This window comes from Equus caballus, chromosome 20 (genome assembly GCF_041296265.1).
Source record: "Equus caballus isolate H_3958 breed thoroughbred chromosome 20, TB-T2T, whole genome shotgun sequence".
In the NCBI taxonomy this organism is placed as follows: domain Eukaryota; kingdom Metazoa; phylum Chordata; class Mammalia; order Perissodactyla; family Equidae; genus Equus; species Equus caballus.
This window is the reverse complement of record NC_091703.1, coordinates 26,236,506-26,307,008: the sequence shown is the minus strand read 5'-3', so window position 1 is coordinate 26,307,008 and position 70,503 is coordinate 26,236,506. Positions and strand designations below refer to the sequence as shown.

The window sequence follows — 70,503 nt, the reverse complement described above, 5'->3', positions numbered from 1 at the left end:
CAAGACATCAGGGGAAAGAACCACCTTTTAGATGAGGTTGATGAAGTCTTAGATTAAAAACAAGAATTCTGGGGCCAGCCTGGTGGTGCAGCTGTTAAGTGTGCATGTTCTGCTTCGATGGTCCAGGGTTCACTGGTTCAGATCCTAGGTGCGGACATGGCACAGCTTGGCAAGCCTTGCTGTGGTAGGCGCCCCACATATAAAGTAGAGGAAGATGGGCACGGATATTAGCTCAGAGTCAGTCTTCCTCAGCAAAAAGAGGAGAGTTGGCAGCAGATGTTAGCTCAGGGCTAACGTTCCTCAAAAAAAAAAAAAAAAAAAAAAAAAACACAAGAATTCTAATTTACTCACCACCCACTTTCTGGCCTTTTCTCCGGCCTGAAGTAGACCAAAGAAACCTCATGAGAAAACCGGCACGTGAGAGGGTCTCAAATCGTGCACAGAGGAGGAGGAAGCACAGAGCTTACTGAGCTCTCTGGAGTTTCTCTGCATAATGACAAGAAGTTAATCAGTACTGTCCACAGCAGAGGAGTCAGGTCTACTGGGCAAAGGGGCCTCTGGGAGACCCCTTCCTGGGCTGTGTGCAGTGAGTCCTGGGAGCTGTCCCAGAACTAGCAACACTAGGGCTCCGTGTATAACCAAGGAAGCTGCCACAGCTGGCATGGCATCTCTCCACTGTATTTGGGGCAGAGCATACCAGCCAGTGGACACACACTCCAGCTGTATCCATCCGTCCTCATAACCCTTCATTTCAATGTGAAGATCAGAACCCAGGGCTGTGGAAGGATAAATGAGCCTAAATTCTTTGGAGCCTCCTGTATCAATGAGAATCTCAACAGAGATCAGTGGCATATTAAGGAGCTGTTTACAAAAGCATGGTCATGGTAAGGCGAAAACTGCATGGGATAGATCAGTAGCTCATAGCCAGGAACAGTGGAGCTATTACCACCCACCCCTAAATCCAAAGGGAGGTGGAGAGGAAGCCATTTCAAAGACCTAAAAGAGTCCTGTAGAGAGAGCTTTCTTGAGAGGAGCTGTGATCTTTGGGAAAGGAATGCAGCCATCTAGGGGTTGTCTTGCAGGGAGAAAGCAAGAGGCATAAGTACCTTGACCCATGTCTCCTATCTCCCTTGCCCATCTTCTGCTATGGCTCTCCATTGACCAAATACAGCCAGACACTACAGGGCAAGAGAGTGCCCTGAGATAAAGAAATCAACCTGATCTCAGTGTTCTGCTGTTGAACATATGGAATTTCATGGAACATCAACATCAGACAAGGGCACTGTGTCACTATGATGGGTCAAAATAAAAACCAGACCACTCAACAATCCTCTTTGAATACAGAAAAGAACATGAACACTGCCCAAACCATAGTCATGACCAAACATTTCCCTATCCTGCCTATGAGCGACTGCTGTTCTTTGACCAATTACAGCTTTAGCCTCACTCTAGTCTTCCTCCTAGATAAGACTTATTGACACCCAGCCACGGCATCACAGCCCCTCTACCTTCCTGATAGCATCAAATTCAGAGTAAAGGAACACTTCCATAAACCTTCCCCCAACTCCCCTAACATAATAAGCCTGAATTCTGTACCAAGTCTTCTCTAACAACCTCTTACTGAGACATCCCATGGTTCCCACATGGTATGTACTACTCCTCCCTGCAACAAGTAATAAACACAACTTGCTCAATGCCTGGTGTGTTCCTTGGAGGCTTTGGTTGGAAAACACTGGCAGTACAGAAGGTGTCCCATAGCAGACCCATAGCAGCACGCACCTGGAGGGGCCACATAAGCGATCTGGGACACAATTGAACCCAAACATCTGTGTGCCATCATTGAGGAAATTTTTCTTACCCTACCTATCCCCTACCACCTACTTCCCTGCATAGACCCTGGTGCCAGCATGAAGGAGTCCTTTACTTTATATCAGGGTATAGGAGGGATTCTTCCTGGAGGAAAACCTTGGTCTTTCTCAAGGGTCTCAGAGAAATAAACTGGGAAGGCAGAGGAGGCAGTTCTCGTGACCAGCCAGGATACTCTGAGGTGGATTTGGAGCATGAACTGCTTCTGCCCACAGGCCATGTGGAGGAAGGAGTTCAGAACTAAACCTGGAGGCTCACCTGCAACCTCCAGCTCTACCATGTTTCTTTCAGAAAAGTTGTCATCTTGAAAATAATACGTGCAGTTTCCACTGTCCCATTCTCTGCCATTGTAAATTCAGAGAGTAACCTTCACTTCAGTGATGTCATCACTTAAATCCAAGGTCTCTCTCAATACTCTGTCATCTGTTGATCTTCTACTTCCTGTCCATTTGCATACTAATATACTATCTCCCTAAGGCTGGATCTCACCCACATCATCTCCATGGTCTCCATGCTCATCTTTGGGGACAGATAACAGGTAGATCAGCATCTTCACCCACCATGGCCAGGATGGGCCCAGGAGGGCAATCCCAGAAAACTGAGCTGGTCAGTAAAAGGAGAAGTTCCATCAGTGGGAGTTGGGGCCATGGGTGTAAGGGGGGTGATGTCTGGCAGGGAGGGTTATGGTATGAAAAACCTAGAGAGGAACATGATCCTAATAGAAGTACAATTTGTCTTATTGACATTCCCACTTTCAGTTTGAGATGAGACTTCCAGGTATGAGGAGTTGTCAGATGTTCTGACTAGACACTAATAGGTAATTGTCTGCTTCAGACACACATAAGGAGAATGTTCCTAACCCAAGAAAAGGGTAAGCAGCTGGACCAAGAAGAGGCAGACAAGAAGGTTGAGCAGAGGGAAATCTAGGGAACTTGTTATTATCATCTGTGGTACAGAGAGAAGCCAGAAAGAGTCAGGCAGAAACTACGACATGGAGGAGGATAAAACTACGACATGGAGGAGGATAGTGAATTCTGCATCAAACCTCCATCTCCCCAGGGCCAACTCAGGGTGAGACACACAGTCACTAGTGTGGTGACTCAAGATCCTCTTCTGCCAAAATGTCTGCTTGGGATTCTCTTAACCTTTGAGTCCCAACATGGAAAATTATCCATAAAAATGTGTAATGTCTATTGCACATACATTTAGCATATAAATGTTATGCATGTAGTGTTAAATGTACATATACTAACCATAACCCATCAGGAAATCCTTGTCTCTACTGTCCAAATATGGCCAGAATCTTTCCCTTTCCCATACTGCCCTTGCTACATCAGGTCCAAGCCTCCACCATGACACACTGACTGATACAGAACCCTCCTCTCTGAGTCCCCTGATTCCACTTGTATCCACTATATTCTATGCTCAACACAGCATCAGAACATTCCTTGAGTCGCATCATGTCATTCCTCTGCTCAGGACCTTTCAGTGGCTCCAAATTCACTCAGAGTAGATTCTGAAGTCCTTACAACAGCTGACATAGCCCTCTGAGACCTGCACCTCTCACTTCGTCTCCTCATCTGCCCCATCCACACTGCCCTTCTTGCTGATTCTTGAACAGACCAGCACAGAGGACCTCAGCCCTGACTCTTCCCTAGACCTCAAACCCTCTGCCCTCCAGATATCTACAAACCTCACTCCATCTCATCCTTCAAGTCTTTCCTCTAAAGGCAGTTCCTCCATGAGACCTTCTCTGGCCACAGGATTCTTGCAAACTGCTCCCATCCCCCTGAGCCTTCTCTCTTTTCCCCACTGAATTTTCACCATCTAACATATCATGTGTTTACTGTCTGTCTCCACCTGCTGGAATGGAAGCTCCATAAAGCAAGAATATTAGTATATTTTGTTTCCTAATGTATAACAAACACATAGAATATTGTGTGGTTCACATGAAACCCTCAGTAAATATTTGCTGAATGAATGAATGGATGAGGGGTAACATATTATCCCATAAATACTCCCTAGCATTTTTAAATGGTTTAAATGATCAGATTAACTAGTTATCATACCACAGGAGGGGAAGTGTAGAGTTGTGAAGATAAGCATCTGGCTCCTTAATGATGTGCTCTTTTGGTCTTTCTTAGAGAAAGAGCCCAGTCACCTGTGCTCCCACTGGTATTTGCCTATATGAATGTATTTATTCCTATTTTTCAGTGAAGTGATTTCAAGGAGCAAGAATATCCTGGATATGCATGTAAGAGTGTCACAACTGAGTGTGCCTCAATATACTCTTTTCACAATTGTTCTTTGGACGGGAAACATCCTTGGGAAGGAAATTATTCATTTCATATCTTCCCTTTCCCCAGATGTTCACCAATGCTCCTTGGCAGATGGCCTCTGGGCTCACCAGCAATGGATAAGTTCCCTGATCCTAGTCTTTCCACTGCTAGAGAAGTGTCTTTTCCAGGTGGAGATGTAAGAGATGGCACTTGCAAAGAAGGGGCAAATATGTCAAGCTAGGAGCACATAGCAGTTCAACAAAGCTCATGCCTCTACAACGTGCTGAGATTCTCTCAGCTCAGAGGCAGGACCCCTACAACCCCCCATTCCCTGCCCACTGCTCTTAACTGTGTCTTGGCTTAGGAAAGCACATCCATCATCTTTAGGCATGATCTGTGGCATCACTCTGAACATTTGTGATAAGGGAAGTGTGGAGTCTTCACCAGCTGGCAAGGCTTGATTGTAGCTGGAGTTCTAGATTGGCTTCCATCCTAATCACCCAAGAGTAGTCTGCCTCCCAAGATAGTGGAGAGCCTGGGAGCAGGCCTAGGTGGATTACTCAGAGATAGGACTGACATCTCTGGACCTAGCCCCTTCCCTTCTCCCTTGGTCTTCTTCCAACATGTATCCTCTCTTTCCCTGAAGATGTCAGGTGGAATGGGATGCTGACAAGTGACTTGGGAGTTTCCTCATCTGGGGAGCTACACTGTGGATTCCTCTAAGCCCTAATCCATGGCCATCACCAAGTTCAAATCATGCCCCCATCAGACTTGGTTAAGATCCAGGCAGACTCCTTAGCAGAGGCTCTGGAGTCAGGCTGAGTCTGAACCCCTCTCTTCTTAGTCACAAGTCAATGAATGGGAGAGCTAGGAATAAGACAGAGTCTCACCCATTTGTCATTCACTCATTCAACAAATATTTAGAGAGTACATTCTGTGGGCCACACCCACTATGTGTTAGGTGTACATACAAAAAAGAGGTGGGAACTAAGTAATGGTACTATGATTCACAAGCCATATGATCTCAGCCATGTGCCACAAACTATTTGAACTCCAGTCAGTCATGAAAGAATGTGAAATACGAACCTTAGAATGTGCATAATTGACACAGCAATTCCACTTCCAGACATCTGGTGCAGCAAAGATCTTGCATGGATCCAAAGAGAAGCAGGTGTAAGGATGACACTGCGGTATTATTTTTAAAACTAAGAAAGTAATAAACAATGTAACAGTCCATGGAGAGAAGACCAGTTAGTTAAATAATGACTCATCTCTTTGAAAGATTCAATGTGGCAGTTAAGACTAATTTATAGACAGTAACTCAGATAATCAAGATATGTTAAGTGAACAAAAAGCACATTGCAGAACAATGCTCATGATTCTATTAAAAAGCAAAAACGCAGCTATAAATTTGTATACATGCATTCATGTCATTGCCTTAAAAAACATCTGAAAGGATACACGCTACAATGAGAATTGGGGATTGAGTGAAAGATACTTTTGTCTTTTATGCTCTATACTTTGAAAATCATTCGAATGCTTTAAATTTGAAAATTTTTCATATACAAAGTAATAATTGAAAATTGTTACAAGTACTTATAATGCCTACAACATATTAGTTGTTCGGAAACTAGCAACTCCTCCAATACAAACCGGCATGAGGCCGCAGTCACGATACCTGCAAGTCCAGGAACTGCCAGGGGGACAAGGGAGCAGAAGTCTGGGCAGCTGGCACTCCTTTGGACGCTTGACTGAAACCTGGACACAACCTCAGACAAAACAGTGCCTTTCAGGACATCCTCTCCTCTTCAAATTGTTCTCTACGCTGCTACAGAAAGGACGGTAGTAGTAGTAGTAGTAGTAGTAGTATAGGTAACAATTTCTCTGCTCTCCTCAGGTGGGGAATATGATTAAACTTGTTTTTTAGGAAATTTATTGTATTTTGCTCCTGATTATAGACAATTTTAAAATGGAGAAAAATGTAATAGAATAAAAGTTAAATAAGCCATGATGGTAATCCTATACTTTGCTTCATGGGAATGTAAATACTTCTGGAAGTATTTTGACCAAATATATACGTACCAAATGCCTTCAAAATGTTTCATCCTTTGACCTAAAAATCTCTCTTGTAGAAATTACTCATAAAGAAAAGAAATTAGTGGTTAAGACAATGATTTATGTTTAAGGCTGTTCATCAGGGTAAAATCTTCGATAGCAAAGTGTAGATACAATTTAAATATCCAAAGTGGATCCAATTTTGTTATTATTATAATAAAAATTCTTTACTAAACACATGATTCCTTATGACTGTATAGAAATCCCTTCATGATTGGACAATGTGTTGTTTATCCATCCTCCAACTTTAGTATATGTATACGTATGCTGTATAAGTAGGTTGGTTCAGATTTTTCTATATTACAAAGAATTCTGTAATGAACATCTTTACATATAAATCTTTAAGGCATGTATCTTTTAGAATCTCTTAGAATACATTCCCAGAGATGACCAGGGGAGATTATAAGAGTCCTTTCTCCTTTCCGACCACAGTAAGTTTTTAGAACATGCAGTTGGTAAGTTTCTTCATTCAGGTTGTCTCCTTCCCAACAAATTTCACAATTCAGGTCCTTAGCTTTCCCACTGTCTCCTCGCTCCCACTCCACATCCCCTCAACACACACACAAGCACGAAACCCCTTTCTCTGGATGAGGACTTCCCTGTACCCACTCTCAGCTTTTTAGCCTCTCTCCATCCAAAGCCTGTGGCCCTGAGTTTTACCAATTTCCCCCACTTACCCCTTTGCATTCCCATCTGAAAATCACGGCACACACAATGAAAGGAATCAGTAGTTCTCTATTATAGATACCAATTGGCTCTGGAAGAAAGAGAAAAGAAATAAAGCCAGCTCACTGTGAGAAACAGTAACAGAGTCCCTCTTTGGAAGAATTATGTTTTTGATTGGCTCAGTGGGGACAGTAGCTGGGCAGACCCAGTGGGGAAGGATAGAATGAAAGCTGAAACTGTATTGGATTGTACAAATTGAAGAAAACTTCTGGCCCTCATTCCCACACTGTTTGTGTCTCTGTTTAATTATTTGAATCATTCACGTGTATGCTGGTGTATAATTAATATTTCATTATATACACCTGTTTTATATCTTTTATATCATAAAAAATTCTCAGTAGAACTAAGGAGAAAAATTAGAAGATTTTAACATGTGAGGAGAGGAAGACGTGCATTAATTAAAATGCTTCTGTGGCTGTTTGCTAACATCTGTGTGCATGTAGGTGGGCACATGGAGGAGGAGGAGATCTTTTACAACAGAGCCAAATGGAAGTACAAACAGAAGGAAAACCAGATCCACTCTGTCTTTTTAGCACCTCTGAAACTCAAGTCTCAGATCCATGACCAAGTCAAGTAACTTTCAGGTTTCCAGAGGCAGTGCTATTAGTGACTGATGGGTATGTTTTACGTTTTTCAGAACATTCTTATTTGTAGTGTTGCTGATCATCTTCCTTCACCCTCTGAACCTTATTTGTGCTACATTTGTATTTTCACATGTATTTGCTTCTACTCTGACAGCAAGATTCTGTATTCTCTGCGGTTAGACTCTGGATAGGTTGTGAATACTGTTTCTGTAAGATGTCTTTGGGACAAACCGTTCCTACCTGTGGCCTATAGTCTCCCAAGACACTTCATTTGCATCTCAAGAACACTATTAAAACTCTGAGGGTTTGATGTGACATTGGCTGAGGTAATTTGATTACATTCCAATAGATTGAATTAAGGTGCTTTGGTAGACATGGCTGTTTGCTTGTGCTATATATATATCCCCTGCTTATTCTTAGTAATCAAACTCAATTTTAGGGACTACTGCAATGTGTGCATCCTCCTTACAGAAAAAAGAGATGAAAGGACTAAGTTTTAGCCAATGATTTGTAAGTGGAAGTTGTTGGATTGTGCTTCTCAAGAGAGGTGCATATTCTTCCTACTTCCTCCTTCTTTTTGCCTAGAACATGGTCCTTGGAGCTGGAGTGCAAGGACTATCTCATGACCATGAGGCAACCTTGAGAATAGAAGCCACATGTTGAGATGGCAGAGAATAAAGACAGAAGGAGGCTGGGGCATGGATGCATCTCTGGACTGCTGCGCTCTGAATTCATTTTATGTGAACGGGAAACAACTTTTCTTTTCTTTAAGACAGTGGTACATCTGGTCTCTGTTATCAGCAGCAAAGCATGCATCTTCCCTCCGCATCCTTCTCCATCAACACTTTACCATGAAACTTTGCAAAGTAGATCAAAATTAAGAGTCTTTATCAAAGAACACCAAATGTATCTACTATCTAGAGTTTACAGTGAACATTTTACTGTACTAGTTTTGTTATAATCCACCCTTTTATTTGTCTGCATATCTATCTGTATTTACTTATTTATTTCAATCCTTATTTATTATTTATTTGTTTTTTTTAAAGTAAGTTGCAAACATCAATCCACTTTCCCCTGGATACTTCAGCACACTTATCTAGTAGAAGAGCACAGTTCTGAAATTCTTGAGACACCGATTCTGTGTTTGAAACACAAATGTAGGAGTACTTTTCAGTTATATGATCTAAAACAATCTGGAGCAATTTTATCTCGGTATCTTTAGTTCCTAAGTGCCTAGCCATCCCCAAAGATACTGACAGTTTGGCCCCAAGTAGCTGACCCCTCCTAGTGAGAGTCAGGCTCCCTCTGGGAGGCTGTGTGAGCAGGAGGCTCCAGGACTGCCTCTCAGGAACAGCTTGAGACAAGGACAAGCACTGCCTCAGGGCCCTTCTGTCCATTCCCTGGCATCTGCTGAGAGAAGTGCTCTCTTCTCCGCTGATGCCACAAGAAGGGAATCAATGTTACGGAGGACCTGTAGGATGTAGGGCCCACAAACCACTTGAAGAAGAGCAGCCATAAAATCACTCATGAAGAAAGTTTAGGAAAGACTGGGGGTTGAGTTTAGAGACAAAATAAAATGGGAGAATGGGCATTACATTACGGTGGAGTGAGAATGTGAAAATTAACTCCGAATGTAACAATTTGCCCTGCCGGTCATCAGGCTGGGATAACAGACATATTTGATAAAACCAACTACACAGTTAACAGAAAAGTTCTCCCAAGGGCATGCTGCAGCTGCAAAGGGGCAAAACAACCCCCTTCTCTGAGTGCTGCCTGCTTTCTTCCTCACTGAGAACCTTCCTTTTAAAACTTCAGTCTACTTTCATTCTTTTGCAAGTCTCTCCAGTTTTCCCAACATCTGTTTTTAAAGAGACTTTCCTTTCTCCATTGTTTGTTCTTGACTCTTGTCAAAGATTAGCTGTCTGTTATCTTCCGCCGTACACAAACATAACTCAAAATGGATTAAAGACTTGAAGGTAAGACCTGGAACCATAAAACTCCTAGAAGAAAATACAGGCAGTATGCCCTTTGACTTTGGTCTCAGCAGTATCTTTTCAAATATTATGTCCTTTCAGGCAAGGGAAACAAACAAACGAAAATAAACAAGTGGATCTAAATCAGACTAAAAAGCTTTTGCAGGGCAAAGGAAACCATCAACAAAATGAAAAGAGAACCCGCCCACTGGGAGAAAATATTTGCAAATCATATGTCTAACAAGGAGTTAATTTCCAAAATATGTGTTGAAATCATACAATTCAGCAGCAAAAAAATGAACAGCCCGGTAAAAAAACAGGCAGAGGGGGGCCGGCCCCATGGCCGAGTGGTTAAGTTTGTGCTTTGGCAGCGTCGGGTTTTGCCATTTTGGATCCTGGGCAAGTATACAGAACCTCTCATCAAGCCATGCTGAGGCAGCATCCCACAGAGCACAAACAAAAGGACCTAAAACTAGAACATACAACTATGTACTGAGGGGTTTCGGGGAGAAGAAGAAGAAGAAAAAAGAGAAGATTGGCAACAGATATTAGCTCGGGTGCCAATCTTAAAAAAAATTTAAAAATTGGGCAGAGGACATGAAAAGACATTTTTCTAAAGAAGATATACATATGGCACACACATGAAAAGATGTTCAACATAACCAATTATTAGGGAAATGTGAATCAAAACCACAATTAGCTATCACCTCATACCCATCAGAATGGCTATAATTAATAAGATAAGAAAAAACAAGTGTTGGAGCGGATGTGGAGAAAAGGGATCCCTCATACACTGTTGGTGACAATGCAAACCGGTGCAATCATTGTCGAAAACAGTATGGCAATTTCACAAAAAATTAAAGGTACAAATACCATATGGCCCTTCTATTCTGCTACTAGATATTTATCCAAGGAACATGAAATCAACAATTTAAAAAGATTTATGCACCCCTATGTTCATCACACCATTGTTCACTATAGTCAAGATGTGGAAGCAACCCAAATGCCCATTCAGGAGTTGAATGGATAAAGAAGACATGAGATATATATATATACAATGGAATACTACTCAGTTATAAAAAAGACAAAATTGTGCCATTTGTGGCAATATGGATGGACTTTGAGGGTATTATATTGAGAAAAACAAATATGGTAAAATTTCACTCATACGTGGAAGATAAACAAACAAACATGTAAGTAAGGAGAATAGATTAGTGGTTACTAGAGGAAAAGTGGATTGGCGGAGGGAAAAAATGTAAAAGGACAAATATGTATGGTGGTGGATAAAAACTAGACTATTGGTGCTGAAAAAAATAATTAATTTTAAAAATACAAAGAAGTGCCTGGAAATGGAGAGGGGGAAATACTGTTGGGAATCAATAGGAAGAAAATTTTTGTATTAAAATATTCTATTTAAAAAAGATGAGCTCCTTAAAAGCTATGCCTTTTTATCTAAGAACTATTTTGTGGCTATATCCGTAGTGTTGACGTTATGGTTGTCTTGTCTTCAAATAGTCTGTAACTACAGTTTTTATGTGCTTTTCTATATTTGTTATTAAGGATAATTTATTTTTATTTAGTTATTTTGTGTCTTTTTCTGTGTTCCAGACAATGTGGCTTGTACAAGTTCTGGTTTCGGGAATTTATTGAGGTTATCACTTAGTGTGAAATAATGATAGCTAATATTTATAAATATTTACTATTTAAAAATATTTTAAGAAGTTTTTTATATGTAAATTTTATTTAATTCTCACCATAATCCTATGAAGTAGGTATTATTATTATCCTAATTACACGAATGAAGACACTGATGTTTAGAGAGGTTGAATGACTTACTCAAGACTACACAGTTGTAAGAGTCACTCGTTAAGCCCAAGATAAAACCCAAATTAGGGATCAGGCAAATTGACAATGACCCAGTGTACCACGTTATAAAGGGGGATGTGCTAGTTTGCCATAGCAAAGTGCTACCCGCTGGGAAACAAACAACAGAAAGGTATTGTCTCACAGTTCTAGAGACTGGAAGACTAAGATCAAGGTATTTTCAGGGTCAATTTCTTCTGCGAGATATGAGAGAAGGCTGTGCTCCATATTTTTCTCCAAGCATCTGGTGGTTTGTCATCAATTTTTGGCGTTCTTTGGCTTGGAGAAGCATCACTCTGATCTCTGCCTTCATCTTCACATGGCATTCTCCCGGTCTGCGTGTCTCTGTGTGGAAATTTGCCTTTTTTATACGAACACCAGTCATACCTGATTAGGGCCCACCTTAATGACTTTATCTTGACAAATTACATTTGCAAAGATTGTATTTACAAATAAGTCACATCCTGAGGTACTGGGGGTTAGGACTTCAATATATAAATTTAGGGGATATAATTAAACACATAAGTGATAAATCCTCATAGAAATGAATCAAAAATCAGTTTCCAGATCATTCAGTTTTCCAAGCAGAGCTTTTTAAGTCACTGCTGACCTGTAAACTGGTACCGCTCTGACAGAGTAGACAGAGCTTTGAGAGAGCATTAAAAAACAGATAAAACTCCTCTCCAGGGTTAAGTTGTCTCTTCTATTTTCTTTTTCCTTGTGACAAGCATAGGTAAGTCACTGGAGGTGACTACAGGCAGTGTCACCATCTCTGAGATTAGCTAGGGGCTTGTGCCTGATGTTGCTAGCAGCAGCAGCTACAATTTTGAAACTAAAAGAGGCAGAGTGCTATTTTATTGTTGACAAATCATTTATTCTATAAAAACAAATTTACACATTTCAGAAGTCCTCCCAAGAAAGTATCCAGTCATAGTATCATGTTTAAAGATGAAGGCAATATATACCCAAAGATATGCATGTCTATGTTCCCAAAAACCATGCACTGAAAAGTTCATAATATCACCATTTCAGACGAGAAACAACTTGAATCTTGTCAACAGAATAGTGGGTCAACAGTATGATGACTATCACAAACATAATGATGAGCAAAAGAATCCAGACACAAAAGAGTATATGCTGTATGATTCCACTCATCTCAGTATCAAAACGGGGACAAGTAGTTGTTGATGTCAAAGGAAGTTATCCTCAGGGGAGGTTGAGACTGGAAGGGACCGGATGGGACAGTTCTGGGGCACTAGTGAGGTTCTGGTTTTTGATCTGGTTGCTGATTACATGGTATGTTCAGTTTGTGAAAAAGTACTGCCCTACAACCTTATGACAAGGACATTTTCTTTAAGTGTATTATACTTCAATGAAAACTTAAAAATAAAAGAGAATATTAAATCTCTAAAAAGAAAGTTAAAAAAATCAAAAATTTAAAATGGGTAAGTAGGGAGTTCATTTGTCACTGATGGAATTATAGACATAGCAGTTAGCTTGGAAACTGGAACCACTCAGCAATAATTGATTACAAAGATGTTAACCAGGTGATATAGAATCTGCTTAGGTTGTATTTCTTTATATTAAAAATGATATTCAGGCAATTTTTCTAAAACATGTGAAAATTCTTTTAGAATTTACAAATCTCCATAGTATCCCCAAGCTAGTAAGACTGCAGAGGGCAACGTGAATTCACAGGAGGTCTGGGAACCCAGAGAAATGTAATCAGATATTTGTTTTAGGAATTTTATTCTGAAACTCTAGACTATGATCAATACTGTAAAAACCTTTCAAAGGTAATGTGTTGTTTATGTTGATTGTTTTCCAGATTTCTTGTCTGTTTCCTGATATTTATTTAGTCTTAAGTCTTAAAAGTCTTAAGAAGAAAAGGACAGCAATAGCTTTTGGAGTAAGGGAAGCAGAAACCAGAAAGGTAGAGTGGTTTGTTGGTGACAGCTGTGAAGACAAGGGCTATGGTAAACTGAGTCCCAGTATCTGAGATAAAAGAAGAGAAAAAAAATTGGGGGAGGTGGTTCATGCTGAGAAGGGGCCCTGGGCTAAGCAGTAGAAAGGACTTGCCCTGAGGGGTAGGAAGGAAAGGAGCCCACCTGGATGGGTGGTGGCAGCCTTGAGGAATCAAGGGAGCACAGGAGGAAGAGCAGGTGACAGGAAAGGGTACAGAGTTCAGTTTTGGGGACAGGTTTTAAAACCCTTTGGGGCATCCATGAAGTGTGAGCCAGAGATTTTGGGATTATACTGGATAAGACCAGATTGTGTAGGAGTGAGCAAGACCTCAGGGGAAAGAATCAGAGTAAAGGCACTGATTAAATGAGGCCGATGAAGTCTTAGATTAAAAACAAAAATTCCAGTTTACTCACCATCAACTTTTTGGGCTTTTCTCCAGCCTGAAGGACTCTCCTTCTTTTCCCTCCTGCTACTTCTGAGACTTCTCCTGAGGGATGCCCTGGGTTTCATTTGGAAACTGCTGGGAGAAAGAGTGAGAATGTCAGACTAAAGGTAAAGCAATCAGAAGACTGAGGCAGTGAGGTCCAAAGAAGACTTTGGGACAGGGGGTTGGACAGAGAGAAAGGGAGAGGACAAAGCTGAAGAAGATCAGAGGATGCTGTAATTGAAGTTTTTAATTCAGTCCTTCCTCACTCTCTACCACCAACCCTGCTCCATTTCCTTCTCCGCCTGTGACCCTGATTGTGCCCTCTCTTCGTCTTCCCAAATTAAACCCATAGCATCCATCAGGAGAAGTCTCAGGGGAAGCAGCAAGAGTGAATTCTGAAGTGCCACCCAAGGAAAGTCCTTCAGGAAGAGGGTGTCTGAGCCAGAATTGCTGAACACTTTTCCTGCAGAGAGAAATAGAAAAGGATCAAAGACACAGGGGAGCTGGGGCACACAGAGATACCTCAAGGACTCTCCAAAATTCCTGGTCCAACCCAATGAAAGGGAGGGTCCTGGCTGGGATAGTGACTCCAGCCTTGCCCCATTCTCTCCTACTATATGATTGGGAAATCAGGAATCATTGAGAGTCATTCTGAAAAAACAAAACTAAAAGCCCCAGGGCCTTAAATCAGGGAGGTACAAATCGCCCCTGAAATAAGGAATTGGATCTCAGATCTGGAGGAATGAGTGAACATTGCTCCTTTTTCCTCACATCATGGGAAGAGGAGACTTCCACTGAGAATTACCTTGAATCACCTAAAGACTTTTTACTCTTTAAGCTAAGGTGCTTTAACAGACTTGTCCAACCTCAGAGCTAGTTGGTTTTCTGATTTCTAGCCTACTGATCTTTCCCTGACCCCAAGCTGCTCCTGCTCAACTCTGACAGTCAGATCTGGAGGCTCCCTAGGTGAAAAGAGTCCCTGACTTCAGGAGTGTGGACAACTTAATTGGCAGTTTAGCTTTTGCATTCAGGCAAACAGGCTTCCTCTCCAAAGGATCATTTCACACATAGAAGATGAAGGCATCTCTGGAAGGGGCAAGGGTAGGGTTCTACAATGGGACAGGGGACTCCTGGGCACAGGAAAGTAATGCACCAAAATGGACTGGGGAGACAGGGTCTGAAAAGTAGGAGTAGGTGGTGGAGAAGGTGGAGGGCAGGGTTGCAGTCTCACTTTTGCATGCAACTTCTTGCTGTGAGAAACTCTCCTTAAGCTCCATCATTAGTCTCCTTCCAAACTGCATCCAGTCTCAACTCTTTCTCTTCTGCTCTAACCCCTCCTCCCACATCTTCTTGATACTAAAGATTTGAAGTGAGAACCACCATTCCCCAAAATTTCTTCTATAGCTACAATAGCTGTCACCCCAACAATGGGATGACCATTCCCACAATTGGCTGAAGACTGTTCTTCCTAGAACAGCGCATGTCTCTAGGATATTCTCATTCAGCCCTGCTGCTACTATGGGTCTGTGAATGTTAAGACTCTGGGATCCTTATTTGTCTTCCAGTCCCATCCCTGTCCCCAAAATTTACGTAAACTAAGCAAACATTCATATCCATGGTGGCTTAATGACTCTTTTTCTTAACATCCCTTAACACAGTGATAGCTCTGAACTCTCTGACTAACCTTAGTGACTGTTATTCCAATTCACTGCCAGTGTTATTCACACTCAACATTGCTTTCCCAATCATTGTAATGTGAAAACATATTTAACAATGTTGAGGATTATGGAGGACATCCACGCCTCCCAAATCTTCATCATCTCCCATTCTTTATCATGTTGACACTTTGTTCAATTGCACAAGAAATGCTGTGTGTATATAGCTTTGGGTCCCTAAGGCACAGACACACGCCTGCCCCTCTTTAGAGAATTCTTGAGCCTCCCATCAACTTCTCACATGAAAACTCGAGAGTTCTCAGAAGTGAGGAGGATGACAGAAGAGGAGGGGAAGAATTTATTCTTCATTCTTCGAAACTTTGCTCCTTCCTGGGGAAAAAAATCACACTTCAGAATCCTTGTTTTGTCCTTTCTCTAAGATCCCAATAATAACACCCAGTAGTTATTCAGTGCTCCCCTCCCTGCTCTAGGGGCTGTGTGCATCCTCATGACAGAAGGAAGCCCCGCAGTGTGAGTATTTGTTTATTCTTCATTGCAAGAAACCCGACAGTGAGTTATTATGTTCCCAGTTTTGGGAGGAAACTGAGACTGGTTCAAAGTAGTAGGGAAGTGAGCACCAATGCTGGGGTTGAACCTGCCTCTGTCTGACTGCAAAGCCTGAACTCGGAGCCCTTTCTGCTGTGCAGCAGGCCCTGTCTTCATCGCCTTGGCTTGCCGTAGCCACCTGCACTAACCATGCTGAACAGGACCTCAGGTCAGACTGGCACAGGCATCTGATGACCTCAGCTGGGCAATGAGAGCAGGAGAGAAAGTGCCGGCCAGCTGAGAACATGCAACAGTGCAAAGGTCCTTGGCAAACGCACAGGAGGTCTTTGTCCTGCCCCCTGAGCTTATTTGCCCAAAGACAGCAACATAAAAGGGATAATACGGTTTTTTTGTTCCCTCTCAGGTTTTCCCTCATACTTATCTCACACAGAATGTTCCTTGCCCATCTCCCCTTTGTCCTTCTACTTCCCTAGTCTTCTAGTACCTGGGGTTGAGTGATGTCTGTTCTCTGGCGTTTGTCAGATTGGGATCACAGGAGCGGAAGAGCCTGGCTCAGAAGCTGGGCCAGGAGAGGCCGGGGGTACACAGTAGCTCCCTCTCTCTGCCTGCAGAGATGGTTCAGCTGCAGATCCAGCAAACACGGCTGCTGAGATGGGAGAAGGGAAAAGACAGGAAGGCAATAAGATCTAGAAAAAGGCAGGTGTATTAAAGGAGCAGACGCCAGGGTGGAGAGTTGCCCCAGGAAGGACACCCAGGGGGCCTGGGAAAGATGGAGCCCTGTCAACAGGAGCCTTCTTGACCATGGATAAGCCTATTGGCCAGGTAAGGTTTTCTAATCTTCCTTCTCAAGGTTCTAGGTTGGAGTTTAAAGCAGACAAGTTCATTCAATAAGCACACCTCATTGTGTGCCAGGGATTGTATGAGGAGCCAGTGGAGCAAAAAATAGAACACAGTTCCTGCTGGCCAGGAATTCACAGCCAAGTCATTCAAACAGCAAATAATTACCATTTACTATGTGCTGGAAATCATTCTAAGTGGTTTATATACCTGTGAACTCCTGAGTCCTTACAACAACCCTCGGAGGCAGGCACTGTTACCCTCATCACCACCCTCCTCATCACGCTCATTTTACAGATGCAGGAAGTGAGGCAGAAAGAGATTTAGGAACTTGTCACAATTAGAGAAGAGTGACTCTTTCTAGACTTTGAAATCAGGCTGTTGGGTCTCAGAGTCTGCTGGGGGCCAAACAGCACCCATGATAATAAAAAGGAGCCATGTGTTGGTGCTGTGATAAGGGGAGTGATGGGAGAAGCCAGGGAGTCTTCCAGGAGGGGGCAGCCTCTGAGGATTGACTTGAAGAAAAGAGAGAGACAGTGGCTAACACAGATAATGCCCAGTTAAAATTTGAATTTCAGATAAAGAAGAATTTTTTTTTTTATTTACGTATGCCCTAAATATTGCATGGGACAAATTTAAATGGGCATCCTGTGTTTTTATTTGCTAAATCTGGCAATACTCCCCATCAGTCAGGCATTTCCTTGTGTAAAGACTGTGTGTCAGGGGTTGAGGGTGTGGAGAAGATGAGAGTGTAGAGTGAGACAGGGGCAGGTCATAGAGGGCCATGGATGCCATGCTTAGCATTTTATACTTTATTCTCAAAGAGTTTAAAAGGAGAGGGGATTAGAAGCCTAGATTAAATGTGTGTTCTATGAAAGTCTCTGTCAGGACAACATGGAGGAAGGATAGTAAAGGAAACAGGAAGTACTGAAACTATTTTAACTGTCCAGGGGAGAAATTACAGTGACTTGGACTAAGATCACGGGGCTGAAGGAGAGGAGGAAGTTCCAAGAGGTAGTAAAGAGAAAGAAACAGGGCTGGCTTCACAGGGGCATCGCCTGTTCAGTTGCACAGGACCCTGCACTCAGAAGGGCTCCACACACGGTTTAATGCTCTGTGCTGCCATCTCGAAATTCTTAACGATTTAGTCTTTAAGCTTGTGGATTTTTTAGATGAAGATATAACTGACATATAATGTAAGTTACCACAATAAATCTAGTTAACATCCATCACCACACATAGTTATTATGCTTTTCTTGTGATGAGAACTTTGAAGATCTACTCTCTTAGAAACTTTCCAATATACAATACAGTATTAACTATAGTCACCACATTGTACATTATATCCCTATAACTTATTATGTTATAACTGGAAGTTTGTACCTTTTAACTCGCTTCACCCATTTGGCCCACCCTTACCCCTCGCCTCTGGTAACCACCAATCTCTTCTCTGTATCTTGGAGCTTGGGGTTTTCTTTTTTATAGATTTCACATTTAAGTGAAATCATCCAGTATTTGCCTTTCTCTGTCTGACTTATTTCACTTAGCATAATGAAGTCCATCCACATTGTTGCAAATGGCAAGATTTTCTTATTTCTCATGGCTGAATGATATTCCATTATATATGTATACATACCATTGATGGACACTTAGGTTGTTTCCACATCCTGTCTACTGCAAATAATGCGGCAATGAACATGGGGGTGTATATACATTTTCAAGGTAATGTTATTGTTTTCTTCAGATAAATACCTTAAAGTGGAATTGCTGAATCATATGGTAGTTCTATTTTTAATATTTTCAAGTACTCCATATGCTTTTCCATAGTGGCTACACCAATTTACATTCCCACCAACAGTAGGTAAGGGCTCCCTTTTCCCCCCATCCTCACCAACACTTGTTATTTCTTGTCTTCTTGTCCTAACAGGTGTGAGGTGATATCTCATTGTGGTTTTAATTTGCATTTCCCTATGATTAATGATGTAGAGCACCTTTCCATCTACCTGTTGGTCATCTGTAGTTCTTCTTTGGAAAAATGTCTTTTCAGTTCCTCTGTCCATTTTTAAATGGTATTGTTTGGGTATTTGCTATTGAGTTGTATGAGTTCTTTATAAATTTTGGATAGTAACCCCTTATCAGATATGTGATTTACAACTATCTTCTCCCACTCAATAGGTTGCCTTTTCATTTTGTGGATGGTTGGATGTTTTCCTTTGCTTTGCAGAAGCTTTTTAAATTGATGTAGTCCCACTGGATTATTTTTGCTTTTATTGCCTTTTATTTTGAAGTCAAATTCAAAAAATCATCTCCAAGACCAATTCCAAGGATCTTATTGCTTATGTTTAGTTCTAGGAATTTTATGGTTTCAGGTCTTACATTCAAGTCTTGAATCCACTTTGAGTTAATTTTTGTGTATGGTGTACGATAGTGGTCCAGTTTCATTCTTTTGCATGTGGCTGTCTGGTGAACTTGCATTTTTTAAGTGAAATCCAATGGACCAGAAGAGCATGTTCATAAGGAAAGGTAATGTGCTGAATATGAGTGTCCACTATTCCTTGGCACTGCATTCAAATAGTATTTGTGATGTTCCATGAGCACAGGCTTCCAGCGGACCCATATGTATGGGAATTCAGCAAAACTCAGAGTAAGTACAAGATGAGCAAGTTACACCTACAACTGAGTAAATGGGGGTGCTGACAGCCCCTAGAGGTCATGCTTCCCTTTTGAACCAAACTTTGCTTCAAATACAAAAAGAAGTCAATGGAGTTCTAAGAAACACAAGACTATCACATCCTTTTATGTGTTACTTCCCTGTATTTGCAACCTTTTATGCTAAAAATGATGACATAGATAGAAAGGAAAAGATCAGGCAACCCATAGTCCATTTTCCTCCCAGTCTTTCCTTACTTATTAATAAACCAAATATAGTGTTGGTAGAATGTACACATACAAAGAAGAGAAACAGCAACAGTTGAATTAGTTTTGTGCAGGGTTTCCACTGTTCTGGTAAAAATGGAATACATGTACAAGCTGTGAAATACAAATGATGCAAGTTTAATGATTACACACAGGAGTTAAATGTTCTTATACTAGCATTTAAAACTAACATTGCACATTATAAAGATGAATGGTTAAATTCATGGTAATAATTATAAATGCCAACATTCCTTTACTTAGAACATTAATAACTAGGTAATAAAAGCCACTATGACAAGTCCAGAGGAACAGAGAGATAGACTACAGAAAAAAGAGAAAAGTTTTATATTTCAGTACTTTAAAACTACTTGTTCCTGCTTTTTGATCAGGGGCCCTCACGTTGTCATTGTGCACAGAACTCTGCAAACTATGCAGCCAGCCACAGATAGAAATGGCAGCTACTAGAAGTAGGGTAGAGAGAATGAGTTATCTGGCATGATCCCAAGGTCTTGATTGGTGACTAAGGACATCAGTGCCACATAATTCCACCACCAAAGGAAGTAGAATTTAAATAGTTTTCTCCTAGTCTCCCACCATCCACCCAGAAACTCAAGCAAAAACCTAAAAGTCATTCTTGCTTAGATCCTCCTCTCACCCCCAGCATCTAATCCAATAGCAAGTCCTGTCTCCAAATAAATCTTGAATCTATTACATTCTGCAACTCCATGGTAACCACCACGGTCCAAAACTGCACCATCATCTCTTGCATAGACAATTGCAATTGTTTCCTACTTAGTCTCACTCCTCCACACTTGCTCCTGCCCCAGGGACCCACCACATGACAGACACAACATGTACCCACCGTGCAACAGACACACAGTTTCAGTTTCAATTTCTAATGCCATAAATATTGAGAGATATAAGCCAAATAAGAAAAAGCATGTTGAGGTCCTCAATAATTTTTAACTTTCTAAGACCAGAAGCTGGAAGCTGCTGCTTTCCCCACTGAACTTAAACCTTATGACTTATTTGGTCCAGTATTCACCTGCTCAGCTGGGACCTGAAACTTTAGGCCATACTCAATAACTGAGTCCTGACTCTTTGTTTATTTCAGGGACACCTAAGCCAGGCAAGATCCAGAAGTGTCCTCCTCCTTCATCCTTCCTCATCCCAGTTCTAGGCCTGGGGAGCATCACTTTGTGGTCTGGAAATCTTAGAGGTAAGTTGGAAATGGACCATCAGCTCCTGGGAGCCCTTAGCTGTAATGGTGGGGCTTAACCACGCCCACAACTTTGGCCCCCTCCAACCTCTCTGGTCTGCTTTCTCTGTTTCTGACCTCCATCTGTGGTATCACCCTCCCCTCTTACATCCTAGTCCATGCTGTTGCCCTGACCAGGAGTTTACACTGTCAGATGTCAACTCGAGGATCAGGCTGAATACACCCCACTGATGTTAAAATAACAGGTTTTTTGCCTGGCACTTTCTCACAGTTTCTTCTTGGTTAGGAACCATGCCGCAGTACAAATTTCCTGAGATTAGGCCTTGACCCATGGTTACAAGCAAATGTGTTACTAAAGCAACAGCCTAACAAGAGAGTAAGGTGGCTGGGGCCTGAAAAGGGTGTTTAGGGGGCCTCTGAGGAGGATCTCTTATGTGATCAGAGGGAAGAAGGGCCCATTTTCCTCCAAAAGTTGCTGTGCTGGGATAATGGAGGTGGCCAGGTCTTCTCTACTTGGCTCTGAGATGGGGGAATTGGTAGTGGTGGCTGCAGTAGTCCCTGCCCTGTGTAGGATCAAGATGCCCATGATCTCCTGGGCCTCTGCAAAACCTGGGCAAAGGAAGAGAGGGTTGTCATCAGACCACAGCCTGAAGAAGGGTCTCAGGGACCCAGGGAAGTGCGAACGGGGACATGAGTAGCTGTGCAATCTCTCCCTCATGTTACAAAAGGAGACATCTTGTGTTTCATAGTCAAGGAATACACCAACTTGGTGAAGGCTCTCTGCCAGAAGGGAGAAACTTCTGAGGAGAGGACAGGGCCTAGTACTTGTTTCCAATCATCTCCAGGGTCCAGAGTCATTCTGAGGAACCAGTAGGGCCTCCCCTCTCCTCTCAACACTGTCTCTACAAACACCCACAACCCAAGCTCTCTTGTTTCAACCTCCACCTCCCAGTAATGTCTCCCTGAGGAGAAGTTCTCCAGGCCCAGGACACAAGGCCTACACTCGAATCTCTCTGGTTTTTCAGGCACACTCTGCCTGGAGGGGCCCCATCTCACACTTTTCTGGTCCTCTAACAGGAAGAGCTCAGGATGAGCGGTATCTGGGTCCAGGACCACATCAGCTGTAGAGGAAGACTCAAGTGTAGGGCTGGGGTCTCAGGAGATTGTGTGATTCATGGTCCCCATACAGGTCCCAGAAAGCTGGTGGGAGATGGCCCATGTGGCAGCCTTTTCCATGAAGGCCCCTTGATCCCAGGTCCCAGGCAGCTCACAGACAGAATTACTGAGGCTGGACTTCTATCTCTTGAGTGGCAGGAGCTTTGCCTCAGGAAGAGGATAATTGAGTCTCTTGGAAATGTAGAAAGTTTAGCAAATGTGGGGGAATAATGGCTCCCACTTTCTCTCAACATTCTCAGATCTACTCCCTTTTCTATTCAAGACATATGATCTCCAGGACTCTCTTGAGTTAGAAACTATCCCACTTGGCTTAAACTAGCAAAGAGGCCCTATCCCTCTCCCTATGAAGCAATTAAGGCCAATGTCTCCCTACACAGCTTTCTGGGTGGTAAAGGGCCCTTCATTTGTCCTCTAGGTTCCACTAGTTTAACCAGATGACAACTGATTTAAATGACTAACGAGGGCACCCTTCAAAGGATAAAAAAAGGAGGATAATGTCCCCAAAAGTCAAACTGCAGACTGAGAGGCGTGTATGGAAAAAGGTAGGGGGGACTATTTCCATCCAGTTTTGCTGTAACAACATGGGTCTGAGTCTGCAGCTGTGACCTCTCTGGATACAGGAAATGCTTCAGCGTGCTTGGTGCCAGGAGTGGAGCAAGCACCTGTGGCTGCGGGAGCCCTGGGGAGGAGACTCTCCCATCTGCAGTTATTATGAGTTACTCAGCCTACGTTTCCATTGTGTTAAAATGACTTTCTCCTTTCCCCAACTTGATCTGTCCACTGTGACAATTTAGAAATTCCAAAGAGGAAGGAGTAAAGTTCCCAGTGCCATGGTATCTAGTATGGTCTGGATTCTTTGGTGCTTTAGAGCAGAAGGTGACAAACCACAAACTGCAAAGTGCTCATCAAGACCAGGTAAGTGGATTTCCTGCTCTCCCACTTGCCCACCTCCCCTCCCCTCATAGGCTGCACACAGAGCATCAGTGTTCTCTTGGAGCAGGAGGCATCTCTGGCACCTGACTGTGCACCCATGAGACAGGCTTGAGGAAGCTTATTGCCTTTCCCACATGTGGCTCCTCAATTGTGCAGTCTATACCCTCTCCCAAGTCACAAATGGCTAATACAGCATCGTCTTATTTCAAATTAATCCAGGATCCACAGAGCAAACTACAGCAATGTAACCTTTCGGCTAGTCTCCTACATATGGTGGACCTCTGTAGTGAAGGATTAAATTATTCTAAAACAGAATATTTGGTGGGAACTTAGCCCTAGAGGTGGTTGAGATTTGTGAGAATTCCCTGTCAGAAGAGCTGGGATCCAGCATTGGTTGGGATACTGACAGTGACCAGACCCCAGCCCCATGTTGTCCCACAGCCAGCTTCAGGCCCCCTCGTTCATTCCCTCTAATGCGCCCTGTTGGCTGGCTAGTGTGGAGGAAGCTCAGGAACTGAGGGAATGTCAGAGGTGTTCACCAGCATGCAAGAGGGTTCTTCTCCATCCTGCAATGGGACAGACAGAGAGGTGAGATTCATGAGATGATGGCTATCCAAGCAGAAGACAAATTGTGCCTTTGACAAAAAAATGCCAAAGTTATGCAATTCCTCTTGAAGTCGCTCTGACAAAATAAACAGAAACAAATGAAGGGCCTTCATACAAGAACTAAGAGAATTTGACGTTGTATCAAAACATGAAGGACAGGCCCTTCCTGTGAAAACACCATCCCCTCCCTCTGCCTATGGAATTGTCAAGATGCCAGAAATGAAATATGATGAGGTGGCTAAAGATTATCAGAACTGATTGAAGTTTGCTCTAGTTCAACAACATAGTGCTTCATGTACCAGGTGAATGGATGCAACACTTGCAAAATGGAAACAAGAGAGCTCAGAGGGATTAATTACTAGGACATGAGAATTCCAAGCCCTTGCTGCTGCCTCTATTCATTTCCTCTCTCTGTTTCCCAGGCCTCTAGCTGTCAGAGCTGTGTCCCTTTTGTGACTGTGAACTGTCCTCCTACTTTTTTCCCTTTTATGTAACGTTCTTTCTCTTTCTCACATGTTTTTTCCCCAGTTCCTCATGCACAATTTCTTTCTCTTCATTTTCACCCTCTTTTCCTGAGAGGGTCTCTTTTTTCCAGGGAGCTTCTTGATAGGGAAGATGCTCCCAATGATGAGGAGGAGCAGAGTAAGCACGACGACAGCCAGGGCCACCACCCAGGGAGATGTGCTGGGAATAAAGGATTCTGAAAAGGTAGACAGAAAAGTCCCATTTAGTGAGAAAAAGGAGACATGGGATGAGAGCTCCCCTCAGGATTCATATCTAAAGAGCTCCCCCAGGTCCTTGCTCTGTTGGCTTCTCTCTCAGAAACCCCAGATACAGAAAGGGTCACCCTACACCAATTCCAAGGGCTGGAGGCCCAGGAGACAAAAAGCAGAAATACCTGGAGTTTCTGTGAGATGGACCAGGGTGAATAAAAGATAACCAGCCATGCTGTATCACTACAGCCATCACCCTGGGACAAGCCACCATCCCTTCTTGCCTGCAATACTGCAATGTTCTCCTCCTGCTTCTACCCACACCCTCTGCAGTCTATCCTCAGCACAGCAGCCTAAGTAAGACCATGCTACCTCTTTGCTGAAAACCTGCTGCATCGCCTATCTCACTCAGACTGAAAACCTTAGTAAATTTTTGGCCTACATTGCCCCATATGATCTGGACATATTGCCTCTCTGAATTCATGTCCTTCAACTCTCCCTGCACTCAATCCTTTACAGCCACACCTGTCTCTGGGGGTTCCTTGAAACTGCCAGACATACTCCTGCCTCAGGCCCTTTGCACATGCTATTCCTGCTACCTGCCTTGCTCAGTCCTCAAATGCATGGCTGTATGGCTCATTCCTTATTTTCCCAACTGCCATCTTTCCATGAAGCTGTCCCTGACCATCCTATTTCTAATTCCACTTCCCCATGGCCCTAGCACTCCCTGTCCCCTCCCCAATTAATTTTGTTTTTTTTTTTAAAGATTTTATTTTTTTCCTTTTTCTCCCCAAAGCCCCCCGGTACATAGTTGTGTATTCTTCGTTGTGGGTTCTTCTAGTTGTGGCATGTGGGACGCTGCCTCAGCGTGGTCTGATGCGCAGTGCCATGTCCGCGCCCAGGATTCGAACTAACGAAACACTGGGCCGCCTGCAGCGGAGCGCGCGAACTTAACCACTCGGCCATGGGGCCAGCCCCCCCAATTAATTTTTTTGCAGTGCTCATCATCATCTGATATAATCTGCAATTTAACGATTTCACTTCTTGTTTTAATTACTTCATTTATTGCTCTCTGCTACTCTGGAATGTGAGCCCCATAAGGGCAGGGATCTTCAAATATTTCGCTCAGTGATTTATCTTCGGTTTCTAGAACAGTGCCTTGAACATATGTGATGCTTGTGAAGTATTTGTTGAATGAATTTATGAATGTCTGTAGATAGAGAATTTCCCTGCTCTGTCCCTTGGGAAATCCCCTGGGCAGGGAGGGAGGGCTTCAGCAGACAGCACCTCTGGGTGTAGATAGACACCCACCCATATCACTCTCCATGATTTATAATTGTTCTAAATGTTTAAAAATTGCTGCAGGATAAGGACCACAACAGGGAAAAATGATCAGATTTACCCTCAGAGAAGAGGCTCATACTCATGTGTTTTGAGACTATTTTATTTTCCTCTTGTGACAAGGGAAGAGGCCTCCACTCAGCTGCATCTTCCAGCCATTCGGGGCCCAGACCCTTCCACTCCACGTCCCTACCTCCCCATCCCCACTCCAGCCTCCAATCTGTCTGCTGAGCATCTGCCTCCACACAATGAGCCTCCAAAGGGCAGGGAACTAACCTGGAATGGAAATCACGGTTTCCTTTTCCTGGACAAGCAGGGTGTTGTTGGTGGAGCAGGACACGTTCCTCACGGAGTGGTCCCTGTTGATCACAGGTGTGGTGACCATGAAGAGGCTGTCTTCATCCACAGAGCAAGCCTCCTCCAGGGTGGGCATAATCTCATCACAGGAGTCCCTCCAAAGGCTCGTGGTTCTGGGTACCGCCTTACAGATGTGCACTCTAGCCGGATGCCTCCATCCTCATGGGCTTTCATTTCAATGAGGGGCTTAGAGCCCAGGCCAGAGGAGAGAGACCAGGGCTCAGATAAAAAGGCAATGGTGTCTTAGCCAGAATGCCTTGGAAGATCAGCTCTTCATGGTGAGAGCCAAGGGAAGGGGAGAGAGAGCAAGGGTCCAGCATCCAGAGAAATTGATTATGCATATTCCATGCATTCCTGCAGTACTCCTACTGTGAAGGGAGGAAGAAAGGAAGGAAGGAAAGAAAGGAAGGACAGAGGAAAGGAGGAAGAAGATAGGAAGGAGGAAAGGAAGGGAGAAGGGAGGGAAGAAAACCTTGACATTGGAGAACACCAGGAGACCAATATGCCAAAGAAATGGTGAGATCTCTAAGGAGAAAGGATTACAATGCACTTTTCTTTGTGCTGCACCTACAGACTCATCACAGCACCAAGCATCTACCTCCTAATAAATGTTAGTTGATTGATTCATTCAGCTAGAGGTTTTAACATTCTCACTTCCATGTGAGTGTGTCCACTTTGACCTAAAACGAGTGAGTTGAGCATTTCACTTTCAGCCCTGGGAGGACTTCTCAGTAGCCTTGGCTTCCTGAAGGTTAATATGATAAAGACAGAAACCTGCCAGGGTGGCAGATATTTAAGGAACTTTGAACCTCAAGACTGTCCCTTCTTTTCTGACTTAGGGCTTCACATCACCACAGCTATCAGATAATCATAAGAAGCTGTTGGTTTTTAGAAGAATGGATCGAGCTCATGTGCAAAGCCAAACCTTATCTCAATTCAGAGATGTTTACCTCCCAGGGGCTCAGTCAGTTACATGATTCCCTTAAAGTCCCTTGACAACATCCACCTATTAGAAAGATTTGGATGTCCCTGAGATCCTCAAGATAGCAATATCAGCTCCTCAATGTAGCAGAACATCATCAAAAATCCTAAGAATCCAGAGTCTTCCTCGCTTATTCCATCTATAAAAGAATCTTCAATAACAGAGAATACCGGGTGTGATAGAGCCTCAAATCCCTGGTCTTGGAGAATTCTGCCCCTTTAGCTATGCGTCCAGGGATCATCCAAAGTCTTTTAAGCAATTCCTTTGGTAACCTATCCAACAAACTATACCAAGGACAAAATTAAAGCAATCACTTAATTCTTAGTGCTTTCTACTCAGCTTGATTTTTGCCAAGATTAAAAAAAAGCATATTGTATATTGAAAGTCTGACACAGAAACTTAGAAGTGGAGAAGACTCAAAATAATGAGGCAGTTGGAAAGAAATTTCACAAAACATTTCATGGGGTTCAACAAAAGCAAGCCTGAGACGATAGACTTAAGGAGAAAACCAGCCAGCCTGGGAGCCAAACAAAAAGCAATAAACAAACAGAAAATTCTACAACAACTGAATTCAGAGTGGGGCAGGCCAGGCCAGGGTCATGTTCACAGGAAAAGAGCAGAGGGTTCCTGCCACACACACACCCACACTGTCAGCTGTGCAGTGTTGCTGTGAACAGAGTCAGAACATCAGGTTGAGAAACACTCCTTTCACGACACTTTGTATTAATCAGATACAAGGTTGCCCTTCTGAGTAACAAAGATGATATCTAAAATCAGCTATGATCTGAGGCCCCCTGAGAAGGTCACATTGTCCCCAACCCTCACTTCCACTGGTCTGATGGACTGAAATACCATTGATTTCTGTGTGTCTTCAAGGCTTCTCCAGTCCTCAAACATTTCTTTTAAAGTGTAATACACTGACTCTGGGAGGGAGGTCAGACCTTAAAGCCATTGTTAACAAACTCCTAGAAATCCCTGTTTAAATGCCACTTCTATTCTCAAGCCTTGCCAAATTCCTCCTGACTGAATTCTCACTCTTTTTCTCCATGGAGCCAACAGGCTTAGTACTTAATCATGCTTTCATGAAATCGTCTACTTTCTCATGAGTCATTCTCATGACAATTATTATTTTGGGAAAGGGAAAAAAGCAAAACTAGTGTTTATCAAGAAATGAGATGTCCACATGTTGTAGTTTTCTGAGCAGTCCTTGTTTATTCCAGTTGTCCTGTGCAGTTATTGACAGTGCCTTCCCTCACTCTCCAAAGTGTGCAGTTTGGATGATCAAGTACATGGTTCCCCATCAAGAAGCTACATGCCAGGCACTGTGCTGGGTGGGATTTCATGTTGGATACTCTCAGTCAGCCCCAGAGGGGCACGGCTCACTCTCTCAATTCATTCTGGTTTGGCTCAGTTGCCATCTTTTCAGTGAAGCTTTCCAGAACATTCTGTTTATAGTTACATTACCTCCATGCCCCAGGACTCTCAACCTCTCTCTGCTTTCTTTTGTCTACAGGACTCATCACCATCTGATATAAATACAGTTCAGTTAATTACTTCATTTATTGCTCTCTGCACTCTCTAGAAAGAGAGCCCCAGGAGGGCAGGGATCTTCACAGATTTTGTTCTCTGATTTATCCTCGGTTTCTAGAACAGTGACATGAACACAGGAGATGCTTTTTAAATATTTGTGAACTGAATTTATGAATGTCTGTGATGAGAGGGAGCCCAAGGATAAAGTTTTCCTGCTCTGAAATTTTGATTCCCGTAATTTGTTTCTTTTGCTCATTAATTTCATACCTATCTATTACGTACTTACCAGGGGCCAAGCATTTTGCTACATGCTGGAGGTACAGTGGTGAATGACAGCTGGTGTGAGTCAGAGGCTGACCGGTTCTGGTGGGATTTGGACTATGAAGCTTTAAAAGAATGTCCAGTAACAAAAGCCTGAAAGGGTGCTCCTTAGAGCTGTCCACCAACATTCTCAGTTCCCCCGGGCACACAGTTAGGACTCCCCTTTCCTGTACCATGAGGCCCAACCATGTTACTGGCTTTGGTCAATAAAATGTGAATATAAATAACATGAGCCCCTCACAGGCAGGAGCCTTAGGAGCCAGTGAGTGATCTGTGGGCTCTTTCCCTCTGTGAGGGTGAACAGCACAGTTCTACATCCCTGAGGGAGGTCTGTGTGAAGCAGAGACCACCATACTCATGAGGGACATGTTTCATGTGTTAGAAATAGACCTTTGTTATGTTAACCTACTCAGATTTGAGGGCTGCTTATACAGAGCAAAACCTAGCCTATCCTGACTAACGCACAAATCAAAGATCATTAAGAACATGGACTGATCCTAGGCTCATTGGGAAAGGTTAAATAAACAGACCTCAGGAGTAGACAGAGATAGCTCAGGCATGATGACCACTTACAGCTCACGGAGCAGATTCATATTTTCATTCAATCAATATCCGTGGAGCAACTATTAAGCTCCAGGTTCTGTTCTAAAGATGTGGATACAGCAGAAGCAAAAGAGAAAAGAATCCTTGAAGGTGACATTCTCATAGAAGAGAAATTATAATATGGTCAAATAAATAAAATGCATCCTATGTAAGGAGGTTATAGGTACTGAGGAGAAAAGCAAGGAAGGGAGCAAAAAGGGTCAAGGATGGTGTTTGATCCTCATAGTCATGGAAAACCACTGACTAGAAAGAAGAAATGAATTGACATCGTATGTGAAAAACATCTCTTTGGACTTGATGAAAAATTTAAGATGCATCATATACTACTGGTGAGTGTGTATATTGGTACAAAGTCTTTGGAAAGCAAATTTGTAGTATCTATTAAGGATGAAAATAAATATTTCTCATTACACAGAACTTCCACTTCTAGGAACATGTTTCAGTTGGGAGTCTTGAGAAGCGGCAGATTATGGACTCAATTTTATCCCCAAAATTCCTATGTTGAAGCGCTATCCTCTTGTATTGCAGAAGGTGACTGTATTTGGAGATAGGGCCTTTAAGGAGGTAAAGTTAACATGAGGCTGCTCAGATGGCCCCTAATGCAATCTGACTGGTGTCCTTATAAGAAGAGGAGATTAGGACACACAGAGTGACACCAGGAATGTGTGCACACAAAGGAAATTCTATATGAAGACACAGAGGGAGGACCATGTGAGGACACAGCTAGACGGTGGTATCTTCAAGCTTGGAGAAAGGCCTCAGGGGAAATGAAACCTGCTGACAGCTTGATCTTGGGAATTCCAGCCTCCAGCAAGTGAGAAAATAAATTTCTCTTGTTTAAGCCACCCAGTGTGTGGTGTTTTATTATGACAGCCCTAGCACACTAACACAGGTCAGGAATAGTCAATATTCTATGTGTCGATATGAGTAGTGGTTACATGGATTATACTTCACAACAATTCAGTAATCTGTACATTGATCTTTTATGACATTCTCTGTATGTGCATTGTATTTCACAATAAAAATGTCTACTTCTAAAACGCATTGCTGAGGAAGACCCTCAGAGATCCCTAAGAATTAAGGATAAGAATAATCTGTAGGCATCCAACATTCTCCCTGTTCAAGGCTACTGCTGAGTTCTGTGTGCTTCTCAAGAGGTGATGCCCACAGCCTAGCAGGGCAAACCCACTCATTAGGCCCTTGGGCAGGAGGAAGCCACCCTCCCTGTGTAAAGGGGACTCTAGGCAAATATCTGCTGCTCTGCCAAGGGCCTCAGTTTAGGAGAGAAAGTTTCCCCAAGAGTCACACAGTGAAAAAGCATGCGGTATTCATGGACTGTGACATTATGGATGATCAGTGCCACGCTCCCCTTGCTGATCTCTTCTTTCACAAAGGTTGTTCTTCCTTGGTTCTCCTGCATCTGCTTCTCTGTTCTCTCTTGTCCACAATTATACACAAGAACCAGCGGGGAGAAATGAGACAGGAACCACCGCACCTCCATGTACTCACCACTTTTCTCAGGTGACAGGCGGCAGTGTAACATGCTGTTTCCTCCTACAATGGCCAGGATTGGATCAGCTGACTTCACAACAGTAAACTGGTCTGTTCAACAAAGGCGTAGAATTAGACAGGGGCACCAGGCATCACATAGCTAAGGCAGGAAAGGAAGTGCATATTCTAGGGCACAAACAGATTCTTTCTCTATTTCTAGTATATTCTTTCAGACACATTCTTTCTAACACCACATGGGCTTCCTGGGCTGAGGATTCTGGGGGCCAGTAGCTGTGGCTGGTCAGCAGCAATAGATACCTAGTAGGAGTATCTATTGAGGCTGCCAATGCTTCCTGAACAAAATACTGAGAAGCAGACACTGAGCACCCCCTACTGACCCCTGTGCTCACAGAGGTTTCCTTCCATTCCCCAGTCTAGCTCAGTGCCTGGAATGCGGTATAAACTTGAGCTGTCCAATATGGTAGCCACTAGCTGGTGCCGATGGAAATGGGCTGTAAATGGAAATACGCACACACAATTTTGAAAACTTAGAAAACAAAATATTAAATATCCGATTGTTAATATTTTACATTCACTAAAAATTAAATGACAATATTTTGATTATTTGGGGTTAAAGAAAATATATTATTAAAATTGATTTCAGCAGTTTCTCTCTTACTTTTTTAAATGTAGCTACGGAAAAATTTAAAATTGTGTATGCAGCTGGCCTTTGTGACTCTCATTGCGTTTCCATAGGACTGTGCTGGTACAAATTCAATGAGCATGTGTAGAAGGAAAGGATGTATGAACACAACTGCAGCACTTCTTCAGACTGCCATGTTTTCAGACTGAAGTGCTGATTTTCCTTTCTGAGAAGCTGAGAGGAGATAGTGGCATCGATCCTACCTGAGGCCAGTGCAAACAAGCTGAGGCATTGGAAGAAGAGAAGGGCATCTGGCAGGGAGAAATGCAGGGAAGCAGCTGACTCCATAAGCACCAAAGATGAGTCACCCAGGAGGGACAGGGACCAGAGACCTAGGGGCACAGACATGGAGAAATCAGCCAAGGAGACTTGGCACCACGGTTCCGATCTAGGTCAAACTTTCCTTTAACCCCTGTTGGTATCATCAGAGCCCCAACTTCTGTCTTGGGCAGCCTCATTCCTCTCCAGGTTCAGTTGTCTCCCAGTAGATTGATTCTTTAAACATTCCATGGAATAAGCCAACAATGCAAGGATCAGGGAGGCAGGTTTCCACCTTCCTCCACTTACTTCTCCGACCAGAGTTGAGTTTCTTCAGTTGTCACTCCATGTTCTTTCATACTCTCCCTCCTTTCCCTTCCTCCTCCCCGAAAATCAGGCTGTTGGACCTGAGGTAAAGCTCATCATGGAAAGTCTCCCCACCAGGAAGCTTCCCCTCTCCCAGGGACCCCACTTTTCCTTTTCCCCATATCAGATTTTCATCCTCCACTTACCGCCCCATCCAGACCTCAGCTGTATCTCTTCCCCTCCCTTTCCTACCTTCTGGAATTAACTTCTGAGGTTTCTTTTCTGCTCTGTGGCTCAAATGGTGATTTTCAGTTTATCCCTCTTCTATTCTCTCTAACCTGCTCATGGACAGTCACATCCAGAGAACAATCTGTGTGTAAATTTTCTTAGCCTTCTGTCACTCACAGTGTACAGGGCTGTGAGACACAGGACCTGGTCCACTCTGTAACCACAAAGTCCCAAGATTTCCAGTGAATGGTTTAGAGCCCAGGATTGGCCTGCTGTGGGTTTGCCAGCCAATGGCATCCCTGAACCTTCTTTCTCAGTAGTTACCAGGTAGAATAGACAGAAATATTTACGATTTAAAATTGCACAGCTGAGAATAGCCTTTTGAGATGATCTGGGCTTTTTATTTCCTTTTTCTGTTTTTAGAAGACAGATACTTTTCATTTCTTTTTGCAAAACTTGAGATTCCCTGCAGATTCTGGTCTTGCTGCTAACTAAGAGGAGAGGCCTCTTTACGTGTAGAAGTGTGTGTGGAGTAGCGGATGGGATTGGGGGCTGGGAAGGTGATGAGGTAAATGTAAACAACCCTTTTTCCAAAGCCAGGGGAAATTTGTCAAGTTGTTCTGCTTGTGGTGGGCAGTGAACAGATCAGGGGGAACACAGGAATGTGCTGGAGAGGTAAAGAATGAAGCAAGACAGGAGCTGCAGTAGTAAACTGTAGACCTTGTCATTTAGTCAAAAGTTATTGAGAGAGAGACACTGAGGACACTGAGAGGAAAAATCCCTTTCTCTCAGGGAGGTGGCATTCTAGTGGGGACAGGAAGAGGGCAGCCAAGAAGGACTTTCTATTTGGACTTCGTCTGTCAGCAGATGGACTAGTTGAATTCAACACCCCCTTACACTCACACAATTCTCCGCTCCCTTGCTCCACAGGCCCAGACCCTAATCAGGCCATTGTATGTATTTCACCTAGAATAATCTTCCTGAGACACATTTCTTTACATTTCCTTCAAGGACCTAAATACTTCCCCTGGAGGCCTCTAATTCCTTTCTGATTAAATTCAAAACAGTGCAATTAACACATTAGCCATGGTTCCACCGTTTCCTCCCAGGACTGAGTTGCTCTTGGGAAGGGACAGAAGAGAGGGCTGTGAGAGTATAAGAGCCTGGCCTGCCTACAGCCTCCATCTAAAGAAAATAAGGTCCAGGAGTTTGGGGGAAGTTTGTGCCAGAAGTACCCAGGGAAGCCAGGCCTCAACCCCTGTGGTAGCTGATCTGAGCCAGAGGGAAACGTATGTGTTCTGAGCATGAGGAGGACCCATTGCACATGAGGTAGCTCAGTGGGAAACCATGTCCAACCTGGCCATGCCACTTCAGATCATGACAACTTGAACCAATCTTTCTCTGTCCTGAGAGGAATCAACCTAGAGGATGTGTTCCTTCCTTTGAGTCACCTCCTGCTGTGGATTCCTTCTAGGTGAGGCCAAGATATCTTGACATAAAAAAGACATTCTTACTCTGTCCAGTTCAAATTGTAAATTACTGACTCATGGGATCAATGAGCAGAGGAAAATGATTACGTTAAGTTTCAAATTTTCAGGGCTGCAGCCAAAGTAAGCATTTACCTTGTTACAAGAGAACAAATTTCTCAGAATACACAGCATGAAAAGAACTAGATCCCCAAAGTCAGTGAAACAAAGGAAGGGAAAGTTGTCTAAACTTTCTCCATCTTGAACCCTCCTCTCTGCATGTCCGCTTCAGTCTAATCTCTCTGTAGATCAACTTCCTGTTGCTTCTCTAGACCACACTGTGGATGGAAAATGCCTTCCCACAGCTCCCATGCATACCTGCTACTAATGAGGTATAACTGGCTACATATCACTGAGCCATTCGATCAAAATATGCAAGGTCTTCCCTCTGGCCTAGACTGTGTCAGATGTCCATCCCAGATCCAGTCTATGTCAAGGAGCAGGGGAGCCATGTTACACGGACATTATTGAAAGACAAGAAGTCTCTACTGCCAAATGATTTGGTGTGGAAGGAGGGAAGACAGGTCTTCACAAGCATTCCAGATATTCTCAGAGGCAGAGACTCTAAACAAATACTGTTGATATCCAATCCTTATTGTATCTCAAGTAGACAGTTTCTTGAAAGGTAACAATTTCCTAGGTGCCTGCCTTTCTTCTTCTCCACATGAGAACTCTCAGATTCACTTTCACTAAGATTCATGGGAATCTACAATCATGGATGCCCTTAGTCTATATAGAGACCTACACCAACAATGATGCTTGCTCCTTTGCATACACACAGACTGTTCTGGAGGTTCAGGAGAGTTAATACCCGGAGGGGAAACCTTAAACCAATGGAGGATGGGAGTTGTAGCTGAATGGCTCAGGCACTCATCCTTGCCAGGAGGATTTTGAAGTATAGCCCAAAATTTTACATAGTTTCTCAAAATGTCTTGGATGGAAGCTAGACCAGTTGCCCACATGATAACCAACTAATTGACATACCTTCTATGCTGAGAATATCCAGATCAGATGCCCATCCCAGATCCATGGCTTTTCTCCTTTTATTTATTTCTGAACTTTGATTTCCTGGGATCAATTCCCACATAGACTACTGAACCCAAGCCTTTGACTCAGAGTCAGGGTTTGGGCAGCCTAAACTAAGAGATGTGATTAGGTAGAAATTTCTCCACACATTGTATCCAACAGTGAGAATTATCTCTTCTGGAGAAGTACATCTGACACAGATAATTGAGTGTAGCAAGTGAATAGAGGGCTAGAGATAAAACTTCCAAAAGATTTCACTTTCACTAAGATTCACAGGAATCTCCAATCATGGACGCCCTTAGTCTACACAGGGACCTACAGGATGGAGGCCTCCACTTCCTTCAGTATGAGTGAGGCTGTGACTATGATAAGTGTAGGAGGCTAAATAGTCCACACCATCATCTCTGCAGCCTGTGAATATGATACATTACATGGCAAAAGGAACCTGACAGATGGAATTAGGGTTTTGGACCTTAAAGTACGGAGATTATCCTGGATTAACAGGAAAATCATCCTGGATGATCTGGGTGGACTCAATACAATCACATGAGCTTTTAAGAGTGGAAGAAGGCAAAAGTGTCAAAGAGATTCAATGGAAGAAGAACCAGGAGAGATTCAAAGATTGAGAGGGGCTGAGGCTGCCATTACTGCTTTGAAGGTAGAGGAAAAGGGCTATAGCTGAGTAATGTGGCAGCTTCTAGAAGCTGGGAATAGCCCTCAGCTGACAGCCAGCAAGGAATGGCAGCCTCAGTCTTACAACTGCAGGAAACTGAATTCTGCCAACAGTCTGAATGAGCAAGTAAACAGATTCTTCCTTAGGGGCCTCCAGAAGGAATACATTCTGCAGACACCTTGATTCCAGCTCAGAAGATGCCAAATTCACCTTCTGACTTACAGAAATGTGACTTAATTAATTTAAGTTGTGTAAACTCCCAAAATTTCTGGTAATTTATTATGGCAGCAATAGAAAAATAATACAATATGGATTTTGCGAAAATTTTGCAATGAAGTAAACTGTGAACCTGTGGTAAATAAACTGTTGGGGCTTAAAATCTAGAAAAAGCTCAGTTTATAAGTCTGAAGATTGATAACAAATTCATTTAATAAATGTAACTTGACACCACATGCCTGATGGAGGAGATACAGTAGTGAATAATAGTAGTGATGATAATGAAGAGTAGCTTCTCCTCAGTATTCATCAGTTGATGGGAGCATCCTTCAACATCATTGAATGATCAGGGATGGAAATATCCCTTTCCTGGAGATGGATTCTACAAAGTGATAAAAATATCACTAAAGTTCATTTAGCTTTCTTCCTCCCAAATTCTTATTCCACAGACCATCTTTAGCTGCTAAGTTAGGCTTCCTAGAACCTTCAAAGTAGGAGTGATGCAGGGTCAATGAGCTGAGGAGTCGAAAGAAAGATTTCCTGGACTCTCAAGGTCTGGCAGTAGTGCTCTTTTATTTAGAGAATAGTGTGGAATAGCATGGGGACAGGACCCACGGGCAGGAGGAGCTGCTGCTACCACTGCTGCTGCTGCAGACATGGGTGGAGAGTAAAGCTAAATTTAAGGCATAGGTATGTGAGTTATCTCTTTACAAGACAAAGGAAAGAATATGTAAAAAGAGTTGTTAAAATGGTGTCAGCGACAGTAGGGTCTGGTTATTGGGTGGTCCTATAACTTTTAGATAAGAATCAAACCGGATTAAGTAAATGGCAGAAGCCACGACTTAAATGTTATCTTCAGCTAGAGACAAAGGAGGATGTTGGGGGCGGGGGGGGGGGGGGGGGGGGGGGGGAGGGGGGGGGGCAGTTACACAGTTACATGAGGTTGCCAGACAGTAAACAGCTTAAGTTCTTGCCTTTGGCATTGATTAAGAGTTTCTAGAGATAAGGTCATCCCCCTTCTTCCTGGCACAGAGAGGGAGGCATTTTTACAGATGGAGGTTTCCCTTACAAATGTAAATGTTTCCCAACAAAGGGCAAGCAAACTCCACTCCTCAGAGTTGTTTTTATTAAAAGTAACCAGCCCCCTTCTCACCTGCAGTTTTAAAAGTAACCAGCCTAAAATAATCTTCATCAGGAGGATTGGTTCTGGCTCCATGATCATGCATTGCATTGACAGAATAGGTACACATGCGCCCATTATTAGTTAAGAGTTTGGCCTCTAGTCCCCTCACATCCTGTATGATGTAGTTCCTGTAAATTCATTCCCTGGATGGCGTCACCCTGCAGTCAATCCAATGAAGTCCTGGACCTATGGCTCTGACAATCGACTTTGAGGGAACCAAGTGGAATGTGGCCTCCATAGTCACCTACAGTGATCCTCACCCTGAAGTGCCCTGGGAAGAGAACCTCAGGGCTGCACATGGTCCCTTCCCCTGGGGTAATGGGGTAGGAAAAGAAGAACAGGCTTGGGGGTGGGAGTGGGACAGGGGCTGAACCTCTCCCTGGAGCACAACTTTCTGTATGAATTATATAAGTTACTGAATTTGGCCCTGACTCAGTTTCCACATTCTTGAAGTGAGACTACCTCACAGGGTTGTTGTGAGGATTATATGAGTGAAATTCACTTAAAGCCTTTAGCACAGCACCCAGTACATTTTAAGCTATCTATAAATGTTAGTTATTGGTATTCAAATCTGGACTGTTATTCACTTTCCAAGTCACTTTTGGAAAGTTAATTCACTTTTCTGTACCCCTCTTCCCTTATCTATAGAAAGCAGACAATAAAGTGGTAACAAACTCAACTGCCATGTGGAATAATGGAATTAACATCAGTGAAGTGTTTCACACAGTGTGTGCATTTAGTAAGTATTTTATTGTCGTGATGTGTTGCTGTGAAGTAGTAGGCCCTCAGCTCCAGGCTCGGCAGGGGGAAGCAAGGATGTTAGTTCAGTCTGAGGGTCCCCATTCCCATAAGTTGAGCCTAGCGTCACTGTGGGCCTCAGGGAAAGGTCAGACACTAGGTCAGGAAAAAGGGAACACTGCACTCAGGTCAGCACTGGGCAAATTGTCAAGGCAGTGAGATCCAATTTCTTAATTCTGAAAATGGCCCAGAGGCCCAGAGAAGGAGGTGTGCGGGAAGGTGTAGATATGAGATCCATCCACGGCATTGTAGAATGAGACCTCACCAGTCTCATAGTCCAGGAAAACCGCCACTCTTTGAGGAGGGCTGGCAAGTGTCATTTTGGTCCAGAGGTCAGTGAGTGCCCACCTGTTTTTTCCATCAGACAGCCCCACAATCCAGAATCCATTCTGGGTGACATTTCAACCCAATTTTTTCTCTCTACACCCCCTAGCATGTCATTTTTACTGTTCCCACCTCCTTCTCCCAGAAATGTTTCCCTGATGTGAAGCTCTTACAGCCAAGCACATAGTAATGCATAACAAATCTCTTAGGGTTGTCTGGAAAATTCTGGCATGTGTCTGTTCACTGCAGGCTCCTCTGGTCTTCAGAAACAGAAACAGGGAGGATGGATTTTGCTGTGTCCAGGTCCAGAATCACTCCTGCAGAAAGTTTGGGGATAGGCTGTGGGGTCAGTCATTGTTCCTAGACTGAGAGTCCCAGCCTTCAAGACTAGAGTCTTGCTGAGAAGGTCCCAGTCCAGAGCCTAGTCACCCCAGCCTGCCCTGAATGTGACCTTCTCAGCAAGACCGAAAGAACTGCCCAGCGGTCTTGTGTTCAGTGGAGTATAATGCCTAGGTTCAGGGTCTGCCTAACCCAACATTTGCAACCTGGATCCTTCCTTCCATCTTTTTCCTATTTCCTGCCTCCAAATATCTCTGTCCATCTGTGCTTTATAGTCACATAGATTTATACTTCCATCCTTGCTCTACCACTCCTGAGCTGAATGACTTTTTCTTTTTTACAGTCTCTTTTTCCATACACTCAAGCCGTATCGTATCTTTGAGCCTCAATTTCTTTATCCGAAAAATGGGGGAAAAATGCTAATCTCTAGAATGGAAAAAGACATCATATGTTTTATATGTAGCCTAGGGCTGGGCATGGAGGAAGTGCCTGATGTTATAACAGCCCCATGCCTTTTCTGTGCCAGAGGCATATTTGGGGCTTTCTGTGCTCCCAGATCCACTTTCCTCCTTCCTCTACCCTTTTCTGGGCCCCAGGAATCTGTCCTCTATGGACATCATCACTGGGCTCCCCTGCCTCTGGTTACCTGTTGGGTTTGGACAATGGGAGGTACTAGCTGAAGATTGGAAAGAGCAAGAAGAGAGAGGCACAACATTTGTTTCCTCCCATTTCTCCCTGCCAGCATCAGATGGTGATGCTCTCACAAAGACATGACTCCTCCCAGGCAGCCCTGTCCTTGAGCTATAGCTTCCTCTGGGCTGCAGGAACTGCTCCCTCTCCCTATTCCTTCAAGCCTAGGGGTGGTGACAGCTCTCCACCATTGTGAGCCCTGGGGCACTTCACATTCCTTTGTTGGTTTCCCTTAATCCCCTTCCCATCTTTGTAAAGAGTTCCTTTGATAAACCTTCTTCAACCAGCCACTTTGAACATCCCATCTCTTTCTTGTTGGTTTTTTGAATAACCTCTAAAAATGATGCCCTTTCTTCCACCTATCATTCTGGGGATGCAGACAACACGACCAGGCTTTGGTAGGGTGCGGCCGCTGTGCCAGCAGGGTGAGGGCTGGCTGAAAATACCCAGATGCTGTATCTGGAAGATCATTTCTAAAGCTCCAGAAAAGCACAGGTGGCCTCTCCCACAGAAAATGAGCCTCTGGGCCAGATCTGATTATTCCTATTAAGAATGCCAAAGGGTCACACAGCAGAGAAAAGGTTTAAATGCTTAGTACACATGTGCCAGGAAACTCTTGGACATCAGAGTCACTCACCAGCCTACTCCTCAGATTTCTTACTCAATCTACAATGGAAGAAAATTAGAGATGTTACTTGAACTGTGTCGTTTCTGAGTCATGTCCTTTGTCTTTTCTTACACCCATCTAATCTTTCTTTTTGACTCCCACCCCCACCATTCCTACCTTCTCTCTCTGCCTGTTCTATTATCTCCTCCCATCTCCTCCTTAATATCAAGTCTGAGAGCATCAATTGCATGCTGATGATACCACAGGCACCATGTAAGCGATGTCCCAGCTGAGACATGGCAGATCCATTTTGTGTGTATCTACACTCCCATACCTGGGTATAGGTGTCGCTGTGTCTGCGTATGTGTATGTGTACTAGAATCCATGTTTCTTAAACTGTATTATGTCCTGCCTACTTCTGAAAAGCATTGGGCAACTTAGTGAAGAAATTTTGGATACTATTTTTTTTAAAGAGCTCTAATTAATCTATGACAACTGAGCCACAGTGGCCATACCTTTTTTAAGAGATACTTTTCTCTATCCCTCTTCTCGGATTTTCTAAATCTTTTAAATCTTACATTCTTTGTTTTCTTCTCAGCAGCCTACAGACTATGTAAAGAAACTATTGAAGTTCCCAGCATAGAGAAGACCCTTCATCTAAAGAGTTCCGTTCCTCTCCTCCTCCTTTCCTTTCAAGTGCACCCTGGATAATCCCTGGTGCCTTGCTGGGCTGGAAAGTCCGTGGGCCCCTCCTGGAGAGACTGAAAGGCCTTTTCTCCATTAAAAAATCATGACTCCCTCATGCATACTGCAGTCAGCCACTCTTATTTCTTTCCCTCTATAAAGGGATCCAGGATATTTCTCAGCCCTGGGCAGAGTTAGGGGTGAGGAAAGGAGCTGGGAAATATCCAAACGGAGAGTCTGAGATGGAAATTCAGAGAAAATGTCAGAGCCACTCACCTACGAGCCATGATCTGGACCTATGTCCCCCCTGCATGGAAGAAATGTGAAGAGTCATTAAGACACAACGCAGAGATCAAGACATTTGTGGTCTCTGGGGAAATAGGAACTTACAGTATAGAGTCCAGTAGCGCTCTGGAAAATAAGCAGGAAAGAAAAAATTACCGTTATGGGGATGGATCAAGGATTTCCTCAGGAAAATAAACTTACAAATGACCCAGTGCAGGGGTGGGTGCACAGGGTAGGGAGGGGATGAGGTCATGGGGCTCCCTCCAGTAAGCCAGACCCTTAGATTCCCTCCCTGGTCTGATACCTTTTTCCCTTCTTTCCTGCTCCTTTTCTGCCTGGGCTTTTTCTTTTGCCACACGCTCTCTCTCTTTCTCTTGGAATACAGCCTCTTTCTCCTTCTGCTGTCGCCACAGGAAGTAACTCGCCACTGCTAGAAGCAGCAGCAAGATGGGTAGGGTCCCTGACAAAGCCGCGATCCAGGGCTGGGCCCTCCAGAAGAAGGGGTCTGCAATGGAATGGAGCTTTAGCCTCTCACCCCCAGGGCTGGGAAAACAGAGTTGATCTCATGACATTAAATAATTCTTCTCCTCCTAAAGTCTGAGAGAAAACTCTTCCTATAACATAATACTATTACTTGTCTGGTATTACTTGTTTCTCACATGTGAATATGATTTACTTGAGCATCAGAATCATATGTCCTTTCTAATTTAGTTTTTCAATAGGTTACACTTAACATGGTTCAAATGTCAAAAAAATATAAAGAGTCACCCAAGTCTCCCATCTACTCACTTCTCCCTCTCCCCATTTATTAGATTCTCATTAGTCAGCTTAATACAGATGTTGAGAATGTGAACTTTGGAGCTGGAGGGCCTGCATTCAAATTCTGGCTGCTCCACTTAAATGGCAGTGTGATCTTGGACTAATTACTTAACCGTTCTGTTCCTCGTGTCCTAAGCTGAAACATGGGGTAATAATAGTACCTCATTCATAAGTAAAAGGATTAAATTAATGTGTATCAAGTGCCTCACACATAATGAGTGCTATGCAAGTGAATATTCAATTTTAAAAACTCAATAGTATTCTTATTTTTTCTTGTTTACGCCAAAACAGCATTCTACACAAACTACTCTGCGTCTGCTTTTTCTGTTCATCTTGGAGATCCTGCCATATTAATACATAGAGAATGTCAGTGTTTTCTTTCCCAGCTGTGCAAGATTCCATTGCATAAAAGATCCCCAGTGATGAACATTTGCATAGTTTCTAACTTTTTGCTATTATGATTAATTAACCTTTTACAGGGGTCATTTCATATGAAGGCAAGTACCTCTGTCAGAGAAATTGCTAGAAGTGGGATTTTTTATCAATAAATATTTGGAAAAATACTGCTATATTGCCCCCGATAGAAGTTGTGCCAATTTATACCCAAAATATATCAAATTATACCAACAAATGTCTACAGGTGACTGTTTCCCCACAATCCTACCATCAGAATGTGTGATCTATTTCTTTAGTTTTGTTCTGTTTTGTTTTGTTGCCAATATCATCAGTAGAAAATATTTTAAAATATGTTCCTCCATTGAATGAGATTGGGCATCATCTCATGTGTTATTTCCTCTTCTTTGAATTTTGCTCTTTTTTCTACTGGGTAGTTTTATATTCTAAGAAGATTAGCTCTTTCTCTAAGATGTGAAATGTATGTATTTTTATTCCCATTTTGTCGTTGGTCTTTGATTAAGGGTCTGATCTTTACCATTTTCCCTCAGTTCCCATTGCCTGTCACACTTCCTGGCACACAGGAAATACTCAGTAAATATTTGTCATGTAAACAGCTTTATGGGGAAAAAAAAATCTGTGTTGTAAGAAGGGGCTGCAGATCATGCTCTGTGCCTTATATTCACTGCAGAGACCCAAGTCCGCAACAGAGAATCACACACCCTTCTCCTTTCAGTAGCTATAGCTCAGCACAGTATACCTGAGGCTAAGCAGAGTACTGACCTGCAATGGAAATCCTGGCAGTCTTTTCCTGGCTGAGGAGGGGATTTCTGACGATACAGGATACTCCTTCCCCAGAGCTGCCTTTCAGGATCACAGATGATGCAACTCCATACAGACCTGCTCTATCTGCAACCAAAGATGCTGCCACAGCTGGAAGGTCCTCTCCCTTGGCATCTCTCCACTGTATTTGTGGATGAGGATACCAGCCAGCGGAAGTGCACTCCAGACGGATCCCTCCCTCTTCATAATTCTTCGTTTCAATGTGAAGATCAGAACCCAGAGCTGTGGAAGGATAAATGAGCCTGAATTCTTTGCAGTATCCTGTATCAGTGAGGGTCTCAACAGGAACTTCATGTCACACCCACATTAGCTAATTCAAGGAGGATTTCATTAAGGAGCTGTTTACAAAAGTGTGGTCATGTTGATGGGAAAACTACATGGGATAGAGCAATACTCCAGGGCCAGGAACAACGGAGATGTTAAGAATCACCCTTAACCCGAAGGGAGATGGAGAGGAAGCTATTTTGAAGACCTAAAAGAAGCGTGTCATGTATAGAGGGCTTTCTTAAGAAGAGCTGTGATTTTCGGGAAGGGAACACAACCAGCTGGAGATGGTCCTACAGGGAGAATGCCAGGGAAAAACTAGCTAGACCTCTCTCCTCTTTCCCTCCTTCCATCTTCTGCTATGTCTCCCTATTGACCAAACCCAGCCAGAAGCCACAGGGCAAGAGAGAGCCCTGAGAAAGAGAAATGCAACCCTTGACACCTGGACATTGGTCTGGTCTGGGTGTGCTCCTGTTGAACATAAGGAATTTTGTGGAACATCAACATCAGACAAGGGAACTTTGTCACTGTGATGGGTCAAGACAAAAACAAGACCACTCAACAATCCTCTTTGAACACAGAGAAAAACATGAACACTGTCTAAACCACAGTCATGATCAAACATTTCCTTATCCTGGCTATGAGTGACTGCTGTTCCTTGAACAATTACAGCTTTAGCCTCACTCTAATCTTCTTCCTAGATGAGACTTATTAAGACATCTACCCACAGAATCACACCTCCCACCTTCCTGAAAGTATCCAATTCAGAGCAAAAACCCACTTCCATAAACCCTTTCCCAACTCTCCTAACACGAGCCCAAATTTTATACCAAGTCTTCTCTAAAACCCTCTTACTGAGACACCACATAATTCACACACGGTGTGCATTCTCCTTCCCTGTAACAGGTATTAAACACAACTTGGTCAACTCTGGCTGTGTTCCGCGGTTCCTTTGATTAGAGAACATACCACAGGTACTGTCCTACAGTTCAGCCTCCCAGGACACACAGATGTGTGTACCTGGAGGGGTCATAGAAGATATCTGTAATACAACTGAACCCAAACAACAGTGTGCCGTCACTGAGGAGATATTTTCCTATCCTCCCTATCCCTGATCTTCCACTTCGCTGCTTAGACTCAAGTGGCCAGTATGAGGGAGCTCCTTACTTGATATTATAGGGTACAGGAGAGATTTTTTCCTGGGGGAAATCCTGTATCTTTCCAAAGGCCCAGAGAAACAAAGGGAGAAGGCAGTGGAGTCAGTTCCTAGTGACCAGCCAGGATGCTCTGTAGTGGATTTGGAAGATGAACTCTGCATCCCATCCTGTCCCGGTCCCATAAGAAACAAGCTCAGAACTAAACTGGGAGGCTCACCTGCAACCTCCAGCTCCACCATGGCTTTTTCAGAGAAGTTTTCATCTTGGAAATAACACTGGTAGTCTCCACTGTCAGAGAGTCCGACGTCATAAATTCGGAGAGTAGCCTTCCCTTCAGTGATGTCATCTTTTAAAATCGAAGTTCTCCCTCGATACTCTGCCATCTGTTGGTCTTCTACTTCCTTCCCATTTGCATACTCATATACTACCTCCCTAAGGCTGGATCTCACCCACAACAGCTTCATGGTCTCCGCGCTCATCTTTGGGGACAGATGACAGGGCAGATCAGCATCTTCACCCACCATGGCCAGGATGGGCTCAGGGGGTCCAATCACAGAAAACTGAGCTGGTCAGTAAAAGGAGAAGCTCCATCAGAGAGAGTTGAGACCATGGGGGTAAAGGGATGATCTCATGCAGTGAGAATTAGTGTACGAAAATCCTAGAAAGGAACAGGTCCTAGCAGAAGTACAATTTGTCTTAATGGCATGTGAACCTTCAGTTTAGGATGGTACTTTTAGGCATGAGGAGTTGTCAGAGGTTCTGACTGGGCACTAATAGGTAATTGCTTCAGATAGGTAAAAGCAGAATGTTCCCTACCTGAGCAAGGGGTAAGCAGCTGGAACAAGACGAAGCCAACAAGGAGGCTGAGCAGAGGGAAATCCAGGGAACTTGCCATTTTCGTCTGTGCTGCAGAGAGATGATGGAAAGAGTCAGACAGAAACCATGACCTGGAACTCGAAGGATATGGTGAATTCCAATTCAAACCTCCACCTCCCCAGTGCTGACTCAGGGTGAGACACACAGTCACTAGTGTGGTGTCTCAAGATATTCTTGTACCAAAATGTCTGCTTGGGAGTCTCTTAACCCTTGAGTTCCAACAGAGAAAATCCCCCATAAAAATACGTCATGTTAAATGTGCATACATTTAACATATAAATATTATGTACGTAGTAGTAACTATACATACATTAACCCTAACCCATCTGGAAATCTTCACCTCTACTGTCCATATATGCTCAGAATCCTTCTACTTTCCCTGTTACAGTCAGGTCCAAGCCTCTAGCATCACACTCTGATTAATTCAGGACCCTCTTCTCTGGGTTCCCTGATTCCACAGGTGTCCCCTACAGTGACCCCACACGTGGCCCCTACAGCTCAACACATGAGACAGAATGTTCCTTGAGTCACATCATGTCCCTCCTCTGCTCAGCACCTTCCAGTAGCTCCCACTTCACTAAATAGATGCTGAAGGCCTCACAATGGTCAACATGGCCCTCCAGGACCTGAACCTCTCACTTCATCTCCCCTACTCTCCACATCTGCTCCAGCCACACTGCCTTTCTTGCTGGTCCTTGAACAGGCCAGGACAGAGGACATCGGCCCTGATTCTTCCCTCTACCTGGAACCCTCTTCCCCCAGACATCCACAAGGCTCACTCTCTCACCTCTTTCAAGTCTTTCCTCTAAAGTTAGTTCCTCCATGAGACCTTCTCTGACCACAGGATTATGGCAAACTTCTCTCATCCACCTGAGCCTGCTCTCTTTTCCCCACTGAACTTTGACAATCTAACATATCATTTGTTTACTGTCTGTTTCCATCTGCTTGAATGGAAGCTCCACAAAGCAAGAATATTGGTCTATTTTGTTTCCCAATGTGTAATGAGCCCCTAGAACAGTGTGTGGCTCACATGGAACCCTCAGTAAATATTTGTTGAATGAGTTAATGGATGAGGGGTAACATATCAATGCATCAATACTCACTAGCATTTTAAATCAATTTAGATGATCAGAGTAACTGATTGCTATTGACAGGAGGGGAGGTTAAGAGTTATGAAGACAAATTTCTACCTCTTCAATGATTTTCTCATTTGGTATGTCTTAGAGAGCAGAGATGGTCTCCTGTGTCCCACTGAGACATGACTATATTAATATACTCATTCTCATTTTTCAAATAAGTGGTTTCAAGGAGCAAGCATGTCCTGGATGTGGATGTAAAAGTTTAACAACTCAGTGTGGCTCAGTGCACAATTTTCACACTTGTTCTTTCAGGGAGAAATATCCCTTGGAAGGAAATCATTCATTTCCTGTCTTCCCACTTCCCTGGTGTTCATGAATGTTCCTGGCACATGGCCTTTGAGCTCACCAGCAATGGATAAGTTCCCTGGTCTCCATCTTTCCACTGCTAGAGAATTGTCTTTTCAAGGCAGAGTTGTAAGAACTGGCACTTGCAAAGTTGGGACAAATATGTCAGGCCAGGAGCAAACAGCAGCCCAAGAAAGCTCACGCCTCTAGGAGGTGATAAGTTTCTCTCAGTTCAGATGCAGAGACCCTGAAACTCCCCACTCCCAGCTCAGTGTTCCCAACTTTATCTTGGCTCAGAGAAGAAATTCCACTATCATTTAGGCATGGTCTGTGGCATCTATGTGAACTTTTGTGATAAGGGAAGTGTGGGGTCCTTGCCAGCTGGCAAGGCATGATTCTAGCTGGAGTTCTAGCTTGGCTTCCATCCTAACCAGCCCAGAGTTGGCTGCATCCCTAGATAGTGGAGAGCCTGAGAGCAGGCCTAGGAGGATTACTCAGAGACAGGAACGAGATCTCTAGACCTAGCTTCCTCCCTTGGTGCTCTCCCATCATACATCTTCTTCTCTGAAGATGACAGCTGGAATGGGGTACTGATAAATGACTTGAGGCTATACCCATCTAGAGAACAACACTGTGGACTCCTCTAAGCCCCAAACTAAGACCATCACCCAGTTCAAATCACACCTCCATCTGACTCTAGTTAAAATCCAGGCAGACTCCCTGTTAGACACTCCAGTGAGTCAGAGGCTGAAGCCACCACTTCTGAATCACAAATCTAGTGAATGGGAGAGCTAGGACTAAGATCAGGTCTCACTTATCTTCTCATTCATTCATTCAACAAATATTTACTGAGTACACACTGAATGCTAGGCCCATTATGTGTTAGGTATAGGAACAGAAAGGGAGTGGAAACTAATTAGTGGCTCTATGAATCACAAGATGTGTGATCTCAAGTCATGTGACAAAACCTATTGATCTCCATTCACAGATGAAACAATGTGAAATATGAACTTTAGAATGTGCAGAATTGGCCCAGTGATTCCACTTCCAGATATCTGGTCCAGTAAAGCACTTGCATGGGTTGAGATAAAAGCATGTGTAAGGATGACACTGCAGCATTATTCTTAAAAGTAAAAAAGTGATCAACAACCTAACTAGCCATCCATAGGAGACTGGTTAGTGAAATAATGACTCATCCTTATGAAGAAATTCAACATGCCAGTTAAACTAATTTACAGTCACTAACCCAGATAATCAGGATATATTAAGTGAACAAAAAGTACATTGCACAACAATACTAATGATTCTATTTAAAAAAAATGTATATATCATTGCCTTAAAAAGGTCTAAAAGGACACATGCTACACTGAGAATTGGGAACTGAGTGAAAAATACTTTTTTCCTTTGTGCTCTATATTTTGAAAATTATTTGAGTGTATGAAATTTTAAAAATTTTCGTGTGTAACTTAACAATTAAAAATTGTTGCAAGTAAGTATAGCAACTACATCATAATTAACTGTTCAGAAACTACCTACTCCTCAAAAACAGACAGGCATTAGTCCCAAGTCACAGTACCTGCAAGTCCCGGAAGTGCCAGGGGGACAAGGGAGCAGAGGCCTGTGCAGCGGGCACTCCTTCGGACGCTTGCCTGAAACCTGGACACACCCTCGGACAGAATATTGCCTTTCAATCCATCCTCTTCTCTTCAAACTGTTCTCTATGCTGCTGGAGAGAGGAAAGTATTATTATTATTATAATAGGAAACATTTTCTTTGCTGTCCTCAGAGTAGGGAATATATTTTCACTTATCTTTTAGGATATTTATTGTTTTTTGCTCCAATTTCAGTCAATTTTAAAATGGAGAAAAATATAAAAGAATAAAATTTAAATGATCTGTAATGATCACATATACTTCATTTCACGGGATTATAAATATTTCTGGAAGTATTTTGTCCATACACACACACACACATATATATATGTATATATATATACTCCGAATGCCTTAAAAATGTTTCATCCTTTGACCCAGAAATTCCACATGTAGGAATTACTCTTAAAGAAAATAATCAGGTTTTAACAAAAGATTTATGTTTAAGCCTGTTCATCATCGTAAACTCTACAACAGCAACATGTAGATACAATTTAAATATCCAAATTGGATTGAATGGTGTTCGGTTTTTAATAAAAACTCTTTATTAAAAGCTTGATTCATATGACTGTAGGGAAATCCCTTTATGATAGGACAATATGTTGTTTAACCATCCTCATATATGTATACATATGTTGTATACAGAGGTTGGTTCAGTTTTTTCTACATTACCAATAATTCTCTAGTGAACATCTTTACATATGAATTTTAAGACACATCTCTTTTTATAATCTATTAAGATATATTCCAGAGATGACCAGGAGAGATTATAAGAGTCCTTGGCTCCTTTCTGACCACAGTAAGTTCCTAAGAACATGCAGTTGTTAAGGTCCTTCATTCAGCTCGTCTCCAAATTTCCCAATGCAGGTCCTTACCTTTTGCACTGCCTCCTCACCCCCATCCCCTCACCACACACACAAGCACCAAACCCCTTTTTCTGGGTGAGGACTTCCCTGCACCCACTCTCAGGTGTTTAGCCTCTCTCCTTCCAGGGCCTGTGGCCCTGGCTTTTACCATTTCCCCCCACTTACCACTTGGCATTCCCATCTGAAGATCACAGCCCACAGAGTGAAGGGAATCAGTAGTTCTCTATTATAGTTAACAGCCTTCTCTTGAAGAAAGGGAAGAGAAAGAAAGGCTGCTCACTGTGAGATACAGTAACAGAGTCTCTGTTTGATAAAATAAGTTTTTTGATTGGTTCAGAGGGGTGTTTCTTATCAGTTGCTGGACAGAAACCAGTGAGGAGGTTAGAATGAAAACTGAAACTATATTGGATTCTATAAAATGAGGAAAAATTCCAGCCCTCACTCTCACACTGTTTACCTCTCTCTGTGTTTACCTATTTGCATCATTCACATATATGTTTGTGTATAGGCAATATTTCATTATATATGCCTGTTTTATGTCTTTTACATCATAATAGATTCATGAGCAGAACTATGCAGAAAAATTTAAAAGTTTTAATGTATGAAGAAAGGAAGATGTGCATTAATTAAAATGTTTCTGAATCTGGAGAAAGTGACATCAGCATCATAGCAGAGTGAGCTCTCCCAGTGATCTGTCCCTTCCACCACACAATGAAAAAGACATTCATACTCCAACAGAGGACATCTGCACAACACAAAAGGTGTCTGGGAGATCCACACAGCCATACGACCGAGGTTGGAGAGGCTGGAGGCCCCCTTAGAGGAGGTGGAATGGGGTAAGAGAAAATCTGGCTCTCTCCCCCAAAAGACTGCCATTGGGGACAGTGTGCAGCCTCTGAGAGAGGGAGGGATGCCTGTTTTCGGGAATATCAAAGGTCCCCAAGTTCCCTTGCAACCTAGGGGCAAAGCCCCTACTGAAGTGAAAGCTATTGCTGGGGTGAATTCATCAGGCCAACACACCAGGAGAACAGATAGTGAGGGCAGAGCAAGAAAATCCTGAGAGCATGCAGAAGAAAGCAACCCTCCCCCCACCCTCTGACCACCGGCTACAGCGCCAGGGATCCTGCCCAAATGCAGAGGGCTCAGAATATGCAGCTCTTGATCACCACCCAGTGGCGATAGGTGGTAACTGTGACCAAATAATACCACCATGTGAAAGAACAAAGTCACGCCCTCTGGCAGTATCCAAAATTATATTAAATTTCCAGACCAGAAAAAAAATGACAAGTACCCAGAAATAAGTAGTGAAGACACAGAAATATGTTATTTAAATGATAGAGAATTCAAAATAGCTATCATCAAAAGACTCAGTGAGTTAAAAAAGAATGCAGAGAAACAATTCAATGAGTTCAGGAGCTACTTCACAAAAGAGATTGAAACTATAAAGAAGAACCAATCAAATGAAAGGCACAATGGAAGATATAAAATAAAATATGGATTCCCTGAATGCTCCAGTGGACATCATAGAGGAACCAATCAGCATAATCAATGTGTTGTTTATGCTGGTTGTTTTCCAGATTTCTTGTCTGTTTCCTGATATTTATTTAGTCTTAAGTCTTCAAAGTCTTAAGAGGAAAAGGACAGCAGTACCTCTTGGAGGAAGGGAAGCAGAAACCAGAGGGTAGAGTGGTCATTGGCGACAGCTCTGAAGAGAAGGGCTGTGGTAAACTGAGTCCCAGGGATCTGTGATAAAAGAAGAGAAAAAAAAATGTGAGAGGCAGTCTGTGCTGATAAGGGGCCCTGGGCTAAGCAGTAGAAAGGACTTTCCCTGAGGGGTAGGAGGGAAAGAAGCCCACCTGGGTGGGTGGTGGCAGCCTTGAGGAGTCAAGGGTGCACAGGAGGAAGAACAGGCTGACAGGAAACATTGTAAAAACATTTGGGTCATCCATGAGGTGTGAGTCAGAGATACTGAGATTACCCGGGTTAAGTTGAGATTGCATAGGAACGAGCAAGGCCTCTGGGGAAAAAAATCAGGATAAATTCACCTATTAAATGAGGCAGGTGAAGTCTAAGAGTAAAACCGAGAATTCCGATTTACTCACCACCCACTTTCTGGGATTTTCTCCAGCCTCAAGTAGAACAAAGAAACCTCATGAGATAACTGGCACTTGAGAGGGTCTCAAATCCTACACAGAGGAGAGGGAAGCAGAGAACTTACTGAGCTCTCTGTGGAGTTTCTCTGCAAAAGGACAAGAAGGTAATCAGTGCCTCTGGGAGACCCCTTCCTGGGCTGTGTGTGCAGTGAGTCCTGGGAGCTGTCCCAGAACTAGGAACACTGGGGCACAGTCAGGATCACAGGTGGGGAAGCAAATGGAGCAGGGTTGGTGGTAGTGAGTGAGGAAGGACTGCTTTAAACAGCTCAATTAAAACATCCCCTGATCTTCTTCATCTTTGTCCTCTCCCTTTCCCTCTGTCCAACCGCCTGTTCCACAGTCTTCTTTGGACCTCACTGCCTAGGTCTTCGGATTGCTTTACCTTTGGTCTGGCATTCTCACTCTTTCTCCCAATGAAGTTTCCAGATGAAACCCAGTGCACCCCTCAGGAGAAGATCCAGAAGAAACAAGATTGAAGTCTGAGCTGCCACCCAACGATAGTCCTTCAGGAAGAGAGTGCCTGAGCTCGAATTGCTGAGTATTATTCCTGCAGAGAAGAGTAGAATAGGACCAAATACAGCAGAGTGCTGGAGGCACAGAGGATGCCTCAAGGACTCTCCAAGATTCTTGTTCCTGCCCAATGAAAGGGAGGGGCCTGTCTGCGATAGTGACTCCAGCCTTGCCCCATTGTCTTCCACAGATGGTTGGGAAATGAAGAAACATAGTCATTGGGAAAATATATATATATATATATAAAAAATACCCTGGTACTTAAATCAAGGAGGCACAATTTTCTCCTGAAGTTTTGATCTGAAACTGAGATCTGGAGGAATGGGTGGACACTGTTCCTTTTTCCTCAAATCATGGAAAGAGGTGTCTTCCACTGAGAATCATCTTGAAAGTGGGAGACCCTCAAGTTACGTGCAATTGTGGAATGCAGTATATTTTTTGCAGGAAAGGATGACAGTAGGAATGAGAATGCTGAATCCTTGTCCTAACTCTGCTGCTTTTTCCATGTCTGGTTTCAGACAAGCCATCTCATGTCTGTCTTGATTCCTGCCTGTAAACTGGAGAGTTCAATCACGTTACCCGTGCTATTGACACTGCCAGATCAAGAAGAAAACTTTCAGAAAAGAACTTGACCATCTAGATGAACTTTTATGCATGTGTTTCTTGTGAATTTTCCTCTGCACCCAACACACACTAGTCATTTAGTAAGTATACAATAAAAACCATAGAGTTGAGAAAAATGAAACTGTGAATCTTTTGTTTGTCTCTCAGAAAAAGGATTCCATGTGACTAGAAAGCCTTTTCAAACAGGTGTTAGAAATTCACTGAAATATCCTATTCATAGAAAAATTTAAATTAACAAAACAAAAAGTACCCTTACAGCCAGAACAGAGTCACAAAGAGACATAAACATAACAGTCTAGGTCCAATGCATGCCCCAGAACAAATTTCCTCCAAATAGCTGAGAAACATTGTTGCATTGAAGATTAAAGGAATAGGGAAAAATCAGGTGTTATTATCTTCCTAATACAGTGGCATTTTTATTAATGAAGTAGTTTCTGTTAGTTTGTCCTGAAACTTAAACACCATGTTTTCTGTTTGGTTAGTCATTATCTTCCACAGAAGCCCACAGACAACTTCCTCATTTGCTGTGTTTGTGTTCTTCCTCTTTAAAGTTTAACCCTGATTAGGTGCTGTTTTGTATGATTTACTAGCTCTTTCCTACTGGTAACAACTTTAGAGTGAAATCCCTGTATGTCCTGCTAAAAGATAATTTTCAAAAAAGATACATATGTAAAAAGAACATGTGTCAAAGATTTCATTTAGCTTATTAATTAATGAGGAACCCAGTAAAATCTTAAGAATGGTTCAAATGAGGATTTGATTTACAGAAACTTATATTCTCTATCAAAGAGAAGTCGTGTGCATTGCCATGGACAGGAATCATCTGTATTACTGTCAGTGTTCTATGAGTTAACATCTGTCTCTACAAAGTTATAAAACAGCCTAGAAAAAGAAACAAGGGCATACTCCTACAGAATCAGAGATCCCAGGTGTGAGGTATTCCATTGAAACGATACCCAGTCAGCTTTTCGATGATCTGAAAGTCTCTTACAATTTTTCCTGGCAGTTTTTCTTTCTTTCTTTCTCCTACAGTGTTGAGGATGAAGCAGGCTGTGGTGGTTCACACAAAGGCAGCAGATATTAGATAAAATATGAAACAGATGAACATACTGTTTCCCAAGAAATGCTGCCTATGTGGTGCTTGAAAAAGATCAAAGGAGATTTCCAGAAGTGATTCAGATCATTTGCAAAGGACTTAAGATGAAGAGAGAGGACTACACACACACATACCCTCCGTCCCTTTAAACAGAGTCCTCACCTGCCTCCTTCTGTCCAGCAGTGGCTTCAGTGAAGTCACCTCCTTGTAAAATGGCGAGTATTCAAGGACTGACTTGGCATCTCCTAGTGGAAGTGCTACAGGCCTCTCTTCTGTGGTGCTGATGGGTCCCGTCCTTGTCGAGCCCATGACCAGAGCGGATGCACCTACAGCTGTTGTACCTCCATGTGCTTGAGTCTCACCTCCAGGGAGAGGGGCAGGGGAGCTCGCTGTCCTTCACATTTTGGCCGGAAGATCAGTCACCTCAGGGGTCACTCCCTGCCCATGGAGCCGGTTACCAACCAGTAAGAGGAAGACGAGGTGGAGACATGTGAGTAAAGGAGCACCCTGGACTAACCTCAAGATGGGTCGTGCTCTCCCTCAGAAGTCTGGCGAATAGACACAATCTGAGACCTGCTTTATTTTGTCCATAAAACTTATCGTGCTATAATCAATTTATATTTCTCTTTGTTTATTATCTCTCTCCTTGCTCTTGAATGTAAGCTCCACTGGAGCATAAATTTTTGTCTGCTTTGTCTTCTGCTGGATTCCCAGCACCTAAAACAGAAGGTACTCAGATTGCCAGAAAAAATACACTGTGTTTTTATTTCTTAAGTCAGGCAACCTTAAACACATGGGACTCTCAGTAAATATTAGTGGAATGAATGAGTACTGTTTTCCACTTCGAGCTTGAATTGGGAAACAGAGAAGCCAAGCAAGGCAGCAGGCAGAGGAGACAAGATAAGCGAATTTAGGTTAGAAGCAGAGACCCCTGTCTGTTTGCTGTGACCTAGGCACTGTACCGAGCACTGAAGTTGGGTAGGATGAGTAAAGAGAAGAGTCAGAGAGAGCCCTTCCTTCAGGGAGCCTTCTGACCTCATGCTCACACCCTCCCATGTCCTTCAACCACACGCGCGTGGCAGTCTCCCCACAGCCCTTTCTCAGACACTCACATCTCTCTGCTCCTCTGACTGACTCAGTGTTTGGATCAGTTTGTGATTGAGACTCTGGGCTGCACCAGGGCTCCAGTCAGGACTCTCCACTGCTTCCAGTATCTCAAACTGTTATACTGTCAGAGGCAGGAGAGTGTTCAGGGGCCGGGTATTGCCATAAGTAGGGCTCCTCTGAGAACTCCATGTCAATTTATGTCTGGCCCTGATGCCACCATGTGTCCATGTCTGCCCCCAGTGCTTAAACATGTGATGACAGGGATGAACTCTGGACGGTGCACCACTTCCCCATACATTTGTATTGTAAGATAGCAATGATTTCAGGGAAAGAAGCCAAGTCTAGAGATTGTCCCACACAGACCTGGGCTGGTCAGTCTCACCACAGCACTGCCCATCTGGCACTTACAGTAGCTGGCAAGAGGCTTTTGAGCTCAGTGGACCTGTTGGCAATCCCTTATGTGTGTGCTTGGGGAGAGCAGATGATGCGACTGGGGGTCCCAAAAAAGAGAACAAGCTGGACAAAAACAATGCTGTATTAAAACAAAACCAAAAATAAAGCCCAATGTTGGATGCATCTGCTAAACATTTTTTACTTCTTTGATCCTAAGGGATTTGCAGGAACGTGGAAGACAATGGGGAAAAGGAGCTGTTGCTAGGCAGCTGGGTCAGGTAGGGATGAAATCAGAGATGGTTCAATTTTCTTATTAGGAGAGAACTGTAGTGGCAAGTAGAATGGATGAACCCAGAGAAATGAGCTCTGGAGCAGTTAGAACCTAGGAAAGGTATGGATCAAATGAGTCATGAGTATTAATACCCTCAGTCAACTTTGGTGGGGTAAATGCTCTACAAGCTTCCCTTCAAAATCTGAAACTCTGACTGTGGCAGTATTTAAGCTCAACAGATACAGACACAATTAACAACTGTGCTCTTGAACAAGGGGCTCTGCATTTTGGTTAAGTGTGTGAGCTCTAGGGTTACAGCATCTGGATTCACATGTGGCTCCACCAACTTTGCTGGCTGTATGATCTTGGGCTTACTATTGATCTCTCTAAGCCTCCTCTACAAAATAGATTGAACCATGGTGACGGCTTCATAGGAATGCTGTGAAGATGGAACAAGGTTATACGTGCAGCATCCAGTACGGGATGCTCAGCAAATGTAAGATATTGTCCTAATAACTCTTACTCCAATTTACCAGATAATGTGATTATTCACTAATATCTAGAGTCTCTCTATATTGCAAATCCTTGAAGAGAGATGTCTGGGTTGGTTATTGTTTATTTCTACTTCTCTCCCCCTCTCTCACCTCAATCCACTCCCAACTCTTTTCAAGTCAGCTCTGTGCCCCACAGGCTGACCTCTGAGGACTCTATCAGCAGCCTCTGCAGTCTGGCTTCTGGTGGAGATCTGCCAAGAGATGACAACAGGAGAAGGTCCAGAGGCCGGAAGGGCAGAGACTCTGATCATCTATTCCCCCAGCTCCCTCCCTACTGGGCAGCAGGTGACGGTGGCTGCCTTCCTGCTCTAGAAGCCACAGCTCTGTCAGGACCCTCTACCATGGCTTTAAGTCTCATATCCTTTCAAAATACTCTCCCCTTGCTCCTTCAGACTCACTGGTGATGGTTCCTGCTGTAGACCCATGGTAGGTCACGGTTTCTTGTTGGTGACCTCCATAAACCTTTCCCTGAGCTTTGCAAATTGCCCCTTCGTTAAACTCTCTTCAGTTGCCTTCTGGACTGTGCCCAATTTCCTACCAGCACTGTGACTGTTTTGATGCTTTATCTCACTCGTTTGTTCATGAATTAAATGTCACCTCATCCACAAAAGCTTTCTTTGATTTTCATGGCCAGAAAAGGTCTCTCCTTCCTATGAATGTTCAAAACACTTTATAAGGCAGGAGAAGGTACCTGGAACTCCACTCACCCTATCAACTCAGCCAATTTAGAACCTAGGCTTCCTCAGAATTCACAATATCACTCATCTAGTTTTCTTCCCTCCCTTTCTCCTTGTCTTTTCCAGAAGCCAATCTAGGCTAATATGCTTTAATGGACTTGTCCAAGCTCAGAGCTAGTTGGTTTTCTAATTTCTAGTGATCTTTCCTTGGGCCTAAGTTGCTCCTGCTTAACTCTGAGTGTCAGATTTGGAGGCTCCCTAGGAGGAAAAAGAGTCCCTGGTCCCAGAAATGTGGGACCTAAACTGACAGTTTTACCTTTGAATTTAGACAGAGAGGTTTCCTCTCCAAAAGATCCTTCCAATTATAGAAGTTGAAGGCATCTCCAGGGTGGTGTAAGGGCGGAGGTCTATGAACAGGACAAGGGACCCCCAGGCACAGGAAAGGAATGCACCAAAATGGACGGGAGAGGTGGGGTCTGAAGAGAAGGAGGAGGCAGAGAAGGTGGAAGGCAGGGTTGCAGTCTCACTTCTCGGTGTGACTTCTTGATGTGGGCAGCACTCCTTAAGCTCCATCATCAGTTTTCTTCAAAATTGCTTCCAGTCTCAACTCTTTCTCTTCTCCTCTATCCCCTCCTCCCACCGCTTGCTTGATACTAATCCTTTGAAGTGAGAACCACAATTGCCAAAAATTTATTCTGCAGCTAGAATAGCTGCCACCCCAACAATGAAACGAACATTCCCACGATTGGCTGCAGACTATTCTTCCTAGAACAATGCATGTCTCTAGGATATTCTCATTCAGCCCTGCTGCTACTATGTGTCTAGGATCCCTTTCATCTTCCGTTCAATCCCTGCCCTGTCAACTTACGTAAACAAGCAAACACCCAGATCCAGGGTGGCTTAATGACTCTTTTCCTTAACATCCCTTACCAAAGTGACAGCTGTGGACTCTCTGACTAAACTTAGTAACTGTTATTCCAACTCATTGTCAGTCTTCTTCAGATCCAACAATGCCTTACCAATCATTGTAATGTGAAAATATGTTTAACAAAGTTGGGGACTATGGAGGACAACCATGCCTCCCAAATCTTCATCATCTCCCATTCTTTACCATGTTGACACTTTCTTCAGTTACATGAGAAGTGCTGTGCATATGCAGCTTTAGGCCCACAAGACACACACATACATTTTCTCCTATATAGAGAATTCTTAAGCCTCTCATCACCTTCTCATGTGAAAACTAGAGAGTTCTCTGAAGTGAGGAGGATCACAGAAGAGGAAGGGAAGAACTTCTTCATTCATTTACACTTTGCTCCTTCCTGGGAAAAGATCACACTTCAGAATCCTTGTTGCGCCTTCTCTCTAAGACCCCAATAATAACACCCAGTAGTTATTCAGTGCTCCCCCTGCTCTAGGGGCTGTGTGCATCCCCATGACTCAAGTAAGCCCTAGGGAGTGAGTTTTGTTTATACTTCTCATTGCACCAAACCTGCCAGAGAGGTATTATGATCTCAGTTTTTCAAGGAAACTGAGGATGAGAGAAGTTGAGTGAGTGGATCAAAGTCCTGAGCTAGTGAGCAGCAACGCCAGGGTTGAACTCGGCTCTGTCTGACTGTGAAGCCTGACCTCTGAACAGTTTTTGCTGTACAGCAGGCCCTACCTCATTGCCTTGGCCTGCCATGGCCACCCACATTGACCCTGGGGAACAGGATCTCCACTCAGACTGGTGCAGGCCCCTGATGACCACAGCCAGCCAGTGAAAACAAGAGAGAAAGTACCAGCCACAGAGAACACACAACAGGGCAAAGGTCCTTGGCCAAAGCACAGGAGGTCTTTGTCCTGCTCCCAGAGTTTATTTGCCTGAAGAGAGTAACATGAAAAGGATAATATTGTTTTTTGTTCCCTCTCAGGCTTTCTCCCATACCTACCTCACACAGAATGTTCCTTGCCCATCTCCCCTTTGTCCTTATACTTCCCCTGTCTTCTAGCACCTTGAGTTGAGAGGTATGCGATGTTTATTCTCACTAGTTTGGTACAGTTGGGTCACAGGAACAGAAGAGCTTGGCCCAGATGTTGGACCAGGAGAGGCCAGGCAGGGGGCTACAGAGTAGCCCCATCTCTGCCTGCAGAGACGGGTCAGCTGCAGACCCAGCAAACACTGCCATGGAGATGGGAGAAGGGCATAGCCAGGGGGGTGATGAGACCTAGAAAGAGGCAGGTGTGTGGAAGCAACAGAAGCCAGGGTGGAGAGCTGCCCCAGGAAGAACTCCCAGGGGACCTGGGAAAGATGGAGCCCTGTCAACAGGAGCCTTCTTGACCCTAGATAAGGTCATAGGCCAAGTAAGCTTTATAATCTTCCTTCTCAATGTTCTAGGTTGGAGTTTAAAGCAGACAAGTTCATTCAATAAGCACACCCCACTGTGTGCCAGAGATTGTATGAGGAGCCAGGGGTGCAATAAATAGAACACAGTTCCTGCTAGCCAGGATTCCCAGCCAAATCATTCAAACAGCAAATAATGTCATTTTCCATGTGCCAGAAATCATTCTAAGTGGTTTAAACGTGTGAATGCCTCAGACCTTATAACAACCCTCAGAGGCAGGCACTGTTACCATCATCAGCACCGTCCTCATCTTGCTCACTTTACAGATGCAGGAAGTAAGGCAGAAAGAGATTAAGTAATGTTAGAGCTAATGAAGAGTGACTCTTTCTGGACTTTGAAATCATGCTTTGACATCATGCCAGAGTCTGCTGGAGCCAAACAGCACCTACTATACTAACAAGGAGCAATATGCTGTTGCTGTGATAAGGGGAATGATGGGAGAGGCCAGCGAGACTTCCAGGAGGGGGTGGCCACTGAGGATTGACTTGGAGAAAAAGAGAGAGTGGCTAATACAGATAATGCCCAAGTTAAAATTTGAATTTTGGATAAACAACAAATAATTTTTAAATATGTCCCAAATATTGCATGGGACAAATTTGAATAGGAATCTTGTATTTTTATTTGCTAAATCTGGCAACACTACCCATCAGTCAGTTGTTTGCTTGTATAAAGACTATGTGTCAGGGGTTGAGGGTGTGGAAAAGAGGAGACTGTAGAGCCAGATAGGGACAGGTCGTAGAGGGCCTTGGACGCCATGCTTAGCACTTTATACTTTATTCTCATGGAAGGATTTAAAGGGACAGGTGATTAGAGGTCCAGATTAAGTGTGTGCTCTATGAATGTCTCTCTCAGGACAACGTGGAGGAAGAATAGGAAAGGAAACAGGAAATGGGGAAACTATTGTATTGTAACAGTCTCAGGGAGAAACTACAGTGACTTAGACAGAGTCCAGGGGGCTGAAGAGGAGGGGTAGTTCCAAGAGGGAGTAAAGAGAAAGAAACAGGGCTGGCTTCACAGGGTGTCACCTGTGCAGTTGCACAGCACCCTGCACTCACAAGGGCCCCACACTTGGTTTAATGCTCTGCTGTTGCCATCTTGGAATTCTTAAGAATTTTGTGTTTCTATTTGTGTGTTTTTTAAATTAACATCTTACATATAACATATTAATTTCAGGTATACAACACAATGAGTAAATTTTTGTATATATTATGAAGTGGTCATTACAATAAGTTTAATTAACATGCATCACCACACATAGTTACAAATATTTTTTTCTTTTGATGAGAACAGTTAAGATCTATACTCTTTGCAACTTTTCAATACACAATACTGTATTATTAAATCTAGTCACCATGATGTACATTATATCACCATGACTTATTTATTTTATAACAAGAAGTTTGTACCTTTTGACTCCCTTCACCTATTTCTCCCGCTGCCCTCCCTCTGCCTCTCGCAACAGCCAATCTGTTCTCTGTATCTATGAGGTATCTTTTTGGTTCCACATATAACTGACATCATACAGTATTCGTCCTTCTATGTCTGACTTATTTTACTTAGCATAACGATGTCCATTCATGTTGTTTCAAATGTATTTTCTTCCTTCTTTTGGCTTAATAATATTCCATTGTATATACATATATATACACCACATTTTCTTTATACATCCATCCACTGAAGGACACTCAGGTTGTTTCCATAACTTGTTTATTGTAAATAATGATACAATGATCATGGGGTTGCATATGTCTATTCAAGTTAGTGTTATTGTTTTCTTAGAATAAATATCTGGAAGTGAAATTGGTGAATCATATGGTAGTTCTATTTTTATCTGTTTGAAGAACCTCCATACCGTTTTCCATAGTGGCTGCACCAATATACATTCCTATCAACAGTGCACAGGGTTCCCTTTTTCTCCACATCCTCACCAACACTTATTTCTTGTTTTCCTGATGATAGTCATTCTTACAGGTGTGAGGCTATATCTCACTGTGGATTTGATTTGAGTTTCCCAATGATTAGTGATGTTGAGCACATTTTCATGTATCTGTTGTTCATCTGTACGCCTTCTTTGGAAAAATGTCTATTTAGTTTGTTTGCTTATTTTTAAATTGGTTTGTTTTGTTTCTATTGAGTCACATGAGTTCTTTACATATTTCGGACATTAATCCCTTGTCAAATACACAATTTTCAAATATTTTCTCCCACTCAATAGGCTGTCTTTCATTTTGTTGATGGTTTCCTTTGCTGTGCAGAAGCTTTTTAGTTTGATGTAGTCTCACTTGATTATTTTTGCTTTTGTTGCCTTTGGTTTTGGTGTCAAATGCAAAAAATTATCCCCAAGACTGACATAGTGGAGCTCACTGCCTATGTTTTCTTCTAGCAGTTTTATGGTTTCACGTCTCACAGTCAAGTCTCTAATCCATTCTGAGTCGCTTTCTGTGTATGGTGGAAGATAGTGGTCCCGTTTCTTTCTTTTCTATGTGGCTGTCCAGTAAGCTTGTGTTTTTTAAGTGAAATCCAATGAACCAACAGAATATATTCATGAGGAAAGGATACAGGCACACTATGCACATACTGTGTCTATCGTTCCTTGACACTCCATGCACATACAACATTTGTGAAACCCCATGAGCACAGATTTCCAGTGGACCCATATTCATAGGAGCTCAGCAAAACTCAGGGTGCATACATGGTAAACCAGTTACATCTATGACTGAGTAAATGTGGGTGCTGACAGTCCCTAGAAATCATGCTTCCGGTTTGAACCAAACTGCTTCAAATGCAAAAAAAGTCAGTGGAGTTCTACGAATACAATCCTATCATATCCTTTCTGTGTTACCTGCCTGTATTTGTCAAAAATTTATGCTGAAAATGACATAGATGGTAAGAAAAAGATAAGGGCACCCATAGTTCCTTTTCCTTCACTCCTTTGTTGCTTATGAATAAGCCAAAGATTGTGTTAGTAGAATGTACACATACCAAGAAGAGAAATAAAAACATTCAAGTTAATTCTGTGCAGGGTTTGCGGTGTTCTGGTAAGAATGGAATACACGCATGAGCTGTGAAATACAAATGATGTGAGTTTAGTGATTCCACACACAAGCTCAATGCTCTTATTTTTGCATTTAAAACAAACATTGAACATTGCACAAAGATGAACAGTAAAATTCATGCTAAGTGTTAAAAATTCTAATGTTTCTTTACTTAGAACAGCAATAGCTAGCAACTAAAAGCCACAATAACAAACCACACACCCACAAGAAAGACTGTAGAAGAAGAAAATAGCTTAATATTTTAGTAGTTATAAAGGCATTTTTTCCTACTTTTTGAACAAGGGCTTCCACACTGTCATTGTGCACAGAGCCTTGTAAATTATGGAGCCAGCCCCAGATAGAAATGGCACCTGCTAGGGGTGGGAAGAGAGAATGAGTTTTCTGGCGTGATTTGAAGGTCTTGGATTGGTGACTGGGAATGACAGTGCTACTGCTGGGTCAGGGGAGACAGGAGGAAGAACAGGGGGAGATAATGATGGCAGTTCAGTGTATGTTGCATTTGAGGGGCCTGTGGGACATTTAGACAGACACATCAGACAGATGGGGAGACAGGCATGGGTGTGTGAGAGAGATGGGTTATCTACGGAAGGGGGACCTCATGAAAATGGCGAAGATCATTCAGGGAGCAGCCAGACAGAGAAAAGAGCTCTGAGGGGAGACTCCAGGTGAAATGAGGAGCAGTGAGGAGGCAGAATCTCATGTGTAAGGCAGGACTTGACCATGACATTCCAGGTGCAAGAAATGTCATATAACTAATGTTTCTAAATAAATTAAATTCTGTCCTGGGATCCTATTTGAAAGACTGGCAAGAAGCCCTCTACACAGTCACTTTGCACACCTCCACGTTCCTCTGCTGGTGGAGCAGCACTCTCGAGGTTTACACAGTTTTGCAAAGTCCTTTGCTTTCACAGTATTGCGTATCAAGACCCTTAGCTGAGAGAGGAAACATGTGTAGGCAGCCTTATTTCTTTTTGGCCTGACCACCTCCCTTGCTGCCCATCTTCTTCTACAAGCATGAGGGGTGGATTTAGAGGGATGCAAATAAAACTGAGGTTTCAGAGCCCCTTCCAAGGGCCTGTACATAATGTATATGCATAATTTTGTATCTTTTCCTTAAATAGGGACTTAAAATTGTACAAGCTTCAGAGCCACAGAAGGCACATTTTTTCCCCAGATACTGCATGATGTACACACCCAAGCCCCAGACGTGCTGATAAGGCCATGCGCTCTAGGCCTGGGCATCTTGATTGCAGTGTGAATGTTACACAATTCCTCTGATGCCATTTTCATCAGAGCTACTTAGGGAGGGGCTACCAAGATGGGGAGAGTGAGGAAGCTTTTTGAGATATGACCTCCCTGAAGAACTGTTGCTATTTCTATATATTGTAAAAAACGCAAGGTATAAATATTGCTTAACATATTGCCAGCTGCTGCAAGAAATATCTTCCAAATTGTCAGGGGCTGAACCCACAGTAATTGAGTTCTTATTCACGTAACCCTCAATGCAGTTGCTCCTGGTTGGCAGGCAAGTTTCATGGCTGGGACTCCTTTCATCTGACTCCCCATTCCCAGAGCACAGAGTCCTCTACATGTAGCCAGAAAGAAGGAAGAAAAAGAGGCCGTCTCATAAAGGCTTTGGCCCAGAGGGTACACACCTCACTTCCACCCATATTCCATTGATGAGAAACAGTCCATGGACCCACCTAGCTGCAAGGGGTGCTGGGAAATGTATTCCCTGGCTGGACAACTATATTATGGAAGGAAAAAACATGAATTCTGATGTACAGTTAGGTTACTCAGTCTTAGTAGTGAAAGCTGTTTTTCAGACTACACAGAAAAAGGAAATCCCTCTTTCTTATTATACTGGGAAGAGCAAATACAAGTTGCAGACAATCTCTTCTGCTCCGATTTTTCCTGTGGGGCTATGATTAGCCAAAAGCAAGATGCTCTCCAGAAATATTAGTCTCAGCTCCAGGGATGGTAATTTCTAATTGACAGAGCACTTGTAAAGGCTGCTCCAGGCTCTAAATGAAGCACATATTTTTAAACCCTATTTCTGTTTGTTTCAAAAATACACTGTACCTGAGGTCTCTTTGTGGAATTTGAGAAGTTTGACTTCAGGATCTCCAGTCTCTTGGTACTCAGTTTCAGATGCCCAGGGCCTGCTGACTTTTTAACCCCATCCCTCATCAGACAAGCTACTCCAAGACAAAGTCCTTATCTAGTTCACAAATACATACTTGAAGGAATGGAGTTAGTGCCTGAAAGACAGGGACAGGTTTTCAAACCATTGGTTGAATAAAAAGAGAAAGAAACAGAGAGAGAGAGAGAGGAGAAATTATCATAATTATTTACCTTAAAAATTCATTTGCAGGCCAGCCCTATGGCACAGCAGTTAAGTTCACACGTTCTGCTTTGGTGGCCCAGGGTTCTGCTTTGGCAGCCCAGGGTTCACCGGTTCGGATCCCAGGTGCAGACCTAGCACCGCTTGTCAAGCCATGCTGTGGCAGGAGTCCCACATACAAAGTTGAAGAAGATGAGCATGGATGTTAGCTCAGGACAAGTCTTCCGCAGCAAAAAGAGGAGGATTTGTGGCAGGTGTTAGCTCAGAGCTAATCTTCTGCAAAAAAACAAAAACAAGAAAAAACTCATTTGCTTGACTTCTTTTCCACTGCATTTGAAGTCTTTTCTTTCTCATTGTGGAATAAAACGTTCTCTCCTTCCTTAAACAGACTCCAGGCAACAGGAACTAGGTGGGAGTCTTCTGGTGCAAGGGAGTCTTCTCACCCCTGGATTATCCTTTATCCAACTCCTGCCCTGGAGTGAATCTTGTTTTCAATAATTTCCCTTTGGGGGAGAGAAGCAAGAGTCTTTCCTCCTCATGTTGCTTCCCCACTTTCATGCTTAGCAAGATGATTAAGCTGCTCTGATCCACTAAATGGGGAACCTCTGTCCTAGCCAAAATAGTCCCCCAACCAACCAGTGGCAAGGAGTTCCCGCTATTATAAAATAGAATAATAATGGTAATAACATTTACTCTGTACTGGGTCTATGTGTATGAGACAGGTTTCTACTGCAGTCATGCCTCAGAACAAACACCAAACATCTCAGGAGATTATATCAACATTTACTTTTCTCCTTCATGGATCTGCTGGGTGACTGGAGTGCAGCTGGTCCAGGGTGGGCTCACCTGGGCTTGGCTGACTAGATTGGATGCCAGGCTGGAGGTTGGGTTCCAGTCAACCCTAGAGTCCCCAGCACTTTGAACAGCAGCTGACACAAAGTAGGTGTTTGGTAAACATTTGTGGAATGGATCAATGAATGATTGCTTTTCTTCCAAATGACTTCTTAATGTTTTGTGGTCTGTTTTTTATACTTGGCAATGTTCTAGGAAGATTTTCATGCCATTTTTTTCAGTATATTTTAAAACGTTTTATTACGAAAATTTTCAAACATACACAGAAGTAGAGAAAATCGTATAACAAGTCCCTCAAGTGTCAGCAACTTGAACATTTTACCAAATGGAAAGTATTTTATCTCCCCACTCTCACTTTTCTCCCCACACACCATAGGATTTCATGATTTCATCTGTAAAAATAAATCTACAATAGATAAGGACTTTTTACATAAACACAATGCCTTTATTATCCTAGTAAAAATAATCACACTGTAGTTTCTTTGAGTCATCTAAACCTACTCATATACTAATTTCCCCAATTACCTCAAAAATGTATTTTTACAATTGGATTGTTCAACTCAGGGTCCAAACAAGGTCAGATCATTGCCGTTAGGGCGTGTCATAGTCAGTGGTGGATGGTGGATGGGGATGAAAACTAGTTTTAACTGCTAATTATCGACTTATTCTTTTACAGGCACTGTGCTAGCGTTTATATAGGCATTATCACACGTAATCCTGAAAACATCACTTTTCAAGGGTAAATGATGAACTCATTCTGCAGATGAGATACCAGAGGCTCAAAGAGCTGAGCAACCTGCCCCAGGTCACTGAGAGAGGAACACATTGCTGAGATTTAAAGCCAGATGTCTTATCCCAAAATTTCTGCTCCTGACCTTTATGCTGTTCTGAATCTGCATGATAACAAAGAAAATACTGGACAATTATTCAGGTTATAGATATTATAATGCAAATAAACCATAAGAAGTATTTTGGCTTTATGAAAGTAATGAAGAAATGTGTTATGCCACCTGCTGACTGTGAGCATGATGTGACGTAACAGGTGTATTTCCACCAGACTATAAACTCTGTGCTTTTTATATTTTACTTTTTATTTTTTTAAATTTTTTTTACTGCAGTATAATATTGGTTTATAACATGATAAAAGTTTTCAGGTGTACATCATTATATTTCAGTTTCTGTGTGGACTACATCATGTTCACCAGCCAAAGACTAATTACCATCCATCCCTGTACACGTGTGCCTAATCACCCCTTTCACTCTCTCTGCCCCCATTCCCCTCCCACCAACCCAATTTCTGTTTCTATGTGTTTGTCTGTTATTGTTAAACTCTAAGCTTAATCTCCAAAAATGACCAACAGAAGAGTTCAAAAAGGATTTTCTTAGTGAATATGTGTCATTTGATACATACCAGATGAATTTATGCATAAATTTTAGTTGAATCATAAAGCGTGAGATTTGGAAAAAATTATAAAACTCAGTTTAGTTGTCCACAAAATGAGGAAGACTTCTCAACTACATCCTTCAGTGGCAGCCATCAGATTTCTGCTTAAACATTCCCCACATGGGGCGCTCACTACCTCTCAAAATGGACAAGGCTAATCATGAGAAATTTTTTTCTCCCACAGAGCAAAATCTGCCTCTCTATTCTTTTCATCTTTTGCTTGTAGTTCTCCTTTATAGAGCTAAGCAAAATTAATCCAATCTCTCAAACATTACAGCTCCAAATATTTTGGCTACAATAATAAATTCTCTCTCTCAACTTCTCTTTGTATTGTTCACATTTATGGCACACTTGCTAAGGCCTACAATAACTCCTTTGTTCCTCACCAAAACCCTATGAGGTGGGGGCTGTTGTCCCCATGTCACAGATGGCAGACTGCTCAAACCCTCCCTGACCACTCCCTCCACCTGTCCCTCTTTCTCTCTCTCCCATGATTATTTTTCTCCATAACATTTAGGTCGCCATCTGACATGTTGTATATGTTACTGATTTCTTTTCTCTCACCTTCTCACTGGCATGCAAACTCTATGAGCACAAACTTCTATTAGGGTTTGAGAACTGCTCTATCAAGTTGCCTCCGTGTTTGAGCTCTGACATGAGGATTGCACCCTCTGATGTTATTTGAATTCCCACAAAAATAGATTTAATAAACCTGTGACATACAGTAAAGGTCCATTCATCTTGACATCCCCCCAAATGTTTCTCTTCACTTCGTCACGCATAAAGTAAATATGTCTTTTAATACAGAATATCGCACGTGAAAATAAAATAAAATGTGGCTATAAATCATTATCCCTGGGTTGTTATTGCCAGGAGAATATGAAAGTGTATCTATAACACGCTGTAAAATGTAAAGTACCTACAAATGTCACTGACTGCTGTCCGGAAAGCTATTTTTTCCCTTCAGTAACCTGCTTTCCCCTCCCCTGCTCTTTCCACCTCTCATTCCTCCTTCCAGCCCTTCTACTTACCTCTTCCTCTTCCTTCTTCTTCCTTCCTCCCCTCCCTCCTCTTCCCCTTTCCTCTCACTTGACCCCCTCCCTCTCCTCCTCCTCCTTTCTCTCTCCTCTCCCTCTCCTTCCCGCTCTGTGCCTTCTTCCACTCCTCCTCCTCCCGCCTCTTCCCCTCCTCCTCCTCCCGCCTCTTCCCACTCCTACTTCTCAAAAGATAATCTTTAGCCTTCTCCTCCCCCTGATGGCCACTGAGCATTACTGCATGCGCTGTGCGCCAGGGAAACAGTCTCCACCTCGGGCCGCTACGCTGTAAATAGGAGGGTAAAGGGCTGTGCACTGACGTGGGTTTCCCTCGCAAAAATTCTATAACAGGATTAGAAGGTCCCGTGAACAGGTTTGAATTCGGTAGGCCGCAAACTCAGGAGTTAAATATGTCCATTTATTTGTACATAAACTGAGGTTTATTTCCGTTCCCAGCCCGTTTTCTGCTTAATGGCAGGACCTTGATCTTAATCAATCAGGCTACGCCTAAGTCAGTGAGCCTTGTCTGAGTCAATTCAGGACTGCATCAATTAATTTTTGGGTTCCCAATTTCGTCGGAATTGTATCTCAGTTTCGAGACGAAGAGAAGAGCTCTGCCTTGTCCAGGTTCGCGGAAGAGTCAGCGGCTCTCCACTGTCATCTGTCACCTCAGACGTCTGCCTCCACATCCTTGTGCCCTTGCTTCTCCGTGTGGAACCATGCATATGCCTGCTTCCTTCCTCCGCATCCAGGCGAGGAGTCCTTGGGCCTCTGTACCCCTCAGCCACATCCACACCCAGCAAGCTCACCCGAAACCTGTGGAGATTCCCTTCCAGCTGGTGGTTCTGCCTCAGGCCTTTCTCCCCACAGCTGTGTCCCGCCCCCCCGCTAAGTTCCCGCACCTCTCTGTTCTAATGTATTTTCAAACCTTTTTTTTTTTTTTTTTACCGTAAACCACAGTAAGACATATATTTTATATCATAACTCCGTACACACATTCAAATGTATATATACTGTATGCTTTTATAGTTCCATTCTGTTCTATTTGATCTTTTTTTAAATATGTGTCACCACTCAATATATTGATTGCACCGTCCGGTAATGGACCAGGAGCTGCAGGTTGAAAAGCACTGTTCTGTGATTACTGTCTTGCGACATAAACGATATGCCCCAAGTCCTGCAGGGCTCTGCTTTTGTTACCCAAAAGACAGAGTTTTGATACTCAAAAGTTTACTTTCAAATGATGGTTTTTGACATGACTTTTTAAAACTAATTTTGAAACTTAAAAATTCACTGTTTTTCTTCATATTAAAGCTGTAAGAATGCTTTCATTTGGGCGTGAGGCAGAGCAGAGAGTTTTCTGATGCAGAAGGATTAACATTTCTGAATGTTTTCTTGCCTACCTCTTCCTCTCATATATATAAAATACTGCACAAGACACATCTATGTCAAATCATTGTGCAGGTGTGTACTAGATTCCCAGGACTGCACAAAGCGCCACAAACCAGGTGGCGTAAAGAACAGAAATCCATTGTCTCAGTTCTGGAGGCTTGAAGTCTGGGATCAATGTGTCAGCAGGGTTGGCTCCTTCTGAGGGCGATGAGGGAGCATCTGCTCCAGGCCTCTTCCCCAGCTTCTGGTGGTTTGCCTGCAGTCTTTGCTGTATTTTGGCCTATAGAAGCATCACCTTGATATCTGCCTTTGTTTACACATGACGTTCTTCCTGAGAAACTTGTCTTTCTACCTTCCTCCATGGAGAAAGAAGCAGGGTCAGTTCTGTATTTCCTGCTAAATGCAGTTAGATCTCAGAAATTCCATGTCAGTTGTCTGTTAGAAGGACCTCTCTTGAGTTAATTCAACTGTGATACCATCTCCTCTGGAAAGTCTCATCTCTGAGTTCTTTTATTTAATATTGACATTACCACACCAAAATGAGGTTCTCCCACTCAATGTACATGAATGAACCAATTAATTATGGCATCAGCTTTTTGGAGAGAAATGAGCTTGATTTTGTGAGATCAGTTTGAAGGGAGAGTGAATGTGTGTGCCCTCGGATCTGTTTCTCTGATTCAGGATTTGGGGAGAACTTAAGAGGTTAGGGGAAGAGGCTGGCACGTGGAAAAGCTGGTGGGACAGGTTTTGATTAGTGGGCTTCAAGCATTGATAGTAAGATTCTAAAGATTTATGATGAGGTTCTAAACATTTATAATGAGGTTTTAAACATTTATGATGAAGTGGGGAAGGAATTTTAATACCAGATCTTGAATGGCCAACCCCTCATTTTTGATAAGAGTCCGACTTTTAAGTTCCGGTCATGTCCATGTCCTTTGGTTCTACAATTTTTTTGTAGATGTGATACTTTGATCATAGCTGGGAGGGGTCTTATGTCAATCAAGTTGCCTGTTGTCAGATTCATTCCCCACCCTTCCTTGCTCTGCTTTGTGTCACAAGGAACTACATTTCCCAGGATCCCTTGCCCCCTGGCTTCTGGTTTAGCCAAGGTAAAGACTGACGAAAGATAGGCATGCAGTAGGAAGGCAGAAACCAGGATATTTCTCCTCTCTCTCTCTGCTTCTGCAGCATTTTCTGCTTCAGCTGCATCCATTACTTGACTTAAGATCCTGCCTCTGGCATGCTAGCTCCTGCTGCTCATCCCCGGGGCATCCACTGTTGTCCCAGCTCCTGCTGTGGGCTCTCCTGCCACCTCTTCCCACTGTCCCCCCATCTTTAGGAGTGATAACAGCTTCTTGTTGTTGCTAATTTCTGGGTTACCTTCTTGTGACTCTGTATCCTGGCAGCCAGGAGGCTTTCTATTCTCCAGG

General features: G+C 43.1%; 1 protein-coding gene and 3 pseudogenes across 11 annotated transcripts; all 4 read right to left on the bottom strand.

Annotated features, from left to right (window-relative positions):
• Positions 1-21,252: 21,252 nt before the first annotated feature.
• On the bottom strand, positions 21,253-23,530 carry LOC138919694 (butyrophilin subfamily 2 member A2-like; annotated as a pseudogene).
• Positions 21,253-35,096, bottom strand: LOC138919693 (butyrophilin subfamily 2 member A2-like; annotated as a pseudogene).
• A 2,799-nt stretch (positions 35,097-37,895) lies between these two features.
• LOC138919692 (butyrophilin subfamily 3 member A3-like) lies at positions 37,896-40,220 on the bottom strand (annotated as a pseudogene).
• Positions 37,896-64,627, bottom strand: LOC138919429 (butyrophilin subfamily 3 member A2-like). 11 transcript variants are annotated; one of them, XM_070244215.1, is made up of 12 exons: positions 51,721-51,773; positions 51,288-51,371; positions 50,836-50,928; positions 48,244-48,390; positions 45,184-45,273; positions 44,585-44,932; positions 42,887-43,168; positions 41,196-41,396; positions 40,997-41,017; positions 40,883-40,913; positions 39,953-39,981; positions 37,896-38,603 (listed from the first exon to the last, which is right to left on the bottom strand). In XM_070244215.1, exons 5-10 carry the CDS (start codon positions 45,260-45,262, stop codon positions 40,903-40,905), a joined length of 942 nt encoding a protein of 313 aa, XP_070100316.1. In that variant the 5' UTR covers positions 45,263-45,273; positions 48,244-48,390; positions 50,836-50,928; positions 51,288-51,371; positions 51,721-51,773; the 3' UTR covers positions 37,896-38,603; positions 39,953-39,981; positions 40,883-40,902. The 11 variants fall into 11 exon arrangements, 8 of the variants coding, with proteins under 8 accessions (XP_070100316.1, XP_070100318.1, XP_070100317.1 ...); XM_070244217.1 differs by lacking the exons at positions 51,288-51,371; positions 51,721-51,773 and adding an exon at positions 64,363-64,627; XM_070244216.1 differs by lacking the exon at positions 51,721-51,773 and having other exon boundaries at positions 51,288-51,386.
• Positions 64,628-70,503: the final 5,876 nt, after the last annotated feature.

Coding starts and splice junctions, on each gene's coding strand:
- LOC138919429 (XM_070244217.1), bottom strand. CDS start 45,262: ATGGCAAGTTCCCTGGATTTCCCTCTGCTCAGCCTCCTTGTTGGCTTC. Junction 44,933..45,183: donor GCTGCTTACCCCTTGCTCAG/GTAGGGAACATT, acceptor TTTACTGACCAG/CTCAGTTTTCTGTGATTGGA. Junction 41,397..42,886: donor TGCCAGGATTTCCATTGCAG/GTCAGTACTCTG, acceptor ATTCCATTGCAG/ACCCCTTCTTCTGGAGGGCC.